At 47.3% G+C, this 70548-nt stretch overlaps 2 protein-coding genes across 2 annotated transcripts in view; both read left to right on the forward strand.

Annotated features, from left to right (window-relative positions):
• Window positions 1–2173: 2173 nt before the first annotated feature.
• Blmh (bleomycin hydrolase) lies at window positions 2174–43015 on the forward strand. Its single transcript, XM_051158001.1, has 12 exons — window positions 2174–2495; window positions 2964–3161; window positions 6705–6814; window positions 7614–7755; window positions 9047–9135; window positions 10738–10830; window positions 22989–23144; window positions 23918–24076; window positions 24180–24247; window positions 25788–25905; window positions 29029–29098; window positions 42575–43015. Exons 1-12 carry the CDS (start codon window positions 2483–2485, stop codon window positions 42724–42726), a joined length of 1368 nt encoding a protein of 455 aa, XP_051013958.1. The 5' UTR covers window positions 2174–2482; the 3' UTR covers window positions 42727–43015.
• Window positions 43016–66439: 23424 nt separating this feature from the next.
• Window positions 66440–70548, forward strand: part of Slc6a4 (solute carrier family 6 member 4) — a 24058-nt gene continuing 19949 nt past the window's right edge. Inside the window, exons 1-3 of the mRNA XM_051158002.1 lie at window positions 66440–66889; window positions 69537–69671; window positions 69998–70217. Coding sequence (XP_051013959.1) covers window positions 66547–66889; window positions 69537–69671; window positions 69998–70217 — 698 coding nt within the window. The 5' untranslated portion in view covers window positions 66440–66546. The remainder of the gene's footprint in view (window positions 66890–69536; window positions 69672–69997; window positions 70218–70548) is intronic.

Below are 70548 nucleotides of genomic sequence, written 5' to 3' on the forward strand. Positions count from 1 at the left end.
AGAAGCACTGTCTCAAAAGTAAATAAACAAATAATAGATAAATAAAAATTAAAAATTGTGTGTGTGGGCTTTTACATGTATGTATACTTTCATAGCACATCAGAGAGCCCATTGTGGAGAGAAGGCATCAGATCCCCTGGAACTGGAGTTAGAGATGGTTATGAGCCACAGTTTGGGTTCTGGGAATTGAACCCAGTTTCTCTGGGAGAGCAGCCAATACTCTTAACCTGAGCCATCTCTCCAGCTCCTGCTGCAAAATCCTCCATGACCCCCATGCTACCACCGGTTACATGATTCCATATGGGGTTCAAACCTACACTTTTAAAAGCTGGGTCTTGGTTAATGACATCATCTTTTATCTAGTTCAACTGAAGGTTTCCAGGTTACCCGAGCTTCTTCCTTCACTAGGCACCATCTAAGGCTGCCGCAGCCGCCATCTCCCAAGTGCTCTAAGCAGTAGTGCGCTGACTAATTCCCCTGTCTCCAGAATCTCTCCCCTCCCTGCAGCCGCCAGAGTTTTCTTGACACAGTCTGAGAATATTGCTCCTTTGTTCAAACCTATTTTTCACTTCTAATTAAGCACAAGACTAAAGTCCAGATGCCTCAGGTGTGTCCTATAAAACCCTTTATATCCCAGCCCCAACCTCCTTTCCTGACCCTGCAACTCGCCTCTGATCTCAACCCAGTCCTCGCTCTTATAACCACACCAGATTGCGGGGAGGAGGGCGGGGGCGCGGGGGCGGGGGGCCGCGGGGGGGCGGGGCAGGGCGCACAGAGGTTTGTTTGCATTTGATGTTGTCACCTGCTCTCAAGCTTTGTGTCTCTGCTGTTACCTTGAATGCCCTCTTATTGTCTTGTAAAATTCCATCCATTCTTCAAAATCATCCTCACTTCCTCATTTGTCTCCCTTTTTTTTGGTTTGTTTTTTGTTTTTTGTTTTTCGAGACAGGGTTTCTCTGTGTAGCCTTGGCTGTCCTAGACTCACTTTGCAGTCCAGGCTGGCCTCGAACTCACAGCGATCCGCCTGCCTCTGCCTCCCAAGTGCTGGGATTGAAGGCGTGCGCCACCACGCCCGGCTATATAGGTTGTTGAATAAAATTTTATGATTTGAATTGGGCAGGGCGTTTAAACTTTTTTTTACCAGAGGACCTATGATTTCTTTCAGCATGAATTTCAGCTTGTTTCTCTGTCTTAGAAAATGGAGGGAAAAAAAAAAATCTCAGAATAGGGTAGTTGACGGGGGCTGTCTTGGAGAAGGTTGCTATGTCACATTGCCAGTCTTTTGCTAAGTCTCTTCCGGGACACAGAGACTGAATTCTCAAATGGCAGACTGTCTGCATGTGGCTTTTCCCCAGAATTCCTCCGAACCAAACATGATTATCAATTTAAGACTTAGATTGTAGGCACCGTGGAAAATCTGAATAGTAAGTCTACAATGTGCCGTTGAACTTATTCTATATGTACACGCCCCCCCGCCCCCCCCCCCGCCTCCAATCTTGAAAACCAGATTTGTTACCTTGAAGGGTATGCGTGTCAATTACAGATTTTGTACATATTGACAAGGGAGAAAAAGGGTGTGCGTAAAACTGACCTAGTCATTCACCTTAGCCCAAGCTGGGCTCAGTAGGAGCCACTCATGAGCGTTGAGAAGCCCAGGATGTGTAGATGAAATGAGCAGATGCGTATTTGTAGAACCGTGGTAGTAGCTTATAGGTGGGCGGGAAAGAGATTGGTTCCAAAATCCTTTCAAATACAAGAACTTTGTTCTCAGTAGAATCCAAGCAACAAGTTGCAATTGAAAAACAAAAAAAAAAAAAAAAAAAAAAAAAAAAAAGAACAGATTGGCCAGCTAAGTGACTACAGGAAATGCCTTTGGATAGATTTCTTGAGACCTACCAACCTACCCTAAGGTCCCCGTGCCTAATTTTGGGTCCCTCAGTTCCTTTTTTCACGGCCTGGAGCCTCCCTCTGGCTTCTTAAAAGACTTCTGGGCGTCAGTTTCCCCAATGGTAGAATGAGAGGGAACTAAGCTTAGCACGGAACCCTTAGCCTCTTTCCTTTAGTAGCCTGGGATCCCGGGGAGGGAACCCTTGTAGCCAAGAAGAGGGATCACAGATGGCGGAGGGCGGGGCTGAGGTGAAGAAAGCAATGCCGGAAACGGGGGCTGCAATCGAGGGTGGCTTTGCCTGGCCGCGCCCGGCCTGAGATGCTGGTCCCAGCGACAGAGAGGCCGCCCCCATCGGCCCTCCCCGGGGCGGGGCCAGGCCAGACAAGCCCTGAGTCAGCAACGCGACGGGGGCAGTTTTGTCCCTCCGCGGACCCCGTTTCTCTCGGCCACCATTGAGCGGGTTTCCTTTTTCCGGCGCTCAGGGTGCGAGAACCAGGTCCGGGCAGCTAGGCAGCGGGCTGTAGTATAACCCTAGAGCTCACCTGAGGACCCCCGAAAACTAACGCCCCCCCCCCACGAGGCAGCGTGGGCACCATGAATAACGCGGGTGAGGTGCTGCTCTTCTGGCGAGTCCTTTCTGGGGTCCTCTCTCCGGCTCCGCGGACCCGCGAGGCCCGGCGGCGGCGGCGTGAAAGGCCGTGTGGGGTGTAGGGGTGAGACCTAGGGAGAGGGCGGGAATGTCGTCCTCCCCGGAGGGCCAGAGAGCGCCGGGAGGGAGCTGGCATCTTGCGGGATGGACACCGGGAGAGGGCTTGCTTTCTGCTGGCTTCAGCACACTCCAGGATGCTCTCGCCAAGTTAAATCTAGGATCTACAGTGACCTCATCCTAAAGCTGTCCCTATCAGCGTGTGTGTGTGTGTGTGTGTGTGTGTGTGTGTGTGTGTGTGTGTGTGTGTGTGTGTGTGTGTGTGTGTGTGTGTGTGTGTGTGTGTGTGTGTGTGTGTGTGTGTGTGTGTGTGTGTGTGTGTGTTGGGAGGAGGGGGTGTTATAATGGCGTTTGATCTCCCTCCTCCAGGACTAAATTCGGAGAAGGTAGCAGCTTTGATCCAGAAACTAAATTCAGACCCCCAGTTCGTCCTTGCCCAGAACGTCGGGACCACCCACGATCTGCTGGACATCTGTCTGAAGAGGGCCACAGTTCAGGGTGCTCAGCATGTGTTCCAGCACGCTGTGCCTCAGGAAGGCAAGCCCGTCACCAACCAGAAGAGCTCTGGTGAGGTCTTTGACTTCTTGCCTACTTCACTGACAGCAGCCTATTTGGTTGTCCTAAAAATCGGCCTTGGGATAACAGAGCTTTGTAGCACATCGAAAGAACCAGAGAATAGGTACCAGAAAAACCACAAGCCCAGGAACCTTGCCTTTGGTGGCATTGGTGTTCTACGGCCCTATTAGCGTTTTGTTTGAACACTGACCTGACGAACAGGTGATGGTCATTGAATGCACATCACCACGTTGTCTTGTTATTTTAAGTGATGTTGGATACGTGCGGTTTGTTCTATCTGAACAGTTCATCTTGAGGTAGCAGAAGCCAGAAGTTAGCTTATAGGGGAGAGGTTGCGTACAGATAGACCTTAAGCAAAGATGAACTATATATACTCAGACAGATTTTGGCTTGAGCCCTTGGTCACAAATCGTCCATCCAAAAATATTTATACCCTAGAACACATCCCAGGATTGCCCTAAAATCCAAATGCATAAAATAGAAAAAAACTTAATGTAGTTACAACAGAATGCCACCGGCTGTTGTTAAGTGTGCTCTGGTGCAGCTGGGGCTACTCTGCTCATAGGTCAGTTCCCATCAGCGAGCTCCTTGTAGTGTTCTTCAGTTCTCATTCCTTGCTGCCTGAGAATTCTTATTTTGCTGTCTGCTGTCCAGTTGTGAGAAGGACTGTGAGATTGATTATGCAGGAATCCAAATAGAAGAAATACTCTCACAATAAAATGGAACTAAAGGGACCTTGCATTATTTTTCTTTATTTGGAAACTACTCCCAAGCCCATGTGTCTTGACAGAAAATACAACGTTGCTACCTTAAGCAACTCAAAATTCAAAAGGATACCTTTAACGGGGAGGGGGGGGGATGTTTTGCTGTATGTAAATTATACCTTAGTAAAAATAGCTTCTAAGTTTTAAAAAGAAAAAAAAATCATGACCTTGCAAAAATCTTTTTCTGTAGTCGAAAGTGCTTATCTAGCAGGCCCAGGCCCTTAGTTCAGAAGTACTTGGGATGGTGCAGCATGCAGGCTATAAACTCTCTAGTTAGTAATGTCGGTCTGACGCAGTCTCCTAGGGTAAGCTTGGAAATGCTCATCTGGAACAAGTCAGGTCTTACGTGGTGTATCACTTTAATTTACTCCAAATGCTAATAGTATAAGAGAGATGCAGTTTGCTCCTGTGAAGTATTCATCTTAAGAGTTCACCCAGAAGTAGCAGAAAGAGGAATAGTGTACAGGAAGAGGTAGAACAGAGATAAGCCCAAAACAAAGATGGCCACTCAGAAACACAGTTTAATTTTTCCCCTTTGTTTCAAAATCATTTTTGTTCAGTATAGAAAACCTGCCAAGTACCAGGAGGAGAAGAAATTTTCTGTTTATCCATCAAGTCTTTATTCTCTGTATGAGTGTTTTTAAATTTATTTTTTATTTTTTGGTTTTTCGAGACACGGTTTCTCTGTGTAGCCTTAAGTGTCCTGGACTCACTTTGTAGACCAGGCTGGCCTCGAACTCACAGCGATCCGCCTGCCGCTGCCTCCCGAGTGCTGGGATTAAAGGCGTGCGCCACCACGCCCAGCTTTCTGTATGAGTGTTTGTAATATGAGATCATACTTTCAAGAATTTCTATATGTGCCTTTTATAAACCTTTCAGTTGTTCATATGCTATTGACATGGCTATATCTGTGAGAACATTATATCCAAGTATCTCAAAAATTTCCTTTTGAATTTTCTTCCAAAAGAGTGTTGCACTAATACAGGACCTCGCAAAGGCTTTCAGTGCTGGGGGCTTGTCTTGCGGTCGCGTCTTACTTTGGGTAAAGGCAGCACTCTGAAGTTACTCTAGTCCACGCTAGTTTGGAATGCTTACAGGGATTGGATTCCATCAGTTTTTGAACATTCTAAAGACATGACCTCTCATAGAAATGTTGGGTATCGTTGGAAGGAGACTTTTAAATTTTTACTTAAACTGATAGAAGAAGCGGGGAATTGCAGAAGCTCTGATTATGCATTTACAAGAGTAAATGAAGACATAATAATGCTTATCACAAAGTCTCCAGGGACAGCGTCATGCCTGGGTTTAGAATTTTGCTGTATTAGTAACAGACTAAGTGGAAAAATGGTGGTTTATTGTGGTTGAAAACATGGACACAATGATGGCAGAGATACTGATGGCCAGGTTCATATAAAGAGTGTGAAGCTGTGAAAATAGAGTGGAAAAATGGAAAACAGGTCCTTCTGTGTAGCCAGTGATGATCTTGAACCTCTCCTGCTGCCTCCACTTCCCACGTGTTGGGATTACAGACATGTTCTACCACGTCGAGTTTATGCAGTGCTGAGGGTGAATCAGGGTTTATTGCATCCTAATTAAGCATTTCACCAACTGAGCAACGTCTTCATCCTGGAAGTGACGCTTCTAAATTTACTCTGCGAACATGACTTTGTTGTTGTTAACGTGATTTGATGAGGGAAATTTTGTTGTTTCATTTATGTCTCCACTTTTAAAGTTATATATATATTCTAACTGTTGGGCTGAAGTGATCCTCCTGTTTCCTTCTGCCCAAACATATCATTTGTGTTTAAACATTTATATTATAACTCTGTTAGTCAAATATGTCCTTTAAAAACAACTCATTATAGGGAAAATAGCTTATGCTAAGCTTAGCACTCACCGCAGGTTGCACTGTCCATTCCATCTTAAGGGTTTTTTTTTTTTGTTTGTTTGTTTGTTTTTTTGTTTATTTCAAATTAAGATTTTGATCAAATCATTCTCAGGTGACTTGTATCTGCTCAGCTCTCTGTCCAGAAGCAGCATGCTTATTTTTCCAAGTCCTTGCCAATTTGGGCACAACAAGAGGAAAAAGGGTTGTTTCTCACTTCACTAATGGCTTATGAAGAACTTTACCCTCTGTGTCCTTTGTGAACGTCATGTAATCTATTCGTGATCTCTGCTCATTTTCTTTTAGTGTTTCTAGGTTATCCTGGAACTCACTACATTATCCAGGCTGACCTTGAGCTCAGCAATCTTCTTGCCTCAGCCTCCTAAACCCTGGGGTTACAGGTATGAGCCACCAGGCCCAACCTAAGAGGCTTTTGTATGTTTGTTTGTGCATGCGTGTGTTTGTTAAAAAAAATACTTTTCTCCGTGTCTACATGTCTTTTGTTTTGCTTTGGATTTAATATATCTGTTCTGGGCTGAGAATGTAGCTACGTTGGTAAAATGCTTGGCATGCACAGATTCCTGGGTTTGATTCCTAGTATCGCCTAAAACTAAGCATGGTGACATATGCATATAATCCCAGTATTTGGGCCATGAAGCAAGAGGATCAGGAGTTCAAGACCACCCTGGCTGCATATAATAGGCTGCAGGACAATGTGGGCTACATGATGCTCTGTCTCAAAAGCAGATGTACATTTAATATTTCTGTTATTTCTTATTTATCCGTAATGTCCAGATCTTGTCATGGATTTGGTGTCAGGAAATAGAATAGGAGCAGTGTGAAATATAAACAGTCATAACTTCTCGGTTTGCTTTCTCATTTCAGGACGATGCTGGATCTTTTCTTGTTTGAATGTTATGAGACTTCCATTCATGAAAAAATTCAATATTGAAGAGTTTGAGTTCAGTCAATCTTACCTGTTTTTTTGGGACAAGGTAGGGGACCTCGCATGGTTTCTTCTTGTTTTGATACAACCTAGTTAGGGGCAGCCTTTATATTGTTCTGCTTTTCCTGTGATAGCATACCTTTTTGTTATGGATGGGATGCCATTCTGATTCCCCCAGGATCAGAAGTCTGTCTTCCTGAAGGCAGAAGGACATTTCCCTCTTTTTGTGGTGCTAGGGTCAGAGCCAGGGCCTCTGGCGTGCTGCTGCAGCTCTAACCCTGAGCTCTAGCCCCACAGCTGCCTTCTGAGATAACACAGGTATTGACTCACTGTTCGTAATTTCTTTATTCAAAATGCAAAACTTTGTTTATAGCAATTTCCCTTTCTCTAGCATCTTTAATTTAGGTCATCAGGTCTTTTCAGTACTGGTTTCTTTATTTGTTAGCACTTCTCTGAGGGGAAAAAGAAAACAATAAGTATTTTTTTTTCATTTGAGAATCTGTAAGCTATAACTGTCCATTAGATAGTTACTGATTAAAGACTCTAAAGTGGTAGGATTTATTTCAGCATTGGAATGTGTATGCAGCACACAGATGTAGTATGTTGGAATATATTTGCAAGTATAAGAAAAGACCTCAGGGGACAAAAAAGAAAAGAAAAGAAAAGAAAAGAAAAGGCCTCAGATACTCTTTTGAAGCCAAACACTGATAATTATCAATTTCAGTTTTTAAAAACTTACTCTATTGACTCTTTGGTTATCCTGGGAGTCCCGTTCCGCTGATCATACCTGCCAGCGACATGACTGGCTCCCTTTGCCTTTAATTTTTATTTATCTTCTCCTACTTTAGGTTGAGCGCTGTTATTTCTTCTTGAATGCTTTTGTGGACACAGCCCAGAAAAAAGAGCCTGAAGATGGGAGACTGGTGCAGTATTTGCTTATGAACCCTACGAATGATGGCGGACAGTGGGATATGCTTGTCAATATTGTTGGTACGAGCTTTGTCTGATGGAACTGCAAGCTCTGCAACGAGTGTGTTAGGCCATCGCTTTGCTGGTTACGAGCACAGTGACACTGGCTTGTGAAGTCCATCTCTTTTCTCTCTCTCTTTCTCTCTTTCCTTCTTTCTCTCTTTCTTTCTTTCTTTCTCTCTTTCTTTCTTTCTTTCTTTCTTTCTTTCTTTCTTTCTTTCTTTCTTTCTTTCTTTCTTTCTCTCTTTCTTTCTTTTTTGAGACAGGGTTTCTCTACGTAGCCCTGGCTGTCCTGATCACTCTGTAGACCAAGCTGGCCTCAAACACAGAGATCTGCCTGCCTCTGCTTCCCGAGTGCTGGGATTAAAGGCTGAAGTCTATTTCTTTAAACAAGTGATAAAGGAATAAATACTGTGAAGGCTTGGTTAGAGAAGAATTGCTTAGGAGTGATTAATTTAAAAAAACAGACAAACACAAATTGGGCGTGGTGGCGCACACCTGTAATCCTGGCATGTGGGAGGCAGAGGCAGGCAGACCACTGAGTTCCAGGCCAGCCTGGTCTACAGAGCAAGTCCAGAACATTCAAGAAAAGAAAAAGGAAATAAATAAATAAATAAATAAAATAAAATAAAAACATAATAAATACAGGCAAAATACCCATAGGATAAAAATAAATCTGAAAAAGAAAAGGAAATAGATTTGTTGGAGGTGTAGGTCAGTGGTAGAGTGCTTGCTGGCATGCACCTGCTCTGGGTTGAGTCCCCATCGTGTAAACAGTAGCCACCAACCGGCAGAGTGAGCAAACAAGCAAAGCTCTGAATTGTTTGGAAATGTCCTTACCCAAACATTTTCTTTTGTGAGAACTCATGCTGAGTGCTTTATAAATATGGTAGGGGAAATATTAGAATTAATTTCAAGGGAGATAATTAGAAGTCTGTTTAAGGGACCAGAGGTATAGCTCAGTAGAAAGTCACTTTTCTCAGTGTGCTCAAGGCCCTGGGTTCAGTCCCCAGAATCGAACAAACCAACAAGCCTGGTGGTGCCTGCCGTGCACAGAGCTCCAGGTTCAGTGCCCAGCACTGGATAAACCAGGTCTGGTGGTCTGTGCCCATAATCCCAAGACCGCAAGTTCAAGGTTATTCTTAGCCACACAGGAGTTTATGGCCAGCATGGGCCTTATGAAACCCTTTCTCAAACAAGGAAACAAACCTCACCCTCAAGCCTATTTTAAAGCAGCCAGTAATTTCATGAGGATTTCTAACACTACAGCTTATTTTCACCTTATTGAACGCTAAAATTTGTTGTCTTTTAGAGAAGTATGGTGTTGTCCCTAAGAAATGCTTCCCCGAGTCCCATACGACAGAGGCGAGCCGAAGAATGAATGATATCCTGAATCACAAGGTACAGAGTACAAATAGGAGGCCGGCTAGTTTCCCTCGGCCTTGAAGCTGCAGCTGAGTTCTTATTTTATTTTTTGGTTTTTGAGGCAGGGTTTCTCTGTGTAGCCCTGGCTGTCTTGGAACTAGCTCTGTAGACCAGGCTGGCCTCGAACTCACAGAGATCAGCCAGCCTCTGCCTCCTCTGCCTCTGCTGGGATTAAAGGCGTGTACCACTATTGCCTGGTCTGCAAATGTTTTGTTTTGTTTTGTTTTGAAAGAGGTAGGATAACTATGGTGTTTGTTTTGTTTGTTTTAGTTTTTTTGGAGACAGGGTCTCTCTGTGTACCTTTGGCTGTCCTGGATCACTTTTTAGACCAGGCTGGCCTCAAACTGACACAATCCACCTGCCTCTGCCCCCCGAGTGCTGGGATTAAAGGTGTGCGCTACCACCGCCTGGCTTGGTTTTTTTTGTTTTTAAAGAGATAGAATATTATTGAAATCAGGATCTGTTAAAAGCAGTGTGGCTATATTTTACTTCAAGGAATCATTAACATTACTGTTTTTTTGTTTCTGTTGATTTTAGTGTTTTCTCATACATATTCAAGGACAAAGGCCTGGGTTCAGCTAACATGGGTCTTGCACACACAGGCTTCTGTGCGGCTCACTTGCTTCTCGTAGAGGTGGGCCGAGCCTACTTCATGCACTAGCAAACCCAAGCAGAACAATTTGTAAGACTTCTTTAAAGGTGTACTTTGTTCTTAGGCTTACCCAGGCCACCTCAGTGTGGTTTAGCCACCCACTGAGGATTTGATGTAGTCACTGAACTGTTTTTTTTTATGGCTTAAGTAACCTTAATGAATCATTTCTCCTCCACATTTTCCCAGGGATGGTTATAAGCCTTGTGTGGTGGTGCTTTGCTTGCCAGATCTCTTTTTTGAGAGCTGGGAGTTGCCAAAATCTGCCACCCTTCTCTACAAGGCTGAAATTAGATCTGTTATCCCCAGGGAAAAGAGTACATTTAAAAATAAGCATAGATACGCGTCTCCAATACTAGATGTAAACTGTTTTCTATGCAGGAAACTCGGGACTTTTATCCAAAGGCTAACGAATCAGAAGCCTTAGCTTTGGATTTCATTTTGAGCGAGAACAAGTCACCTTAGCCCTGTAGTTCAGTTTCAGACTCTCCTTCACGTTGGGCCTCTCTCAGAAGTGAAAGAAATCAAAGCCATGTTGGAGGTTGATGCAGTCACGGTCATAGTGACTGGCAGAGAAGCTAACGTTGACAAACGGAATTGTAAATAAAAATGTGAAGAGTGCTTAGTGAGGTGACGGTCTGCCTCCTGCTCTTCTAAGGGTGGGGCAATGGAACCAGATGTCACCCACACACACATACATGGAGGGGCCCGTCAGTCTCAGAGCAAGACCACTTCTACTCAGTAGTCTTTGGGAATAATCCACATTTTGTCTCCTTATTGAAAATATTTTTCACTATCTGTTTAAGGAGACCATTTGGGGAAAGTGGTTTGTTTTTATACGCTTTACCCAGGGTGTTAGCTAGTGGTGATCTGTTAGGCTTATTAACAGCTTGTGTAACTATGAAATGCTGAATAAGTTTCTATCATAGATGAGAGAATTCTGCATACGACTACGGAACTTGGTACACAGTGGAGCGACCAAAGGGGAGATCTCATCCACACAAGATGCTATGATGGAGGAGGTAATAAGAGTTATTTGGATTCTCTGTGGCTTGTCTAAGAAGTTCTCAGAATATCCTGGTAACCTAATTATGGGATGCATTCACTGCAGTGAATATGTAATTGAATGAAAGCTAATTTTTTACTTAGGAGGTAAAGAGAAAAGGATCAGGAGTTTACGGTCAGCCTTGGCTATGTAACCCTGGCTACAGAATACCTTGTCTCAACCAATCAGAACAACAAAACTACTCATTTTAAAGCTGAAAAAAATTTTACACTTGCTTGCATCTTAAGGACTTGTACCGATGTTTCCTAATTCTTAGTTTAGGGTCTATATAAAAGCCATGTATTAGCCGGGCGGTGGTGGCGCACGCTTTTAATCCCAGCACTTGGGAGGCAGAGGCAGGAAGATTGCTGTGAGTTCAAGGCCAGCCTGGACTACAAAGTGAGTCAGCCAAGGCTACACAGAGAAACCCTTTCCTCCCCTAGCACTAGAGATGAAACTTAGGAACTCATGTGTGTTCCACCACTAAGCTGTGAAAAAAGAAAAAGAAAAAGGAAAACCGTTGATGATGACGATTTTAGAGTGGGTGCTGGCTGTGTAAATGAGAGCTCTGCGGTCATGAAGGCGAAACGCCTCCGGTTATGTAGGGAAGATATTTGAACCAGCAGTAGGAATTTACCGCGCGGCTGGCAAGGACTGCCAACCCTGGCGAAGGGTGGGAGGTGAGGGGTCTGGGATAAACAGCAGAATGTTTGGGTGCAAGAGTAAAATAACATGTGCAAAACACTTGGAAAATGCAAAAGGTGCCAATAGGTATTTGGAGTTAACAGTATTTACTAGCAAGGCAAATAAGAACCTTTATTACTAATATCCATAATCAGTAGGAATAGATGTGAAGCTGGAATTCTCTGTGAGAAGAACAGATGTTACCTTCTCCAGCCGTGGGCACGTCGGTGAGACGGCGGTTTAAGGCGGGAGGCAGAGTGGCTTGACTGTTTGTTACTTCAGTGGCGAACATGAACGTTTAAGGGAGGCAGTGTGGCGTAGGGGGCGTATCTACAGAGTCAGACTGATGGTCGTTCCTGCTCAGATGCATGACCTGGGACAAGCTCCTTAATCACTCAAGTCTTGGTGTGTTCATGGCTTACTACATATGCAGTGGTTGATGTGCATTTAAATTATTATATTCAGCGTTCTTAAGTGTTCCACTGCAGAACAGTATCAGTCCAGGAGAGAGAGACTTGAGAGTTAGATGTACCATGGACCTACATTCTGACTTGGTTACCTTCATCCTGTTAACTTGGGGAGCTCTAGCCTGAGACTCAGTTTGGGGTTTTAAATACTTCTCTCCTTGGAATTGTTGGAGGGCAGGAAGTGGTAGAGAGGTCAAGAAAGGAATTGAATGTCAGAATGCAAGGTGCTAGTGCCCTGTGCACAGCAGGCATTTCTATAAATGCTCCTTGCCTTCTCTTCCCTTTGAGAATGATGTCTTTTGTTGAGTCATCTCTCTGACAGTTTGCATTAGCTTGTGATTAATAATAATCAATAATTTAACAACAATAAGTTAATAATTAATGACAAGGTGATGGGAATGTAGCATGGATGAAGACTGTACCCAGGACCATCCAGTGAGTCAGCAGGTACTGGTGGAAGGGAAAGATGGATTCCTTCTAGTTATCCTGTGATCTCCACACATGCATGCACAAACAAATAAGTGAATGTAATAGTTTTTTAAAAGATTGCACTAATGGTTATGGAAAGATTCAGATAGTACTTCTTTTTCTTAAAGATTTATTTTTATGAGTGTTTTGCCTGCAGGTAGGTGAGTGCAGGAAGTGTGGTGCAGTGCCCCCAGAGGCCGGGAGAGGGCATCAGAGCCCCTGAAGGTGGAGTTACAGACAGTGTGCGCCGCCATGTGGTGGCTGGGTCCTCTGCAAGGACAAATGTTCTTAAACTGGCCACGCTGTCTCTCCAGCCCTCAAATATAGTTATTACAGATCATAAGTATCGTTGGCCCATGGTGTTTGCTTTAATGATCTTTGGATTATTAATATGTGTTGAGACTTATGTCCTAACCATAGGGTTAGTAGAGGACAATAAATGATACAGAATTAGAGCCATGCATTTTTACGTTTTGTTTTGTTTTCTTCTCCTACCCCTACTTTGAAATCCGAAGACACTACTTTCCCCTGTCCTGAGTGTGGGTGTTTTGTAGGACTGTTTACTTAGCGAGTTATCTTATCCCTTCACTCCAGAATCTGTGTGGTAGGTTTTGAAATTTTTACAATCTTCCAAATAACTCCTCATTATTGGACCTGACTCTTTGGTAATGAAGAGTCTAGCTTTACATAAAGCTACAAATTAGCACCTGTGGTTTACCTAGCCTTCTGGGCAAGTCTCAATGATGACTTCAGTGAATGACCACGAAGCCAGCAGAGCTTGAGTGGAGCCTGTTTATGCCAAAGGCGTTCTTTCAGAGGGGAGCGTAGGTGGGCTGTGGACATGGTAGGCTTAGCACATCTGTTTTGGAATCATGTAACCACTTCAATTACAGGTGCTTTCCGTGTGCTCTCTCTTTAAGCCTCCAGATCCATTTAGGATTACTAATGTATTCTTTCCCAAAAGTGGTCCGTTAAAAATAAATCCTAAAGCAAAGACAAAAAATATAATACTTGTCAGGGCCATAAAAAGTAATTTTGATGGCTTAGGAATCTCTATATAATAGTAGTTCTTTTTTTTTGTGAGGGTGGGTGGGTGGGGGTGGGGCAGGGTTTCTCTGTGTAGCCTTGGCTGTCCTGGACTCAATTTGTAGACCAGGCTGGTCTTGAACTCACAGTGATCCATCTGCCTCTACATCCTTGAGAGCTGGGATTGGTGCCTGGCGAGTAGTGGCTCTTTTTTTTGTTTGTTTGTTTTTGATTTTCAAATAGTCCTGGCTGTCCTAGACTTGCTTTGTAGACCAGGCTGGCCTTGAACTCACAGAGACCTGCCTACCTCTGCCGCTGAGGGCTGGGATTAAAGGTGTGAGCTACCATGCCTAGCTAGTAATAGTTCTTAAAAACAATACTGGTGCCTAGAGAGTTGGTTCAGTGGTTAAGCGCAGTGGCTGCTTTTCCAGAGGACCCATGTTCAGTTCCCAGTATCCACATGATGGCTCATAACCATCTATAACTCCAGTTCCAGGGTACACATGTAGGCAAACACTCATGCAGATAAAATATAAATAAATAAACCTACCAGGCGGTGGTGGTGGTGGTGCATGCCTTTTAATCTCAGCACTCAGGAGGTGGAGGACGCCAGAAGAGGGTATCAGATGAGGTACATATGGGTGGGTATAAACCACCTGATGTGGGTAGTGGGAACCTGAGTCAGGTCTTCTGTAAGTACAGAAAACACTTTTAACCACTGACCCGTCTTTGCAGCCCCAGGATTAATATTTTCCCTGTTTGGATTGTTCTTCCCGAGGCCAAGTCTGAGCTGAGCTAAAAGTAGAAAGAGTAAACCAGTCAGGGGACAGCAAGGACAAGTGCCCATGATGGGAAAAGCTGGTGTTCCTGAGTAACGGGAAGGCACTGTGGCTGGAGCCTGGGACGTGAGGATGGGATTGAGTGGAACAGATCCCAGAGGGCAGGAGAACTGGCTTAATGTAGGACCCAGAGCTGTGGGGAGGAGCTTCCGTCTTATTCTAAGTAAGGTAGCTTTTAGGGGATTTAAGCCAATATTTGGTTTAAAAAATCTTTACCCTCAAGCTGGGCATAGTGGCACACACCTGTAATTGTAGCACTAGGGAGCCTGAGGCAGAAGAATCACAGGACTGAGGCCAGGATAGCTATATAAGACCCTGTTTCGGGGCTGGAGAGATGGCTCAGAGGTTTAAGAGCACTGTCTGCTCTTCCAGAGGTCCTGAGTTCAATTCCCAGCAACCACATGGTGGCTCACAACCATCTAAACTGGGATTTGATGCCCTCTTCTGGCCTGCAGGTGCACATGCAGGCAGAGCACTGTATACACAATAATAAATAAATCTTAAAAAAAGAAAGAAAAAAAAAAAGACCCTGTTTCAAGGAAGGTGAGACCCTTCCTCTGGGTGTTCTGAGATTGTAGACACAGAGAATCTAGATGGAAAATTAACTGTAACCTCGCAGGCAGGGTGTAGAGTGGTTCGGGCAAGAAGATGAGCGTGAGGATGGAGGGCAGTGGCCTATCTGGGCATCCGGAAGGGACGTCGCTGGGGCGTGCCAGGGCGCTCTGTGGGCAGGGAGAGAGATAGCTTGGTGACGTCATGATGTCTGCAGGGAAGATTGTAGATATGAGGGAAGGCTTTCTATCGGTTGAGGCAGGAGTAGGGAAACTGTATGCGAAAGAATAATATAAAGGAGAGAAATAATAATTGAGATGATTTGAGAGTTGGGAAACACATATGGTCTAATAAGGTACTTGCAAACTTAAAGCCTGTGTAAAGCAGTACAGGAAATACAGATTGCTTGGGTGAGGCTTCAGGGGGATGTGTTTCTAGTTCTTTAATTCACATTCCTTTCTAGGAGCGATCTCAGAAACACTCTTTTGTTACCTACCCCATGAGCTTGCTAACTCTTAACATCCCACAGAAGCATACATCCTGTCTGACTGTAGCTCTGTGTGGGGATAGACTTAGGTAATTGGTTTTTGTTTTAAAGCAGAGCTTGCCATCTTTCATCTCCACCAGGAGGCAGTAGAGAGCGTCGTCGCCTGACCCTTTTCTCTGCATTACTTAGTTACAAAGGTCCATCAGCTAGTCCGTTGAACTCCTGAACTGCCTTCAAAGTTCAATGGTTCATTTTACCTTTAAACCTAGTTTCTCCATCAGCAAACACAGGAAGTTCAAGCAGTTGGTTTCTTAAGAAGGTTGTAGCAAGCTGACCACTGTGGATATACCTGTAATCTCGACGCTGGGGGAGCTGAGGCAGCTTTGTATTTTAGAGTAATGGAAGTAACTACGTTTTTACCATGCTTTACATTTTTTTTTGTTTTCTTCAACAACCACTTCTTCTAAGATGGCGTGGCACACACCTATAATCCTAGCACTCGGGAGGCAGAGGCAGGCAAGTTGCTGTGAGTTGGAGGCCATTGTGGTCTACAAAGTGAGTCCAGAACAGCCAAGGCTACACAGGGAAGCCCTGTCTCGCGGGGGGTAGGGGTGGATGGGTGGGTGGGGGTTGTGGCACCTCTATGCAGGTCCATATCTGGAATCTCCAGGTTCACCAGTTTGCTTTGAACTATTGTCTCCTTCCAACCTTCCATCCAGTCCCTGTCTACCCTGCCTGGTTCCCTAGTTCTCACCTCAAGAGTATTTATGACTGCCCCCCCACCCCCGTACATCCTTTCTCTCTCACCCTCTCTATCTCCCAGATACGGCCATGTGCAGGAGAACTGACTCTGTCCCTCCCCATGTGTGTCTTTACCTTGAGGGCCAGTATTCTGACTTCATGCTTTTTGTGCCCCCCCTACCCTTCCCCCCGTTTCCTTTCCTTGTGCTGACTATGTCATTTGCCATGTTAGACTTCAACAAGTCAATGGAAATAAATCTCTTTGCTAGGGGAAAATAGTTTTAGATGCCAATTAAAATAGTATTTCTTTACAAAATTAGACTCAAAACTTACACTTTGCCTCTTTAGAAGATGTATTTTTTAAAATTCTGTTTATTTTTACTTATGTGCATTGGTGTTGTGCCTGCATGTATGTCTGTGGGAAGGTGTTGGATCCCCTGGAACTGGAGTTACAGGTGGTTGTGAGCTGCTATTTGGGTGCTGGGAATAGAATCCAGGTCCTCAAAGAGTAGCCAGTGCTCTGACTGGTGAGCCACCTTCCCAGTCCCCGCAGAAGTATTTAACTAGTCATAGAAACCAAATCCCTCTTACACAGAGTTCAGCTTTTCCGAGGGGCTACAGGTTGGTAGAAAAAGATTACACTTTCTGAGAGTAAGAGTAATTTAAAGTTCCAACTTAATTAGCAATTAAATTAACCAAGAATTAAAAGCCAGATGGGCTCAAGTGGCATGTGCTGCGTGACTTCTCTCGGCTGCTTTCCTCTAAAGGTGTGAGGGAAAAGTACCTCAGTGCATCAGAGGCAGCAGGGACTTTTCCAGTAACTCATTACTGACAGCAGTTACTAAAAGCATTGACTACTTTTTAAAAATCAAAATAAAAAAGACCACATAATTATTAAGTTGGAAATTTGGGGAAGTTGAATCATGTCCAGGGGTCTCTGCTGTTCATCTCGCTGCCTTTAGCTTTCCATATTTTATTTATTTATTTTTTGGTTTTTCGAGACAGGGTTTCTCTGTGCAGCCTTGGCCATCCTGGACTCACTTTGTAGACCAGGCTGGCCTCAAACTCACTGCGATCCGCCTACCTTTGCCTTCCGAGTGCTGGGATTAAAGGCGTGTGCCACCACGCCCGGCTAGCTTTCCATATTTTAAAAAGCCCACCTTGCCCACAGTCTCCTTGACTGTGTTAGCACTTTTTAATTTTATTTTTTAGATCAAGTTGGCTTAGATCTTAAGTTGGCTCTGAAATCACAGTCACAAGGCACGGACAGTAAATAACTCTTTCGTAATGTACCTAGCACTGTTCTAGGCATTGGAGATTTAGCACTGGACAAATTAGATAGTGCTTCCTAGCTTTCTGAACTTTCTAGTAAGCAGTGACAAATAAAATATGTAAAAAGTATAATTATCCAAGGAGAAAGAAGGGGAGCAGCAAGGGTGCTGGGAGGAGAGTGAGAACTCTAGCATCACAGTGCATTTTACCAGCAGCTTAATGGTAGATTCTAAAATGCAGTTACATTCTGCGGAATATGGCTGTGCTTTGTTGTGAATGCCAGTTAGATTTGGTGAGAATCAGGCAACGCTCCTGCTTTGTCCACCAGAGGGCAGACTTGGGTGTTCAACATTAATTGTCAAGTTTGTACCTTTGGAGCTAGTGTTATTTTAAAGCAGAGACTTTTACATATCAAGAAAAACTGTCTCATGAACCTTAGAGACTGTACTTTGTAAGACTTCTTAAAATTAAAGTTCATCTATTGTGGTTTGACTGGAGCCAGACGTTCCTTCCACATGGCTACAAATGTGCTCAAAGATAAATGACTGGATAATTTTTAGCCACAAGCTACCAAGTAGCAAAACTACATGTATTTTTCTTTTTGTTTGTCTGTTTTGTTTTTCAAAACAGGGTCTCACTATGTAGCCCAGGCTGGTCTTGAACTCTGAGATCAACCAGCTTCTGCCTCCCAGTGCTAGGATTAAAGACATGTGCTACTCCTGTTCTGCAAAACTGTATGTCTTTTCCCCCCCAAAACAGGGTTCCTCTGTGTAGCCTTCACTGTCTGGACTCACTTTGTAAAGTAGGCTGATGAGAGAGATCCACCTGCCTCTGCCTTCCCAAATGCCACCGAGCCCAGCAAAACTACAGGTCTTAAATTGAAGAATTTTCTAGAATCTAAGAGGAAGAACACTCAGCCTTGTCATGTATATTTGATTAAAAGCTTCAGATTTGGGGGCTGGAGAGATGGCGCAGTGGGTAAGAGCACTCACTACTCTTCCAAAGGTCCTGAGTTTAGTTCCCAGCACCCACATGGCAGCTCACAACTGTCTGCTGCTGTTGTCTGGTATGTAGACATAATATAGACAAAGTATCCATGTACATTAAATAAATAAATATATTTTTCTAAAAGCTTCAGATTTTTAAGGGGTGAGCAATTAGTATTGTCTTACAAAGGGGCTCACTGGGGAATAACATAGATAACAGAAATGTAGGTTTTTAAAGCTTTATTATTATCATTATCATCATTAGTGTGTGTGTGTGTGTGTGTGTGAGAGAGAGAGAGAGAGATGTGTTTTGGGTACACATATGGCATGGTGCACATATGGAGGCTAAGAGCACATCTTTGTGGGGCTGATTCCTTCCACCTTTATGTGGGTTCTAAAAATAGAACTGAGGTCCTCGGGTGTATACAGCCAGTGCCCTTACCTGCTGAGCATCTTTTGAGTGCCATGTGAGTGCGTGTGTGCGTGTGTGTGTGTGTGTGTGTGTGTGTGTGTGTCTTCTCAAATGTAGCTTTGGGGAAGAGGTAGTAACTTAAAACTTTTTACTTCAAGTATTCAGGTGGGGCGGGGGGTGGGCAGACTATACCATAAGGTACAATGTAACTATAGAGGAAAATGTTCTTACCTTTCAAATATGGTTAGAAGTAAGAGACGTTCACTTAGTTGTCTTAATCTATCATTGTTTTGTTTGGACAGAGCTTGGTGGATTTATCACCTTTGGATACCTTGAGAGTTGACCAGAACAATTTCGCTGATAGCTGTGCATACATGTGTGCCAGCAGTTAATAGTTGAAACATACACATCATGGTTCCTGCCATCGTTCTCGGTGGCAGTGTCCCCATGGTGACAGAGCCCTAAAATTGCCCTCTGTAGCCTTTGCATTGAGCAAATCCAAGATTATGTGTGGTCCATGTGGATCCCGAGGAAAGCTCATAGTCCACGGTTAGAGTAACGCATTCCAGTTGCTTGTTGTAGGCTGCTTGCCTCTCTGCTGTGCAGAAACTAGCTTGCTAGCGTAGCGTTAGGAGACAGTGATTGACCAGCCGTGCAAGCACATAAAACACACCGTGAGTACTAATGAAAGACGCTTCTCTCTTGGAAAACCGAGCAAGATGAAAGGCAAGCTACCTTCTTTAAAAGTTAACCTTCTATAAAGATAGTAGGATCACACCAATAAAGAACAAATTGTGTGTATGCTTGGGTACGTGAGTGGAGCTCACAGACATGTTGACAAAAGGAAGCCAGACACAAACGACAGGGTACTTTTTTATTCCGCTTGTACGGAGTTTAAGAGTAGGCAAGACTGAACCGGGGCTATGGGAGTAAATGATGGTTGCCTTTGGAAATCATGTGAATTATTTGCTAAAAAAAGAACTAGGAAACCCTGTGCATTCTGTCTGGATGGCGGTTACTTCCATATGTGTTAAAAATAGTGAATTAAGCTGTACAGTTAAAAAGCAGTGCATGCCACACTGCCTGAACATAGCAACAAAAAAGTAAGAAAAAGAAATGAGGTCAGTACAATTGGATTTGCTGTGGGAGCTAATAGGCAAGCTTTATTGACGTTTCAACAGGGAAGTGGATCAAAGAAAGTGATGCTTCTAAAATTCCTTACCCTGAGGTACTGTGGAGAATGAGGCAGGTGTGCTGGTGCATCCAGCTCATGGTGCAGCGTGGCTGAGGTGCTTAGGGAACATAAAACAGCCACACAGTGTCCTCCACTTCCTTGTTTTTTGTTTTAAGCAGTGTGTGTATGTGTGTACTTTTGCCTGCACCCATGGGGGCACAAGCATTCTGTGACACAGGTATGGAGATCAGAGGACAATTTTCTGGTCTTTATTCTTTTTTTTTTTTTTTTTTTGGTTTTTCGAGACAGAGTTTCTCTGTGTAACCTTGGCTGTCCTGGACTCGCTTTGTAGATCAGGTTGGCCTGGAACTCACAGCGATCCGCCTGCCTCTGCCTCCCGAGTGCTGGGATTAAAGGCGTGCGCCACCACGCCTGGCCTGGTTTTTATTCTTAAAAAGCTTGTATTGTGCTATAGTAGAAAGTTATATGAAACTCAGAAAACCACCAGGTAAATTTATAGTATTTGAGAAACTTGAGTCTGAACTTAGTTCTCATGTGTCATTTACTAGCCCTGGGACTTCAAGCATGCCACTTACTGCCTGAGCTCTGGTCTTTATCTCTAAAGTGACGGTAACAGCTGCCATCTTTGTTGAGAGGATGAGGAGCTACAGTATGTGGATTACAGTGCAACACAGTAGGTCTCCAGTAAATGCTCCCTTTTTCAAGCTTGTAACTAAGGCAGCACTTTAAAATTCAGATCCTAATCTTACAGTCACCAGCTCTGTGATTTTAAGTCGATCTCGTTGCTTTGAGTCACAAAGAAAAAAAGGGGGTGGGGGGAGGCAGAAGGAGTAGATGACCTTGAGTGTTATGGTAATTGAGTGAATTAGTAAGTATATCTAGTATCTAGCACAAATTAGACATATGTGTTAAACACTCACTGCTCTTGAATGTGACAGAGCATACAAGTCTGTGGTTCAAGGAAGGAAGCTGCGTAAGCCATGAGGCTGGAACAGGGTGGTGATGGTAGGTAGAGAAAGAAGAGGCAAATTATTATGGTTTTGAGTGTGTGTGTGTGTGTGTGTGTGTGTGCGCGCGCGTGCGCGCGCGCTCGCGGGGGGTGGGTTGGGGGAGGGGAGAGAGAGAGAGAGGAGAGTTGAGTCTCACTATGTAGTTTTGGCTGGCCCGGAACTTGCTATGTAGACAAGGCTGGCCTTGAACTCACAAAGATCCACTTGCCTTCCAGATTCTGGGATTAAAGACATGGGCCACTAGACCCAGCACTTGGTCACTGTTGTATTACTGTGAAGAGACACTATGACCAAGGCAACTATTGTAAGAGAAAGCGTTTAATTGGGAGCTGGCTCACAGTTCAGAGGTTTAATGTCCATTATCATGGTGGCAAGCGTGGCAGCGTGCAGCTGGGCTCTGGAGCAGTAGCTGAGAGCAGTATCCTGATCCATAGGCAGAGAGAGAGAGAGAGATGTGGGCTTGGAACGGGTCTTTGAAACCTCAAAACCCACTCCTGGTGACACACTTCCTCCAGCAAGGCACACCTCTTAATTCTTCTAATCTTTCAAATAGTGCCTCTCTGGTGACTAACTGTTCAAATATACGAGCCTGTAGGATCCACTCTTTTTTTTGTTTGTTTGTTTTATTTTGTTTTTTTGAGACAGGGTTTTTCTGTATAATAGTCCTGGCTGTCTTGGAATTCTCTTTGTAGACCAGGCTGGCCTTGAACTTACAGAACTCACAGAGATCCACCTGCCTCTGCCTCCTGAGGGCTGGGATTAAAGGAGTGTGCCACCATGCCTGACTATGTGTAGGGGCTATTCTTATTCAAACCATTACAATAGTGTTCTTAAAAGGGGGGAAAAGAAAAACCAAAAAAACAAGGAAATTTGAGACAGAAAAGGAAATGTGTTATATTCTGGTCTTGTACAAAGTATTTATTCCTTTTTTCTTTGTATAAAATAAAAGTAACACAAGATTATCTTTCAATTACATTAATGCTAACTCAAAGGTCTTGTTATATCTTTAATAAAATGTGTTACATGGGCTTGGTTAAGAGCATCTTGCAGGGGATCTTAGTTTGATTGCCAGTGTCCATATTGGGCAGTTTACAAGTTCCTAAAGCACCAGTCCTAGAGGGATCCAATGCCGCTGGCCTCCTCCAGCACTTGTGCTCTTGTGCCTGTTCCTCCCTGCACACACACACATGTGCACATAATTAAAAGTAAAAATAAATATTTTAAAAATACATTATTTGGGAACTGGTGGTATTGTAAAGAGATAGAGCACTTACCTACATGAATAGAGCCTGGGTTCAATCCCCAGTGCTGCCCCCCCCCCCCCCCCAAAGAGAGAAGAATGGAAGGAAAGAGATGAGAGTGGAAGAGGATCACGAAGCAATGCAGTGTTTGTCCTTAGTAGGGCCGGGAAGATGGCTCAGATACTCCTGCTGAGGACCAGTACAGTCCTCAGCACCCACGTAGCAGCTCACAACTGTCTGAACTACGGTTTCATGGGATCTGACAGTTCTGGGCTCTGTGGGTACCAGGCAAATATGTGGCTTAGATACACCCAAGTTTGCAAAACATTCAAACACATAAAACATACAATCTTAAAATAATAAACAAGATCATTAGCAGAGTAGCAACTTAGATTTTGTTGGGTATCAGTGGTGGACAAATTTCTTTCTTTCCTTGAGACAGTCTCTCTATCTGCTCTGGCTAGCCTGGAACTCACTATGTATGTCAGGCTAGCCTTGAACTCACAGAGGTTCGCCTCTGGCTGTCTCCCAAGTGCTGGGATTAAAGGTGTGTGCCACCATGTCTGGTGTGGGCAAATTTTTAGCTAAGGAATTTTAATTTGCTGCACATTGCTAAGCATTAATGTTCACATTTCAGAGTTGAGCTGTTCAGAATCCCTGAGTGAGAGCTTAGTAACACTTCCAGATCTTGGTGCAGTAGTAGATTTCTTTTGCAATTTCTGCGTTTGACCCCTTCCTCGCCCGCTGTCTTTCAGATATTCCGAGTGGTGTGCATCTGTCTGGGTAACCCACCAGACACCTTCACCTGGGAGTACCGAGACAAAGAGAAGAACTACCACAAGATTGGCCCTACAACACCCCTGCAGTTCTACAGGGAGCACGTGAAGCCCCTCTTCAACATGGAAGACAAGGTTAGAGGCTGGGGCCAGCAGCTGCTGGCCATTGACTTCCAAGTGTCAGCTGTTTACACAGAGCTATAAGATTCCCAGGTTAATGTGCACATCCTCTGAAGTTTGCACCTAACAAAAATAGGCACGCCGGCGTCACCCTTCCCCGGTGTTTCTCTTCAGAGAATCTCAGACTCTAGGCCAAGAGTGAGCTTATTTCCAAATCCCCAACCTTCTTCCCTGTCATTTAGGGTCCAGGTCAATCTCAGATACAAAGGAAAATGGTGGTATATTGGAAGTTGAGTATAGGCTCAGAGCACCCTCATCTCCTGGCCTTTCTGGGAACTGTTTGGTGTTCCTTCATTCTTCTGTGTCTGTCTAGCAGGATGACCAGGACCTTCCCTGTGGGCTTTTAACCTTCTTCCAAGAAAATTGTATGGCCACCTAGGTGCCTCTTTTGCACTTTGAGGAAGGGCCTGTAGCAGTGTCCCATGGGTTGTGCCTTATATATGTACTGTGACAGAAGTAATTTGTGGGCAGTTTTTACCAGTAGGGAAGACAGGGTGAGAAAGCTCTCAAGTGTGCTCTTTGCGCTAATTAGAACATGCCACGCCCTTCTTCACATGTATTTTGCCAGCTTTCGCTTATTTGCTACTTTTACCTTGTGGCTGTAGTGTTTATTCTTAGTAGTCAGAGGTGATGAGCTTGTTGTAACCATAGCAACCTAACAGGGAGGGTTGTGTCTTACCTCACATCCTTGATCTTGTGCTCTAATACACATGTTCTTGATCTCAAAGATTTGTTTTGTGAATGACCCACGGCCCCATCACAAGTACAATAAACTGTACACAGTAGACTACTTGAGCAATATGGTTGGAGGGAGAAAAACGCTGTATAACAACCAGCCCATTGACTTCTTGAAAAAGATGGTTGCAGCCTCCATCAAAGATGGAGAGGTTAGTACTGCCTTCCGTTCCTGTGCTTTCCACGTGGGGGTTGAAATGGCTACTGCTTTCCTTTTCACTGCTGTGGTTTATGTTGACTTTCTTCTATTTCTAGGCTGTGTGGTTTGGCTGTGATGTTGGAAAACACTTCAGTGGCAAGCTGGGCCTCAGTGACATGAATGTGTGAGTGCACGGAACTCAAAATAGAAGGTTCTTTGTGGGTTGTTGCTGTGGAGTGCACTCGTGTTGGAAATGCCTCTGCTGAGGTTCATCCAGACGTTGAGGTTGACCGAAGAGTGGGTCTTTGTCTGCATCTGTGAAGTTTGCAGCTCCTGGCAGAGACTGCACACGTGTAACTGCTGTAACCCAGGAAACCAAGATCACACTTGAGTAGAAGTCACTGTTGTTGCTAAGATGCTGTCCTCTGTGGGAAAAGCACTGTGAGCATGCAGTGGACCACCTGGAAAGCTGCTCGGCACACCTGGGGTGTAGTGAGAGACTTTCCAAAGCTCTTTTGATTGGTCTTTAACTGTTTTCTCTTACTTTGATGCCTTGCATATTTTCTCTTTAGGACAAGTTGGGCTAATTTATATATTTTCCTTAAATCATCCTCCCTCGTCTTTGGTGACACTGAGGGTCATTTCCAAGCTGAATCAGACAAGATTCCTCAATTTTTAAAAAAATATCATTTTAGGAGCTGGAGAGATGGCTGCACAGGGTTAAGAGCACTTGCTGCCCTTGCAGAGGACCCGAATTCAGTTCCCAGCTAATGTCAGGCAGCTCACAGCCACTTGGATCGCCAGCTCCGGGACATCTGTGTTCTTTTCTGACCTCCGTGGGCACCTGCAGACATACGGCATATACTTACACAGTCACGTACATTCAGTCTTTGCCAAATAATAAAATACATCATTTTTTGTTTGCTCATAAATAATTGTCACTAGTAGAAAGTTGAGTAATGTCTTGATATTTAACAAAAAGAAACTTCTGATGGTGAAACATTTTGGTTTTATATTTGAAATTAGTCTCCAATGTTTTAGCACTTATATATTTAAATTTCTTAGTCAGAACAAAATGTTGTGGCACAGGATAATTCCTGTCATCTCAGCACCTGGAGAATAGAAGCGTGTGTTCAGGTCAGTGGCTATACAAGGAGTACAGGGCCAGCCTGGGCTATATGCCTCTAAATAAATAAATTCCACAGTCAGTGGTTTGATTCAGAAACTGGGAGGGTCTACCAACTTGAAAGAGCCCATTTTTATAAGAAGTTACTTCAAAAGCTTTTTCATTTTTTAAAAGAAAGTTTGTTTGCCCATTGTGGTGGCGCACACCTTTAATCCCAGCGTTCAGGAGGCAGAGGCAGGCCGATCACTAAGTGGGAGGGCAGTCTAGTCTACATAGTACTTTCCAGGACAGTCAGCTCTGTAGAGAAACCCTGTCTCAGACAAACCAACACAAAACAAAAAAGGGAAAAGTTTCCTTGCCAGAATAAGCACAGAGTGAGCTTGGCAACACTCACTTTTGTGAGTTTACATTTGGTGCTCTCATGTTGTCCTGTGCACTATAGTGACATTAAGGAGTGGGAGCTCACTGAGCTTGATCCTGTGTGTGCTGGTGATGTGCAGGGCCGCTCCTGTGGAGCTGTCAGGCTCCCGTGACCTCCGCCCTCACATGCTCAGGCTGCCTGCCCTCCCTTCAGTTTATTCTGCTCTTCTCTTTACAGCTATGACCACGAATTAGTGTTCGGGGTCTCCTTGAAGAACATGAATAAAGCTGAGAGGTTGGCTTTCGGTGAGTCACTGATGACCCACGCCATGACCTTCACTGCTGTCTCGGAAAAGGTAGGCTCCCCAGCATGTCACTAATGGGGCCATTGATGCACAGGTGGTTCCACACTCTCCTGCACCTGTCAGGCAGGCAGAGCCACAGTCACTCCATTTGATCCAGGTTGAACATTAGCTTCCACGTAAGATGTTCCTGTAGTGGGGATAAAAACAACAATACACTGTGAGGAGGAGAGTTCAGGTCATCAAAGAAGAAAAAGATAATTTCTTTTCTGTAATTTGTAAGGTCAATGAAAGATTCTAGGAAAGTATGTCTTCTAAGAAATTAAAATAGGCTTTTAGAGTGTCCGTATCGATGGCCTTCTTTGCACTGGTCATTGAGATTCACAAGTTACTGTCATATACAATCCTCTGTGGCTCCATGCCCATCAGTGGGTCTGCACATGTTGGGATGCAAATGCTCTGAGCTCTGTGAATGATCGCACTGCTGTTTCTTTGATACCTTCACTGCTAAGCTCCTGTTCCACATTGTAGAGTGCTCAGGGAGCAGAGGAGAGAGGCCTGAGTGACGTCTTTACCCTCACAAGCACACCTGTTTCTCCAACACCGTCACGGCTAACTACCAAAGTTACTTTAAGAAATATTTTTGTAGTTGTTCTTGTTACGCTGCGCACTGAATTTATGATCCTTAAAGCACTTAGAAATATCTGGCATATATTGTTGTGCGGACTTTAGCTATCCTCCTAGAAGTCCTGGTATTCCTGAAGTATTTGTCTGAGTTATTTTGTGTACTCTCTAGGCAGAACTGAGGGTGGGGTGGAGTTTTTATTGTATGCCTTCCTTCCTTCCATCCCTCCCAGTGTCCCAGAACCTTGTGCTCTCATTCAGATCCAGATCTTAGCTGGTTGTGGCGGTGGCTTCATTCCTCCAGCCCTGGGGAGCCGAGACAGGAAGCCTGAGTGGTGCAACTACTAAAGATCCTGCCTCAAAATGGAAGAGTGCAAAACCCAAACCTAACCTCGGAGTTTTAATTACACTTAGAGAAGTTATAGAGTTTGGTCTGTAGGTAGTAAGCCCCAAGACGGTCTTAGTTTTATGAGTTCAAGTGCAGTGTCGTGTAGGAAGCACTCCGCACTAACCAGCAGCCTGTGCTCGTTCCTGACCCTCCTGTGCTTGTCCTAAATAGATGCAGAGGTGCGCTCATGCAGCCAGGAAGCTGTTTCTTCTCCATTCTATAGCTTGAGAGATTCCCCACACCAAGATACAGACAGATGTGTGTCATGCAATTGCCGTTGCTTCGGTGGATTGAGAAAGCCATTCAAAAGATACGTGTATACAGCAATACACTCCTGCACATAAGAAATTTCTTTAAAAGAGAAAGAAAGCATTTGCCAACCATTGTAGCTCATGCCTATAATTCTAACAGCCAAGAGACAGTTGGGAGGATTGCCATGAGTTCAAGACCAGCCTGGCTAGAATGTGAGTTCTTATTTCAAAACCAAAGCAAAACAAAAATATAAGAAAAAAACAAAACTACCACTAAGAGTCTTTGACTACTAAAACTAGTTTGAACTATGTTTTAATAATACTACTGAGATAAACGCGTACTGTATTTCTATTGTCCTTCCGTGTTGGTGAGTTGACAGAATCTCTATGATGCAAGACTGTGTATGGCTCTGTGTCGGTGCATGATCTAGAGGATAGCTTGGTTTAGGTCATACAAGAATCCACTGTAAAGTAACGAGAACAGCAAACATGTTCAGGCGTTTGCTAACAAGTGAACAGATTTGAGTCTGTGTTTCAGAAGAATCGAAGTGCAATTGCATTGGACAGAGAGCGGAAGCATGCATTTAATAAACCGGGCTCAGCATGGAGGGGTCGGTGCTGCTAGTGCAGGTGTTTGGTGCCTGGGGTTGGTTTGTCGGGTGAATCTGAGATCTAAGAAACTTGCTTAGAGTGTTGGGGTGAACAAAGCTAGAGGAAACCGAATCCCACGAGGCCACTGCTCATCTGGCAGCGATGTGCAAGTGGGAGCTGACAGATGAAATCACTGGAAGACAACACAGGGGTCAGGGCCTTTCTCATGCAACAGAGATGTAAACTGTTCTCACATCATCAATGTCCTGGGTAAACATAAGAGAAAAACATTGTCCCCCAAAAGAGCCTGCTTTTTGTCCCCCTCTGGTCTCTAGTAAAGACTGTGATGAGGGTTATCATGGAGAGTGACACTGTCTCTTTAAGAATATGAAAACCGAGCTTATTTTATTAATGAAGATAGAAGAGGGAGAACAGCCGACCTGACTGAGCTTTGTTTATGAAATTGCTTTTTATTTCTGCTTTGCCATTCAATCTCTTATATTAAATCCAGTATTTACGTAACTGAATCAGTCAAAGAACACATTTGGACGATATCATTACTTAGTTTCCCTAAATAGAAAACTGAGTATCATTATGACAACGGTTTTGTTTTGCTTTTTAAAAGCTTTTACCAGGTCTTAAAATCATTCCTAAAATTAATGCATTGGGATGCCTTTTCAAAGAATTTGAGTGAAAGCAAGAGTCCCTGGGGGCATCTTTGTGCTTGGAGAGGTAGTTCCCTCCAGCCACTTTTACTTGGTTCCAAGGCTCCAGCTGAGGTTGTCAGGCTTGGGTGTCAAGCACTTTACCCCCTAAGCCTCCAACCAGCCCTGTGTGTTTATTCTTTTCTGTATAGGTTAGAAAATAAAAGAGGAGATAGCAGGGGTGGGGGGTAGGTGGGGAGTGGTGGGGGCAGTGGGGGGCGTGGCTCAGTGGTTAAGAGAGCTTACTGCTCTTTACAGCACCAGACTTCCTGTCCGACCCCCACCATCAAGGGGCTCAGAAACTAACTAGCTGCTTGTAACTCTAGCTCCACAGGGTCTCACGTCCTTTGGCCTCCGAGGACATCCACACATATGTACACAGACACAGACACAGACAAAATACAGATCTTTGAAACAAAAAAAAGGAGGTAGTGTTTATTGTTTTAGTGTGTTTTTACCCTCAAGACATTAAAATTTCACTAATATTGACGTGTCTTGTTGGTGATAGGAAATATATGACCCTGTCCACTTAGTGTATTCTGAGTAGCTTGAGGTGAGGGAAGATGTGACATGGCTGGAGACCCTCGGTTCAGACTGTATGTTGCTTGCTCTCTGGCAGGACGACCAGGACGGCACGTACGTGAAATGGCGAGTGGAGAATTCATGGGGTGAAGACCACGGCCACAAAGGTGAGGCTCAAGCCCTAACTCAGCGCCCCGGGCTCTGCTCTGCTCCGCCTCTCTGGGTAGAAAGCCGTGCTGCTGCACTCAGCCCCTTCTGCTCAGCTGCTCTACAGGAAAAGAGCAGCAGGCTGTGGTTTGCCCCAGGGTTCCTGTGGCCCACATGGGCCTAGACTCCCAGGTTGACCAAGACCAATGTGTGGTGGTGTTTGTTCCAAACGTCCTGCCCCTGCAGAGCTGTAACAGACCCTCTTTGCTGAACGGTGGTGAGTCCATTGCAGGGTACTTGATATGTGACATTTCATGCATTTTTAGAAAGAAGCCTTCCAAGAGGGAGAATGGAATTGACAAAAAGAAACTTCTGTAGGGATCTCTTAGGATTCTCTTATAAGTTATGAAGTCTAAAGTTACCATTTAAAACTTTTTTATACTGCAAATCCAAACCCTGGTAGAAATCAGAATAGGTTACAGTGGCAAAGCTAAACAAAATTACATAGGTTTATACAGGCTGTAGAAAAGGTTTAAATTTAGATAAATAAAAGACCATTAAGATTCTAATCAATTGCTGATTAATAGTTGTACATGTTCTTAGAAACCTTGAGACTGTTTTGTTGATACACAAAAGCCTTTGAAAGCAGGTTCTTATGCTTTAAAGTCTACAGCTTCAAGCTGAAAATGGGGGCTGGAGATACCGCTCAGTTGTCAAGTGCTTGCTTAGCAGTCAGTCCTCAGTGTGGACAGCAGCAGGGCAGGTGAAGGGGGAGGAAAGGGGGAAAGGCCTCGTGGCACCGCCCTGCTACCTCAGCAGAGGGACTGCGAGTTCAAAGTCAGTCTGCACAACTTAGCGAATCCCTTTTTCAAAACAAAATCTCACACAGTGGGAGAGGGATATAGCACAGTATACAGTGCTCTGCCTGCATGTACACCTGCCCACCAGAAGAGGGCATTAGAGCACATTGTAGATGCTTGTGAACCACCATGTGGTTGCTGGGAATTGAACTCAGGACCTCTGGAAGAGCAGACTGTATAAATGCTGGGTGTGGTGGCACATTCCTGTAAATCCAGCACTCAGGGAGTCTGGGCAAATATCTGTGAGTTCAAGGCCAGCCTGGTCTATAAAGAGTCCAGACAGCCAAGGCTACACAGAGAAACTCTGTCTCGAAAAAATAAAAATAAAAAGATTATCATTTATAGCTGCCTGGCAGGGGAGAATCACCAAAGTGCTTTCCCACAGAGAGGGTTGTCCAGTACACTCGGTGTGCTGACCCTGCAGTTTCCCCGTGCAGAAAACCCAGCTGCATGTTCGGTAGCTGTGGGGACTGTGCTCACGCTCCTTTAAAGGGGATGCTTGTGTAAAGGGCTACTTGGAGCAACCCTAGAATACTGGCTTCAAGTCATATTTTTCTTGCTTTAGATGAACCTTTCTGACTCCTGTCTCTTCTTTGCAAATGGAGTTACATCCAGGAAAAGAACTAAAGTTCTAGTTGCTTTTTTGGCATTTTCATTCTGTGACTTCACTGGGCTTTGTATATAAGAAAGGATGGACACTCGTAAAGCTGGAAGGTGTTGTGTGTCTTGTGTGGCACATTTACTATTCGGAAGCTAAGGACTGCTCCAGAGAGGATCCTGGGCACTTTGCTACGTCCCCTTCGTTTGGACCCTTTTGCCCTGTTCGGTGTAGGCTTTACTTCTCAGGCTTGCAGCCTCTGACGGGACCGGGTTCTTCGTGTCATGCTCTCGGCAACCATCACTCCTGAAATCTGCTGCCAGCAAAGGCTGAATACTTTTTTGGTTGTTGCTCTCAAATAACTATATCGCCTGAGACTGTAGAGTCAAAAACACAGAGACTGAATGGAAGGAGAACAAGGAATAGGTTCATTCAAAGCCAAAATCAATCATCCTTTCTCGGTGATGTCCTTTCAGACTAAAGGAAGGAGGGAAAACCTTTGGAGAGCACCTAGCGTGTTATTCTGCAAGACCCTCCCTCTGTCATCTGGCTGGGCATTGGCTGGCTGGTGGAGGCAGGACCCTGGGGCTCTGTAGATAACATTGTTAACGGTTTGTTACTCTTCTCTTTGGGATTTCTTGTCTGTTAAGATCTGTGTTTCTAAAAAGCAGCTTTGATAATGCAAGCTGGAGGTAAACAGCGCAAGGATGCGCAGGCAAGCTGCCCTGGCTGTGTCTGGGGCCGGCTTCAGTCTTCTTCACTGGTCGCGTCCGTGGCGTTTCCTGCCCAGAGACTACTGTGTAGGTTTGATAACCTGTTCCACAGTGGGCAGAGGCTGCTTCTGACCGAGAGAGAGACAGGAGGAGGACTTGCTTCCGGCCTTGCTGCACCCGTTGGGCCATTTGACGCTAGCGAGAGTGAGAGTGTGGGCTGGGCAGCAGCGTGCCACACAGCTGTCCTCCTCCTCCGCTGCCTGAGTGCTGGCCTCATCGGATCCTTCCTTATGGATCACACCAGAAATGGATCTCATAGTGACGCAAGGGAAGATACTGTGGGATTGGCCGCCTTACCCTTAGTTTAAAAAGGTGATCTGGTGAAATACTCTGTAAGCTACTTAGAAGTTTAAGTTTGAGGAAATAGTGGTAGGGAAATAGTGCGTGGGAGGTGGAGGTGGAGGCAGGAGGATTAGGATTTCAAACTTACCCTTGGCTACATGAGACCTGGTGTCTTAGCCTCCTAAGTACTAAGATTACATGGAAAAGTAAAAGAGAAATGCAACTCTTAAGCAGAGATAGTATTTCCAATTCTGCAAATCCTCTTCATTGGATGACAATCTTTATCTTTCTGTTGTTGTTGTTAAAGACTTATTTATTCTGTATACAGTGGTCTGCCTGCACATGTTCCCGCTGGCCAGAAGAGGGCACCAGATCTCATTACCCATGGCTGTGAGCCACCATGTGGTTGCTGGGAATTGAACTCGGACCTTTGAAAAAACAGCTGGTGCTCTTAACCTCTGAGCCACCTCTCCAGCCCGACAGGCTTTAACTTTTAAAATTGTCTCTTATTGAGCTCTGCACGGTGGCGCATGCCTGTGATCGGTTGCTTAGAGAGGCAGAGGCAGGCAGATCACTGTGAGTTCGAGGCCAGCCTGGTCTACAAAGTGAGTCCAGAGCAGCCAAGGCTACACAGAGAGACCCTGTCTTGAAACTGCCCCATGCCCCCCCCCCAAAAAAAAAGTCTCTTATTTTTCATTTTGTGCCCAGATGAGTTTTTTTTTTTTTTTTTTTTTTTTTTTGCGTTTTTCAGATATATGAGCTTTTGAAATTATTTTAACCCCACATTTTTTTTTTTTTAAATCTTCCAAATAAACCTACTTGTTCCTGATTTCATTTCAGTAAAATGTCCAGATTTCCTCCTAAAAAGGAACTTTGTGATTTCGGTTAGAGAAACTTCATCATGCCGGGTATTAATCAGAAAGAAACTTACCATTTTATATTAAGTCCAAGGTCATGACCAGCAAGTGTCTTACTGGCCGGACAGCACAGGACTTTGAAAGCAGTACATTCAGGGTGTTACCGCAAACCTCGCCGCATTCCTATGGTCTTATATTGTTGAGCCGTGCGTGCTGTGTTGAGAACCATGACTTATCCGTTCCCAGTCACAGATGCTCGAAGGGCTTTGCAGGCTTGTGCTTTCTCTCCGCTCTTCCCAGCAGCACCGCTGGTTGCTGTCCCTGAAGGTGTGGTAGTGTCTCTGCAGCTGTCAAAGGACGTGATGAGTAGAGTTTGACTCAAGACTGCGTATAGTTACCCAATCCAGAGTTACTGAGTACGCCATATTTCTGTCAGAAGTACCCAAGATAGGCCTTTAGGTGGCACCCGCCTTAAAGATTGGGTGTGTTGGTGCATGTGTGTTCATTTCACCGCATGGTGCTGTTAGGCTGTGAGTGTGCGCAGCAGATGAAGGCTATTGAGGGGTTTGGTGTGTGTGGGTTGCCTGGGATTGGAGCAGAGTTGGGATTCAATCTCATAGATTCCTTAGTCATATATGACTTACAAAGGACAGCCAGTATTTGCTGGTATGTTTAAGGTTCTCTTTTTAGATTTATTTATTATGTATTCAGCGTTCTGCCTGCATGTTGCCTACACACCGTAAGAGGGCACCAGATCTCATTACATATGGCTGTGAGCCACGATGTGGGTGCTGGGAATTGAGCTCATGACCTTTGAAAGGGCAACCAGTGTTCTTAACCTTTGAGCCATCTTTCCAGCCTCAAACACTCAAATAATATAAGCTATGTGTGCCGTGCAGTTGAGCTGGCTGTAGTGTTATGAGCAAAGGCAGAGCTCCCTGGCTTCCTGGATTGTTGCAAGTTTGTTACTTAGCCCCAGAGTGCTTCACGCTTCTCCAGGGTTGGCTGACTTCGTTACCGCTGGTCACATCTGACGGGCTCCGTGCTATGAGAAGGACTTTTCATTGCTTGTCTTTAATAACTAAATGTCTCCATGACTTGGGCTAAAGAACTAGGACGTGTGAGTGGAGCTGAGGATGCCCAGGCGGTCCAGGTCAGTGGTGCTTCCTTACTGACACACGGGACTTGAGAGGGCTACTGTTATAGGCTCAGCACCTGCCACAGACTCAAGGCATCAAACCTGTAACCAGGCATCAGCTTCTGAGAGAATTCCTCTCATAGTTAACAAAATGTAACATGTGTATTTGTGCTTTTTCCTGTAAAAGAAATCTGCTTTGCCCCACGTAGTGTCTGTGCTGTTTTAAGGGTAGAGATTTTAAGCACAGAATGTGGAGCCAGGCTGTCTGGGCACCTCCAGGTGTCCCACCATCCATTGGTTGTGCATGGTAGTCAGCCTATCTGAATGTAGCTTTCTCATCTATAAAACTGGCCTGTCTAAAGTCTTGACTGTAAATCAATATCAGAATTTTAGAGGCACCAAGAGAGGAAAGATGTTTTCTTCAAGGTTGCCAAATACAAATAGCCAAAACACTATGAAAGTAATATTTATATGATTCCTAATTGTTTCATGGTTCTTCGTGCTGTAGGTAGTTTTTTGTATATATGTTTAATAACATAAATGCATATGTAAAAAATAAATAAAAAGCCATATCAAAGGGGATGAACTGGCCTATGACTGTTATGAAGTGCAGAGAAAGCGCCGCAGCCTCGGATGCTGTCATTAATGCTCCAGACGGATGGGGCAGGAGTGTAGGCCCACTCACTTTCTTGTTCAGAAAAGACTAACTTGGCAGGGCTTTGAGAGTACAGATCTCAGCAGGGTGATTGCCGCTTCATACACAGTTACTGGATAGATGCCCCACAGCGGAAGCTGAGTTTCGTGAGAAAAGGCAGTAAAGATGGGTAAACCTGGTGCTGAGGAAAAGCCATTAGCAGTGACATCAACTCACGTTCATCAGTGAGACGCAGAGACCCGTGCACAGGCGGTGATGGAATGAATGCCCCGCCCCTCAGAGGGATTCATACTTAATCTCCTGAGACACGGGACAGGATCTGAAGAGCACTGTGCTGTGACAGAAGTGGCATTCATGGTGTGCTCCTCAGACTGTAAGATACGGGATAAGTAGACCGAGAAAAGCAAAGAAGATGATTTCCCCATGAAGGCGGGTGACTGGAGAGAGGAAGGGCTGGGGTAGCACCTCAGTGGGGGACGGCGGTGCCAGCGCTGTGTCCTATGTGCCAAACCAGCATTCAGTGTCTTCTGGTCTAGTATAGTGGTGGAGGAGATGTTGAAATTGAGATGGTTGAGGCTGTGTGTGTGTGTGTGTGTGTGTGTGTGTGTGTGTGTGTACACGCAACAAGTACAGGTTAGTAGGATGGTGAATATGGAGAGTGACCCAAACTGTGGCCTGCCCTTAGGAGTTCTCCAGGAGGAGATAGCTTGATGAAGATAAGGCTTCTTGCCAGGGCCGTGGAGAGGCTAGCTCGGGAGAACGTGCCTCAGAAGGCAGCTCTTGGCATTTGGAGCACGCCATGGACAGGCCAGAAGTGTGCAGCCAAACAGTAATGTGTCCTGTCATCCAGGAGGCTTGCCCTAGGACAAGTAGTTTGGGGGACAGAGAAAAGCTGCCTGTGAAATCAGACCCTTGGGTAGAAAGGATCCTGGCCTGGCCCGGGCACATGGAGTCTCAGGCTGGCGTGGCTTTCACCCGTGGTCCAGGGAGGGGAGGCTCAAGCCCTGAGGTGAGTAGCTGTCATCTGGGCCACTTAGGGTAGGATGCTTCCTTGGGAAGGGCATACTTTTGCTTATTGAATTGTGTTATATTCTTAAAAGTATAAGTGGAGCCTCCAGGCGTAGTGGTGCACGCCTTTAATCCCAGCACTTGGTAGGCAGAGGCAGGAGGATTGCTCTGAGTTTGAGTCCAGCTCTGAGTTCGAGGCCAGCCTGGACTACAAAGAGAGTCCAGGATAGCCGAGGCTAATACAGAAAAACCCTGTCTCGAGCCCCCTCTCCCCTCCAAAAAAAGTATAAATAGAGCCAGTGAAATGGCTCATTAGGTAAAGGCCCTTGCTGCCACCCCTTACACTGTGAGGCTGACTCCTGGTACCCAGATAATGGAAGGAGAGAAACATCTCCCACAGATTATCCTCTGACTCCTGTACAATGGCATGTTTGCACACTCAAATATATATAATTTAAATGCTTTTAAAGATACCCAAACAGCTCTTCCTCCCTACTGTGTTTGCTGTTTCACCATGCCCTATTTTTCCTGTGCTTTTAGCAGGGGCACCTTACCATCTCTAGCCTTTGTGTCTGAGAGAAGCCACCAGTAATATCCGGCTCTATGTATCTCATCTGTTATCAGCAAAAGGTTCATGACCGTGAATGTGTCCTCGGCCCAGCCAGATGTCTGTGTCTGGTCTGGAGGGAGAAGCCGCTTCTTAGGTCGCTGTCCGGGTGACAGTCATAGGTACAAGTGGTTATTTGGTTACCTCCATCTGCCTTTTCTTTTTAAAACATTAACCCACTATCCAATCCCCTAAAGATGCTTATAACACATGGCATCTCTGTTGTTGTTGTGGAGCTGGGGTCTTGCTATGAAGCCCTGGCTCCTTGTAGCTCACTATATAGATTAGGTTGCCCTTGAACTCATAGAGATCCTCCTGTCTCTGCCTCCTGAGAGCTGAGATTAAAGGTGTTCCCCACTATGCCTGGCTGTATGTGTGTTGTAAAATATAATTCTTTTAATAGATAATAAAATTACATTGCTCTAAACTCAAGATAGCAAAGGCACATACATGAACCTGGCTCCTGTCTCTGTCACCTCCTTTTCCCTCTACTTCTGAGTTACTATTCTTTAGCTTGTGCTGTGTCCTTTAGCTTAGAAAGTGCGGTCATGTATGTGAATTTGCTGCCTTCTGTACTTCGGCCGCAGCAGCACGGCGTACACTGCTTTGCATCCCTGTCGCCTTCTCTTAGCAGCCTGTCCTGGATTCATTTCCACGTCACCATCTCTGATCGTCTGGATGTCTATGGTTTGTTTAACCAGTTCCCCACTAATGGAGCTTTGTTGGATTAACAGCATTTCCTATTTCAGACAGTACTGCAATGGGCTATTCCATATATAGTGTGTAAAACACTGTCTGACCCCATTGTAAGGTTTTAGGCCAGACTTCACATAAATACCTACTGTGTATTTGCCTGCCCGGTGAAGTCCCAGAAAGGGCTGTAGCTTAGTGAAGTGGACAAATGCATGCGCAGCTTTTCTGCATATTGCCAAATTCTGTTCCATAGTGTTCACCTTTGCAGCACACTATATTAATTTAAGGCGTTTGGCCTTGAGTATCTAGCAGAAGTGATCAACAGATTGTCTGCTCTTGGTTGTATATATTTAAGCTATCTCTGTTTGGTTGGGAATTAGACTGTGTCAAAGTGATCATGACTGGTAAGGGTTTTGTTTGTTTGTTTGAGACAGAGTTTGACTGTGTAGCCTTGGCTTTCTTGGACCAGGCTGGCCTGGAACTCACATCAAACCACTCGCCTGTGTCTCCCGAGTGCTGGGATTAAAGGCTTGTGCCACCACCCCCGGCTCTTGTTTGTTTGTTTTAATTAGGACCGTTCCTCCTATTTTCTTAACCCCTTACCCTAATTTCCCCCTTGTATTTATTTTTCATTATTATATAAAAAAAACTTTTTAAGCATAGAGCTAGAGTTAAAAACTGAACGATTGGTAAATACAACCTCGTAAAAATAAAGGAATTTTAATAGGCTATATAATGTAAAGTAAATTAGAAGGCAAAATGCATGATATGGCTGAGCAGGGCGTGGTGGTGCACGCCTTTAATCCCAGCACTCAGGGAGCCAGAGGCAGGTGGATCTCAGAGAGTTCGAGGCCAGCCTGATCACAGAACCAGTTCCAGGACATCCAGGACTGCACAGAGAAACCCTGTCTCAAAAAATAAAAAAGTAAAAAATAAAATAAAATGTATGGGAGGAAGAAAGTTTGCATCTAGAATAAATGTATAAATGACAGTTGTAACTGATTACTGTGAAAAAAGCAAACACTTCGATTGAAGCAGAGCAGAGGACGCTGGGAAGATGCCGAGTGAGTAAAGAGCTTGCCGCACAAGCATGTCGGCGGAAGTTTGGATCGTAGTTAGCACCTGACAGGCACAGAAAGGGGTTCTCTTAGAGCAAGCTGGCTGTAGACTAACCAAATTAGCGAGTGCTGGATTCAAGTGGCAGACCCAGCCTCAGCATAAAAGTTGAGGAGCAATGAGGAAGACATTTGATGGCAGCCTCTGGCCTCCATGTGCACATAAGACCCTGCACACGTACTGCACAGAGGTGCACACAGAGGGATAAGGGAAGTCAGAGCTCAGATAATTTATTGCCTTTCTTTTTGTTAAGAGTTTTTAAAACTTTGCCTATGTGTCTCTGTGTGTCTGTGCACATAGTACAGATGCCTTCGGAGGCCAGCAAAGGGTACTGGGTCCCCCGGGAGCTGGTGACAGGTGATTATGAGCCACCCAACATGGATTTGAGAATTGATCGCAAGTCCTCGGAAAGAGCAGCAGGGGCTCTTAACTGCTGAGCCCCTCTCCAGCCTCTATTGCTTTTCTTTCTAATTTCTTCATACATGTGTTTGTGTCTGTGTCTGTGTGTGTGTGTGTGTGCGTGCACACGCCACAGAATGCATAAAGAAGTCAGAGGGCAACTTGAAGGAGTCTGTTCTCTTCTGCCATGTGAATTCCAGGCATCACGCTCAGGTGGTTGAACTTGGCAGCAAGTGCCTTTCCCCACTAAGCTATCTTGACAGCCATCGGAGAAGAGAAAACTTAAAAAAGGCTCAGCTGGATCCAAAAGACAGTTGGCAGTTACATATACAGGCTCTAGTAAAGACACGTGGGGATTGAGAATGCAGATAGAGACTGAGTTTCAGAAGTATTTTATTTAGTATCAGGAGTATTGTTCCTGAGCATGAAAATCAGCCACAGTGGTAGGGAGTGGATGAGTCAGACAGACGCGACACTTAGTAGTGAGAATGAGACAGAACTTCACGGAGGAGAGGACCGGAAAAGCAGTGTGTGACGCTTGGAGTCTTGGCGGTTGTGGTTACCTCAGGATGCAGGGAGACGTCTCGGAAGTAGCGATACAGTGTAGTGGGCTGCTCCTGGTGGGTGTAGGGAGCTCTTAAATTATCTCTTCCTCCTCTTACCATGTTCCTAAAATATTTTCCTATAGTAAACGTGAATTATTTGGGTAACTTTTTAAGTGGCCAAAAAGTAGTAGAGCATTTCAGGTATCTGGGAGAGAACGTGGGACTCATGGTGTGACATACCATTTAGTTGCCGTTGTGTGTTGGCGTGTGTATGTACAGTACATGTGCTGTGTGTGGAGCCCATTTGTAACATACAAATTACAGAGAACATGTCACTTATGTCTGCTTTACTCTTAAATATCTTTACTAAGTTGCTGTGTGTTCTTTGCAGTGTCCTCTCAGTAGCTGATATGTTCTGTAAGGTATCTCTCACTCTGTCTTAGGCAGTTTGGAACACAAGACAGGCAGGCTTTAGTTTCCTTTCTGGGCGCCTTGCTGTACCCCTGAGTTAGGGCCTCGGGTAACACGTTGGGTCCCTTAGGCCAGCGGAGCTGATCACAGTCCCCAGAGCAAAGCTGGTGACTTGTCTCACTGACACTCTGTATATACACAGAGGCTCTGCATGGACGTCAGGCCAGCCTCAACTGTGCGCTGCTCCTCTCTGTGCTGGGATTACAGGTGTGCGCTGCCACACCTAGATTAATGACTGGATTCTTACCATGTTTGGTTTTTTTTTTTTTTTTTTTAATAGCAAAATAATAATTTACTACAAATTGTGAGTGAGGTGAAATATGTCTTAGAACAAAGATGGCGAAGAACTAGAAAATATATCTAATTCACAAATGGTAAAGCTGGGGCTGGAGAGACGGCTCAGCAGTTAAGAGCACGAACTTCTTTTCCGGAGGATGCAAGTTCAGGTCTCAGCACCCACTTCAGACAGCTCACAGCCACTGTGACCCCAGGAGGAGGAGACCGTGGGTCTGCACGCGTGTGTACATGCCCACACATGTATATAAGTAAAAATAAACAATTAAAATGTGTATGTTAAAAAACAAATGATAATATTCTGTTTTAATATCATCTGCAAGGTTTAAAGCCCAGACCCCTCACAGAGTGTCAGAAAACTTGGGGGAGTGCTTCTGTCCCTAACCCAGCCATCTGGGCTCTTCATCTGAGTCCATGTCTACGCACATGTGTGCAGCTTTATCCCAGACCATGCCTGCCCCCACAGCGGGGATTGTTTGTCTATTTTATTTTATCTGCTCAAAGAATATAAATAAGACACTAATGCTTAAGTGAAATTGTATTTCCGGTCAACTTCTTTCTACGTTGTCTCTATAAATGTTAACTTTGTGATCCCAGTTTGCTGTTCTTCCTTGGGCTGGGAGCTGAGCCTTCAGTTCAGAGCCCTGCACCCACAGTCTGCTGTGTGTGTGCCCCACGGCACCCTGGGCCTTCAGCCTCTTGTCAGCACTCCTGGCTTCAGTCTTATTGATCCTAATCTTCTCTGTAAAACTCCTAGACATGCGGTGTCAACAGTTGGAGCTGCCACGTCTGTTATCTGCCCAGGGTGCAATTACTTGGCAGCTTTCACACTGTGAGGGTGTTGTGGGCCCCCGAAGAACTCATATCCTGCAGAGAGAGGCTAATCAAGCCAGGTCCTCTTGGCAAGGACATGGAAAGGGTGGGTGGCAATTGATAGGAGATTTAATTTGTGAGGACTTAATATGATCTGCTTTTGGAACAAGATAGTGCAGATGTACTTGCTGTCCGTTTTCTCTGGGCTGTCTTTGGAGATTCATTTGATTGTACGGCGATAGCATTGTTAGAAGGACACAGGACTTTATTACAGAGTTGCCTCCATCCTTTACCTGCTTTGCTGCCCGTGCTCAGCCTGCACTATGGTGAGGGAAGGATCTAATGTCTCAGATGGTGTGAGGGGGCTTTTGAGGTGGTCTTACTTTGTAGCCTAGGCTGGCCTTAAACTTGCAGTAATACTCCTGCCTCGGCCTCTTAAGTGCTAGGGACCCAGGCATTAGCAAGTATGTCTCTCTTTGACAAGACAAATGCTGAGTTTCTTAGGAGTGCGTATTAAGGTGTAGCGGGAGTGGAACTGAGTCGCACTGATATGGTAAGGTCTTAAATAACAGACAGAGCAGAGTCAGAGGCCCAGGCCAGGTACTGCTCCATGCTGTCTCCTTACCTACCATTGGAAGAAGCAGCCCTGAGTTAAAGGGTACTCACCGCACTCCTGGGGGCACTCGTGCGTGTGCGTGTGTGCGCGTGCACGCACATGCCTGTGTGATGCTGAGGACCAGAACCCAGAGTCCATTGCTCAGTAGGCAAGTGCTCAGCACTGAGCTGGGTAGAGCATTTTCTCATCATGGGTGGTCTTGTTGAGGCATTGTTTCTCACTGAACCAGGAACTCACTGTGGCTGGCCAGCAAGGTCCTGGGGTCCACTTCTCTCCGTACCCCCGGGTCATGGTGTTAGGAGCTTGCCATCAGGTGCTGGGGATCTTAACTCATCCTGAGGCATAGCTATCTCCCTAGCCCAAAGAACTGTTTAAAACTTAATAATAACCCACATAAGCAAACTTAGGGCCTTCAGTTATTTTCTTAGATCTGTTTATTTACTTTTGTGTGTATGAGGGTTTTTCTTGCAGGCATGGTACTGACTACGTGTCTCCTGTCGTTGGGGGTCAGAAGAAGGCACTGGATCTCTTGGAACCAGAGTTATGGATGGTTGTGTCACCGCGTGGATGCTGGGAACTGAACCCGGTCCTCTGCAAAAGCAACAAGTGCTCTAAATCACTGAGCCAGTTCTACCGCTTTCTTAAACTATTTTAAGATTATATAAATAGGACTTGAAGCCAAAGAAATTTGGAAACTGCTTAACTAGAAAACTCTTTTGGTTTGTTTGGTTTGTTTTTTAGGAGGGGTACTATGTGTGCGTTCCTTCATTTGTCCCTGTGTCTCTGTCTGTATATTGTTTGCTTTGTTATGTTTGAGTCAGGTTCTCATATAGCCCAGGCTGGCCTTCCCTTGAATTCCCTGTGTCGCAGAAGATGGCTTTAAAATCCTGTTCCTCTTGCCTTCACCTCCAGAATGCTGCTGCTAGAAGAGTGTGCTACCACAGCTGGCCTTAGGGGGCGCTCTTGGGAGAAACATCTGCGTCTTCTCCCTTACTCTTGGTCCTGAGTTGCCATGGAAACCACTAGGTTTACATTAATAAACAGAGGAAGGCCGCTAAGTGTCTAACACAGAAGTGCCAGCCGCACCTGTGGGTAGAGGGCGCTGTTCCTCGCAGGTGCTTTGGTGTGCATGCGGTGCCCCTGTCTAGGTGCGCTCTGCGTTCCTCCCCAGTGCTGTGATCATGCTGTTTATAACACACACTAGTAGTCTCTTGTTTTCACTTTTTTCTGTATACCTAAAGTGCCTTAAGCAGAGCATTTGCCCACATGAGCTTGAATTCAGGAGGTATGTTCCTGGAGCAGAACTTGTGTGGCCCTTGTAAAGCCAGATGAGAAGAGTCAGGCTGCTGGGTGGCTACCTCTAGTCAGTTCCCACAGAGGGGCCATGCTGGGAATGTGAGCTACTGGCCACTCATCCCACGTCCCCTTAGAGCCTGCGCTGGCCGCACTGCCCTAGAGATTAATCCTCCCAGGCTGAATACGAACCACACACCTCACTGACCTGCTGGTGTACAGGCCAGAACTCGCCATCAGTGGGGCAGCACAGGGTGGGGCAGCACAGCCATAGGGCCTTTATGTTTTACCAATGTAAAAACTCAGCCATGCCTATCCTGTCTGCTTCACAAATTGCTCGTGAAACTGGAACTCAGATGAGACTAGAGATTAAAGCTGGAAAACTTGTTATTTTTGTTAAAGGCCAGTTTGCAGCAGTGGGAGGCTCTTTGCTCTCTGCCTACCCCCTGAACTTAGGAGTCTCTCCCCTCTCCTCCAGGTTACCTGTGCATGACCGATGAGTGGTTCTCAGAGTACGTGTACGAGGTGGTGGTGGACAGGAAGCATGTCCCAGAAGAGGTGCTGGCTGTGTTAGAGCAGGAGCCCATTGTGCTGCCGGCGTGGGACCCCATGGGGGCGCTGGCTGAGTGAGTGGTGCTGCCTCCAGCTCTTTCCTCCTCCCATGGGATCGGATGCAGCTGCCAAGGACAGATCCAGGGACGGAACCAAAGTCACATGGGTGGCTGTTCCCTCAGGACACAGTCAGACTCTTGGGTCTCCAATCTCCTCCAGGAACCTCTTTGAGAAAGATGCTTTATGCTGAAACAAAATATTCATAAAGGAAAAAAAAAGGGAACGATTGGGTCACACTGTCTGCTCTCCTCATCTCCGACAGCTCAGGGTCTCGTAGCGTTTTAACTGGATGTAAGTGTCCGACTGTCACGGTTTGTAAGCTGAGCTGCTGAGGTGTACGGAGAACACACGGGCCTGTGCTCCTTGTTCCTAGAGTAGGCTGGGGGAGGGATAGCTAGGATTCGAACTCTCAACGCTGCATGCTGCCTCACAGGTTACTGTCCTTCCTACGTGGCAGTCACTGAACTCAGCTTCATGTGACGCTAACAGCCGGAGAAGGGAAGGTTGATCGGGTCTGACATGATTCCTTCCTGTTCTAACTGGGGCACGGCTGTACTTGGGCCAGATTAAACAGAGCTGACAGAAAACGGGGGGCTCCACTGTAATCACTGGGGGCGCCCCATTGAGCGATTTAACTTCTGCCTCTGCGTTGAGGGTTGGGTGGGGAGAAAAGTGACGCTTTCTTTCTGATATCTCGATGGTGCTGAGAAGCTTTTGAATAAAATACTTTGCTAAATGAGAATAAACCAGCGTATTTGATCTGCAAACTTAAGTGTTTATTTAGCTGCAAATGGGAGCAGCCAAATGGTTGCGGTTCTTCAAAGTGAAGAAACAGGAGCCACAGGCCTTGACCCCAGTCTCTGCCTCCCTCCTCACAATCCACATGGCTGCTCACACTGCTTCGTCACCCCACCCAGAGCCAGTGTCCCTACAAGGTGGGGGCTCTGATGGTCTAGCCTGAGAAGGGGCTAAGGAGAACGGGTGGACAGACTGCATCTCAGTTTTGTTGACTGCTGAGCAGAGCCCCCATTTAGCATTTACATCAGCATCTGCACCTCAGAATTTTCTGGCTCCCCAGAATTCTTCCCAGCCCAGCAGGGGATGGTGTTTGTGATGGTACTTCCCAAGGTTGAAGTAGATAAAGACTCAAGCCTTAGCCAGCACGTCCACAATAGTCAAGTAATCCTATTCCAGAGAGAGTCCACCTCTACACACGTGGAGCCACAGCCCTGAAAGTACCACTCACCTCCAAACTGAGGTGCACTTGGAAGCACTTGGAAGGTGGAGGCAGGCCGACCCAGAATTCAAGGCCGTCCTCAGCCACATAGCCAGGAACAATCTAGCCTGAGCTATAGGAGGCCCTTTCTCAAAAGCTCTTATCTGGCAGTGTACTGACAAAAATAAGTGTAGTGAAACTGCAAGCCATAAAATAGGGGCCATTTAGACTAAGCCATCAGTCCAACCCAGGGTGGGGTTTTTTTTGTTTGTTTGTTTTTGTTTTTCGAGACAGGGTTTCTCTGTGTAGCCGTGGCTGTCCTGGACTCACTTTGTAGACCAGGCTGGCCTTGAACTCACAGCGATCCGCCTGCCTCTGCCTCCCAAGCCAAGGAAACCAATAGCTATTGTATCGCCACTGCCACTACATACCAGGAGCATGGAGTGCATCTATGAGGTGCTACGAGAGGTGGAAGATAGTGACTCTGGTACTGAAGGGCTGAGTCAGGAGGATTGCCAAGAGTTCAAGGTCAGCCTAGGATACATAATGAGTTCCAGACCCTCCTGGACTAAGAGCAAAAGCCTGTGTCAAACAAGTTGAAAAAGCTATGGTGAGGCTTGTGAGGCCAGGCCATGGTGGTGCATGCCTGTAATCCCAGCACTCGGGTGGCAGAGGCAGGTGGATTGCTGTGAGTTCGAGGCCAGCCTGGTCTGTAGAGCGAGTTCCAGGACAGCTAGGGCTACACAAAGAAACCCTGTCTTGAAAAACTAAAAAAAGAAAAAGGATATGGTGAGGGGAAAAATATGTTAGAATTCTGTACTCAATAAAACTGCCTCCCAAGAATGAGATGAAATAAAGGGCCTTTTTTATAGAAAAGAAAAAGAAAAAATGAATTTTCCCCCAAAGAAGGAAATGATCCAACACGAGAGGTTTAAAATGAATCAGCAAACACAGCAATGACTGTGGTAAGTAACTGGTCATCTAAACAAAATGTGGCTGGCCAAGTCAAGTTCAGAAGAAAACCCCGAGGTAGGTGGATCCCTATGGGTTTGGGACCAGCCTTTTTTATATAGCTAGTTCTAGGCCAGCTACATAGTAAAACCCTGTCTCAAAACAGCAAACAAACACCATCACCACCACCCCCCACACACAGGAGCAGCAGAGGGAGGAAATTGGAATTGATATATGGAAGTCTGACCACATAGGGAAGATGGATGCATTAACATTAGATATTGGTGCGTTAAACATGTTAACTTCCTAGGAAGTAAACATAAGATAGCTCCCAAACAAGGATAAATAATAAGAAAAAACAAACCAGACCGCAGAAGACCGGAGAGGGCCAACGGGATGGCTCAGCTGAGAAAGGTGCTTGCTGAGCAGGTGTGACACCTACGCTCAGTCTCCAGGACTTGTGGAAGGGAGGACCACATGAAAGTTGTCCTCTGGCCTCAGAATGACATGTGCGTGTCTGTTTACCTGTACACCCGTCACCCCACATCCTACGCATACCATACAATAATTAAAAAAATGTGAAGATTGGTTAAATATTAAAGGATGGATAAGGGCGGGGGTGGGGGAGGGAGGAAAGAACACACGTAGAATATCAAAATAAGATAAAGTGCATGACCAGGTATGGTGGTGGCTCATGACTTTCATCTCAGCACCTGGGAGGTAGAGGCAGGAGGATCTCTGTGAGTTCAAGGACTGGTGTGTAAATCGATGTCCAGACTAGCAAGGGCTACCCAGTGAGACCCTGTTTCAAGGACAAGAAAAAGGGAAGTGCATCTGACATTGTCAGTAAGTTATAATTAGTGTAAATGGATTAAATGTTCCTTTAAGGAATATTTAATTGCATTTTTTGAAGGAAAGTGAGCTGTATACGGAGTATAAGAGATGTGGTGGGGTAGCCTATATAAAATTGCATAGCCGGGTATAGTAGTGCACACTTGTAATCAAAGCACTTGGAAGGTGGAGGCAGGCCGACCCAGAATTCAAGGCCGTCCTCAGCCACATAGCCAGGAACAATCTAGCCTGAGCTATAGGAGGCCCTTTCTCAAAAGCTCATATCTGGCAGTGTACTGACAAAAATAAGTGTAGTGAAACTGCAAGCCATAAAATAGGGGCCATTTAGACTAAGCCATCAGTCCAACCCAGGGTGGGTTTTTTTTTTGTTTGTTTGTTTTTGTTTTTCGAGACAGGGTTTCTCTGTGTAGCCGTGGCTGTCCTGGACTCACTTTGTAGACCAGGCTGGCCTTGAACTCACAGCGATCCGCCTGCCTCTGCCTCCCAAGTGCTGGGATTAAAGGCGTGCGCCACCATGCCCGGCCTTCCCAGGGTGTTACTTATACAAGCTGCACTGTGACTGCCTCCATGGCAGCCCTGGAAAGGCTGAAGCAAAAATGTCTGTAGAGATGGGCTCACTGCAAGACTTTACTCAGATTTCCAGAAAAATATGACTGTGCTCCTAATTAATGTCTCAAAATACACAAAAAACCAGAAGACTATATGAAAAAAAAAAAACAAGTAATCCATATCATAATGGAAGTTTAACAGATTTTGTGCTTATCAACAGATCAAACAACAGAAAGTTGGTGAGTATGTAAAAGATACCATGTTTGGTGTGTTTGCGGTGTGTTTGTTGTCCTACCAGGGTCCCCTGAAGGTCCATCATCCCTCAGCTGCACGTGGCTTTTAAGCACATGGGGGACTTTTTTTTTTCCTGCCACCAAGGGTTGAACCTGGGGCCTTGACTTAGCAAATGCTGTCTACCGAGCTGTGACCACAGACCACATGTGAAACTTCCTTAAAATTCAACCGCATTCTAGTATAGTCAGTCTCAGATGTCACAGGGTCGTTACGTGGCCCACACTCTAGCCACAGAGTACACAGAGGAGAAACCAAAGTTAGACGACCAGTCTAATTGTTTCCTGTGTTCAAAAATTAACTCGAGCTGGGCGTGGTGGCGCACGCCTTTAATCCCAGCACTTGGGAGGCAGAGGCAGAGGCAGGCGGATCGCTGTGAGTTTGAGGCCAGCCTGGTCTACAAAGCAAGTCTAGGACAGCCAAGGCTGCACAGAGAAACCCTGTCTCAAAAAACCAAATAAATAAATAAATAAAATAAAAATTAACTCAAGGGCCCGAGGAGGGCTGCACAGGAATATAACCTGAATTATAATTAGATTAACTGTGCAAATACGTATCAAAAAGGGTCAGAAGGGATTAAACCTAACAGAAGAAATACCCGCAGAGGCTTAAATGGATCTACAAAGCCAAGTTTTTTGTTTTGTTTTTCCTTTTTAAAAAGATTTTTATTTATTTTATGTATGAGCGCTCTATCTGCATGTACACCTGCACGCCAGTAGAGGGCACTAGAGGGTATAACTGGTTGTGAGCCACCATGTGGTTGCCGGGAATTGAACTCAGGACCTCTGGAAGAGCTGACAGTGCTCTTAACCACTGGACCAACTCTCCAGCCCCCGAAGAGTTCTTTTTAAAGGTGAAAGTAAATTAGCAAATATTTTGTAAGACTCAGCAAGTTAAAAAAAAAAAAATTAAAAAGACACTCCAGTGGCTGTGGTAGCTGATGCGTGTAACCTCAAATCTTGGGAGGAGGTAGAGGCAGCAGGATCAAGAATTGCAGGTTGAGGTCCTCTGTGCCTATATAGCAAGTTTGTTGCCAGTCTGCTATAGGAGACAGGTGGGTCTGAGGCCCACTTGCCAGCCAGTCCAGCAGAAACAGCTCAGTGAGGCCATTTGAAAAACAGTGCAGCAGAAGCCAGATGTGGTGGCAGGCAGATCTCTGTAAGTTCAAGGCCAGCCTGCCCCACCTACAAAGCAAGTCCAGCACAGCCAGGGCTCTGTTACACAGAGAAACCATGTCTCAAAAAAAAAAACAGAAACAAAATACGTGGTTGCTGACTCCAGCGCTGAGTCCTCTTGAGAGTCATGCTGTGTCAGAAACCGAGGCCTGATAATGGGGCAGGCCTTCCCGTGTGGCTGTGACATCTGTGGTCGCCTCTGGTGGGAGAGCAGTGCCTTCTTACTCAGCGCGGATGCAGTTAGTCATTTGATGGTTTTGTTCTTAAAGCGATTCCAGATGAGCTCTCATGCTTAGGACAACGCTGTTCATGGCTCCCATGCTTTTCATAGAGACGCTGCTGACTCTAGGGTTTGTGGGACACACGTATTGAAACCAGGGGTAAACTGGCCAGAGTTCTTTCTCAGACTCAGTCTTTCCCATACTCCCACAGAGGGAAGGGAAGAGGGGCGGAAGGAGACACACCAGCCTGGGACAAGGTGTGGATGTTTGCTCACCCTCTTGCTCACCTTTGGAGGGACCCCTTTATGCAGAAGCACAGCTGCCCCATGACAATTGCTTTATGAGGCCATCTGTCCAAAGCGAGGACGGCAGAAGCAGAAAGAGTGTGGTGACTTCCCAGGGCCGGGGTGTGTCTCCTAAACATTGCCAGAATCCATGGAAGGCCTTAATTTGTGCTTGGACATCCTGTGATGATGGGGACACAAAGTCACAGCCAGCTCACCTGGCTCCAGTTTCTCTCTCGAACACTGATCTTCAGTTCTGCCTCCCCACTGTTCCCTCTTCCTAATGCTCTTCCTTTGGGGCTTCCTATGACTGGCTTCTCAGTATTCAGATCGCAGATAATGTCAAAGGCCATCTGATGACCTCATCTAAGGAGCCAGCTTCCCTCCCGTCCCTCTTCCCCTGACACCTGCACTCTGTTACTAGAGTCTATTTTCACCACGACACTTAAGGCCTTCTGAATTAATACCGTCCCCCTTCCAGTGTATTCTCGACACCTGGCTCCAAGTAAGTGTCAGAAGCTGACTGACTGAACGAGCCCCACATTCTATGGGCTGACACCAGTTAAAGGTTTAGGCAGAGATCTGAAGCCTGCTTCCCTGCAAGCAGCTGGTGGGGACGAGTTGAAGAGGAGCAAAGCTCTTGACTCCACATCGTACTTCAGCGCCTGGGACTGCCCAAGGGCTGGGCACTCCAGGAGAAGAGGCAGAGACATGAGCAAAGGCCAGTTCAGTTTCCTTCTGGCTTGAACCTTTCATAGTTCTAGCTAGAACTATGAAAGAGCAGATGGAAGACAGACAGGCTGGCCTGGCCCTGGCCTTGGAGGCGGTGGAGGACTGGAGAAGCCATTGGCATTCTCTGAACGTCAGTTTCCATAGCACCCATATTAAAACTTTATCTTAAAGAGGCAGGTGGATCTCAGAATCCTAAGCCAGCCTGGTCTATAGAGTAAGTTCTAGGACAGCCAAGGGCTACACAGAGAAACCCTGTCTTGGAAAAAGCAACAAAACAAACCAAAAAATTATCTTAAAATTCATGAAGTATGAAAGCACGGCTTGAACATGAGCAACACTAATTTATTTTTAATAACCCAGCATTTAACCTATACGATAGGAAGAGACAGGACATTATGCATGTATCCAAATGGCAGCTGTAAACCCTTTCTGCCAAGCTTCTCCAGCATGCCTGGTGTGGCACCAAGGCTCCCTGAGGCCCTAAGACACTTCCCTGAATAAGCTGTTAAAAAGGAAGGTGAACCAAAAAAAAAAAAGAAAGAAAGAAAAAGCCGGGTGTGGTGGTGCACGCCTGTAATCCCAGCACTCGGGATGCAGAGGCAGGCAGATTGCTGTGAGTTCGAGATGCAGAGGCAGGCGGATCGCTGTGAGTTCAAGGCTATCCTGGTCTACAAAGTGACTCTAGGATAGCCAAGGCTAACACAGAGAGACCTTGTCTCGGATAAAAAAAAAAAAAAAAAGGAAGGTGAGAGGCTTCCACGCAGCACCGTGGGGCCTGTGGCAGCCCGAAGCTTCAGAGGGCAAAGTATGCCCACTTCTGACCACAGAGACCGCAGACCTCAGGGAGGAGGGGAACCAGCTTCCCAAGCAGGGGCAGTGGGGAACTCCCCAGATGCAGAAGCCTTTGTTATCATGAACTGGGAGTGGAGTGAGAAGGGCCCGAGAGAGCTCAGAGAGCCGGAAAAAGAAGGGAGACAGAGACACAGGGAAACAGTCCCTGTCCACTTCTGCCCTGAGCTGCTTGGCAGAGCGCTGGCTGGCTTTCTAGGCTCACAGCATCTTCCCTATCTCACACAAACACCGCTGGTGAGGAGCCCCTGGCCAGTGTCTATGGCATCAAGGGGAACCAGTAGTTTTCCAGGGCTTGTCCACTTTGCAAGAAGCTTGGGCTGCCTCACGGCGCAGGACCATGATACGCTGGTAGAAGTCTCGCTTAGCAGGTGCAAGACCTGCTTTTCTGGGGGGGGAGGAAGGGCGGGGAAAGTTATTATAAAAGCATTACTGCGAATTCTTTTAAAAATATGTTAATTTTATGCGTGAGTGTTTGCCTGCACGTATATGTGTGCACTACGCATGCGCCTGGTGCCTGCGAGTCCAGAAGGACTTTTGGATCCGCGAGAACAGGAGTTACCTATGGCTGTGAGCTGCCATGTGGATGCTGGGGACCCAAAACAGCAAGTGCTTTTAGCCACTAAGCCATCTCTGCAGCCCCTGCTGCAGTTTCGTTTTGTTTTGTTTTGTTTTTCGAGACAGTGTTTCTCTATGTAGCTCTGGCTGTCCTGGAACTCACTCTGTAGACCAGGCTGGTCTTGAACTCATAGAGATCCACTTGCCTCTGCCACCCGAGGGCTGGGATTAAAAGTGTATGAAAGGTGGGCTAGGGAGACAGTGGCTCTGTGGTGTAGAGCTCATCCACCTGAAACTCCAGCTCCAGGGAATCGGTCTGGTCTCTGTGGTGGGCACTTGCCATGTGTGATACCCGCCCACACACGTATACATTTGTTCACATGGATGATAATTTGTATATACACATATTTTAAAAGGATGTGAACAGCGAGTTCTGCCCACAGCCAGTGTTTGCACTTACCAAGGCCTCCACTCTGTCCTGACTCTCCTGTCTCTACAGAAGTTTACCTACGAGTGAGTGTGCATGACCCCTGTTCCGCATTTATCGGTAAATCTTGGGGTGCTTCTGTGGAAGTTTTAACCACTGTATGAGACTTCCTCCCTCCTTTTCTCCTTCTCTTTCTTCTCATTCCTTGTAGGACACAGAGTCTCTCTGTGCAGCCCCTTACCTCAAATTCCTAGGCTGGGTTTAAAGGCATGTGTCACCCCCACCTCTCACCCCCACACCCACCCCAGGCTGCCTGTTGATACCCTTGGTTTCCCTTCCAGACCTAGAGGCTGACTTTGATTGCCAAGTCAGACTCCCAAGCAGCTGCCCATCCTGACAATTCTGGACACTAGGCATCCTCAGAATGTGGACATGCAGGTTCTGAGATGCGGGGGTGGGGTGGGAGGTGGGTAGGGTGTGTGTGTGGGTGGGGTGTGTGTGGGGGGATGGGAATGGTAGGGGTGGGGTGGTAGGTGGGGCAGGGTGAGGGTGAGATGGGAGGGGGTGGGGTAGGGGTAGGGGGGGGTAGGTGGGGGAGCGCTCCTTGCCTCGTGAGGGATAGGGGCATCCAGAGACAGGAGTGCTGTACACACTGTGTTAGGGCCTTCCTAGAACGTGTCCTAGAACGTGACCCCAGCTAAGGGTGCAACAGCAGGGGTGGGGGGGAATCTCGTAGGATGAGTATAAAAACAAAAAATAAACCTTGGCTCAAAAGATGAGGAGGTGGCTCCTTCAGCGAGCCACTTGCTGCACCAAGCACAAGGATGCAGAGTTCAAGCCCCAGAGTCTATTTGTTTATAGATAAATACATAACGCAAATAAATAAGTAAATAAATAAAGCCAGGTGAAGACATACATGCTTCTAACCCCAGTGCTGGCAAGACAGGCTCCATGGAGCACCATTTAGCCAAATCAAGAGAGATCTCATCTCAAAAACTCCTGTGGGCCAATTGAGAAAGACACCAGCATCAGCCTCTGATATCTGTCTCTCCCCCTCCCCCACATATACAGGAAACCTGGTTTAAAGCAGAGAGCACTAGGGAGGCCGCCTCAGCCTGACAGGACATTTTCAAAGTCAAGGTCAGCCTGGACTTTGTAGGGAGATGTATCAAAACCCTGAAAGTCACCCCCCCCCCATCCTTGTATATAAATGCCCCTGCTAGCTTCCACAGTAGCTGCTCCTACCCTCACCCTTAAAAAAAAAAAAAAAAGAATCTGAGTAACCATTAAGCATGAACAGCAGGTGTCACTCACATCAACCCTAAAGTGACAAGTTCATTATTTCATGCTTTCAGAGCTGCCTGGGCGAGTTAGCTGTGGGAAGGCATTGATCAGGTGGCTGGCAGATGCTCCCTGGAGGTCTAGGTTTATTCCCATCGGCCCCATGAGTGCTTCTGTGAGGCCGGGGTGCAGCCTCATGGGCTGTGGAGGAAGGACCACATCCGTAAGGAAGCTCTGAGGGGAATTCAAATAATGGGCACTCAAGTGAGAGGCCAGGCAGTGAGGCACAGGCAAGAGGTGGGTGTGAGGGCGGTGTAGTATTGGGAGGAGGGTGCAACTCTCAAAGGCTCCAGGCTCCTGAGAAGAGACCAGAAAAAAGTGACTAAGACCAAGTCCATCTAAATGTTTCCTGCCATTTTCAGGGCTGTGCCTGGGCATCCCCCATCTCTCTCCCACACCCTAGCACAGTCAGCCCACTAATAGTAACTGAACCTGCCCTGGCAGCCCTTCATCTGGCTCCATCTTGATCAGCTAGGTCAACCTCAGGTGGCTGCTGTAGAGATCCCACACCTACCATGGAGGATGGAGATGCCCTGAGAAGAAGGTGCTGTTAGCGCCTCGCCTCCGTGTCTCTGGGATGGAGGAAGCCATTTCCTGGGCCTGAGAAGAAGCTGGAGAGGAAGGGAGGGCTTCCGTCTTCTGTCACTGTGTAAACAGAGCACAGGCAGACAGACAGATGGCACCGAGAGAGCTCCCGGGCGGAGCGGCTGGCACTCACAGGGCTGTGTCCTGGCCACATCCTCACTGGATCATTGTTGGGCTTTGGGACTCCATCTAGTCTTGGTGGTGGTGGCGTGGCGTGGCGTGGTGGTGGTAGTGTGTGTGCATGTGTGTTTAATGCATGTCTGTTGTGGAGGATGGCTGCACATAGCAGCCGCGCCCCCATGCCTCTGGGATGGAGCTGGTGAGCATGCCTCTGGTTCATCGAATCTTCTCAGCCCTTCTGCCATTTCGATAGTTTTCCCATGTACCAACCCAGTGCAACGCCTTTGTGGGTTTTTTAGGTTTTCATTTCCTCCCTGTGTCCGGACCACGTGTAAGGAGCAGGGCTCTTGGTGGGGGTGTTAGGCTGGGAAGCATAGCCAAACAGCTCTGCAGGGAGAGGCAAGGCCTGCTAAAGCGGCTGTAGGGCAGACAGCTGCTCCTGCAGAGCTGCCTCCGGGGAAAGAGGGAGAGAAAACACTTGGAGAGAAGATAAGTATGTGCAAGCTGGCCAGGGGGCTGTGGGGAAATGAGCTGTGGGCGTGGTCTGGGGAGCTGTGGCTTTTCTGACTGCCCTGAGCCTGGGAGTAAGTAAGAGGTGGGGCCGCCTGGGTTTAGTCCCAGGTGACCAGAAGATGGCCTGCGAATCCCCTGGGTAGAGAGCCTCTCCATTGTCCGACAGGCTGACTGCACCACCGTTGCTGTCATCTGCGAGGCGAGCCCTGGGGACTCTGCGGTTTGAGCCTGGGACCTATCTCATCCTGTTCAGAGGAATGTCACCAACACCCAGCACACACAATGTCTAAGTACCAAGAGGCAGGGAGGCAACCAGACAGGAGGGACTCAAGGCTGGGAAGGTCAGGAGTGAGCGAGTGGAACCGAATCCACACTGGGACAAAAGAGCCTTAGCTCTCGCTGAAGTCACCCCTGCTCCTCCGTCTGCCCGAACCCCTCCCCCAAACCACCTTATTCTTGGTCAGCCTTGTATCTCCTCAGGAGTTACAGCCACTGAAGGCGGGGAGCCCGGTGAGGGCCATGTGACCCTGAATTTGTCCAGGTCATGGAATGGCCAGGCCTGTCCGCTCCCCACAGCGCTTGGGAAAGGTTCTGGCCTCTTTTATGCAGTCCCGCACCCTGGCGGCTAGGTGGCACCAAAGCCTCGTGCTGACGATCCCTGCGGTCGGGCACCGCCCACACCTGCGGACAGTGAGCCGTCCAGCCCTTCCCAGTGCCAGCTCAACCCAGCTGCGGATTCTGCTGCCTGGGTTCAAGGCCCTCTGGGGCTTTCTCGAAGCCACAAACCCGCCGTTACTATCTTCTTCCTAGCTTTGATGTTGCTCTCCCCGCCTCCCCGTCCCCCTTTCCCTGGCTGGATGAGGAGAGACAGGCAGATCAGCCCAAGCCCTGGCTTCTCTACCTCAGACACAATCCAAAACAAGTAACACGTCTGCTCTTTTTTTTTTTTTTAAGTTCCCGTAATTTTAGTGAAAAAAAAAAAAATGTAATGACATTAAATACCTTTTTAACCTTGTGCCTCTCTCTCTCTCTCTCTCTCTCTCTCTCTCTCTCTCTCTCTCTCTCTCTGTGTGTGTGTGTGTGTGTGTGTGTGTGTGTGTGTGTGTGTGTGTACAAAACAATCCATACAGACTTGAAAACAATGTTTCCGTTGAAACGCTGAGCGGTTTCAAAGGCTGGTAGTTTGCCCGGTGCCCAACCCACGGGCACAGGCGAGTCCGGGGACCAGCACCGGTGTTCTCTGCAGAATGTCTCCATAGGTAGCAAGACCGCAGCACTCTCGGCATCTCCTGGGGCTATTTAGTGTAGGCAGCTGCGGGAGGCTCCCGGGCTGGGGAGGTTCCCGGGCTGAGCTTAGGTCCCACCTAGAGAACCCAGAACAACGTCAGGAGTCCTTTAGTCCTTGGAAAGATGGTCCTGATCCATCGGGAGGTGCCTGGCTGTGGTGAAGTGAGAGAGCTCTTAGGAAGTGACATGGAGCAGGACCTAAGCACAATTTGGGGCAGATTTGGTGAGGGGCAAAAAACGAACCTGGGTTTGTCCAGCACCCTCCCGCCACACAAGTCCAAGAGTCAGATCTTTCGCCCTGCTCTGCCCTGCGCCCTGCCCTGCGCCCTGCCCTGCGCCCTGCCCTGCGCCCTGGCTGGTGTGTGTGTGCACACGAGTGTGTGAGTGTGGAGGAGTGGGGGGGGCTCTGTCCCACTCCCACCGACCAGGGCGCGTGGACCCCTCCCCTCCCCCGCCAGCCAGAGCCGAGCTGCGGCCGCCGAGAAACATAAAGTTCTTCGGTCTCAAAGTGACGCAAAAATTCTTGCGGAGCTCTTTGGCGGCGGCTATCTAGAGATCAGACCATGTGAGGGGCCGCGAGTACAAATAGCGCGGCGGGCGGCGCCACTCCAGCGGCCGCGCCGGTGCCTCGAGGGCGCGAGGGTCGCGCCGCCTCCGCAGCCGGGGACCCGCCGCCGCGCCTCCCGCAGGTGGGTCGCTTTCCCTTTTTTCTTCTCTTTTTCTCTTTTTGTTTCTAACTCACGCGTCTTTTCAGAAGCCCTCGGTCCGGCGATTGACTGCCCAGGCTTAGGGCGCCTTTGTCTGCACCGCGCAGGGTCCCTGCGAGGGACCCGATGGAAATCCAAGGACAAGGCACTGGCTTAGCGCAGCCTCGCTCTTTGGCAAAAGTTGCCGTAGTTTCCCGCCACGGCTCGGCTCGTGCCTGGCCTTTACTTTTGGGACAGGGGCTGGTGGCTTTAAGCAAAGACATTGGGAGACACAAATGCCTAAAATAAACAGAGAAACCTTTGAGTGACACTTAAGGGGTCAAAGCCTCTGTGCTCTCAGATGGCTTCACTGAGGAGCGCGTGCCCACTAAGACAGCTCACAGGCCATTCAGAATTTATGGAAACACCAGTGGGTTGTGCCACACCACCACCGAAGTGTGTAACCAGCGGTTGCTGGGGGCAGGGTGTACGTTGAAATTGTTTCTACAACGCTGGTTGCTGCGAAGGAAATTTCCTTTTTGCATGGGGTGGGATGTGGGGGGTGCATACTGAATTTTTTTTTTTTTTTCTCTGTTGAAAGCGCCCAAGAGTTTGAAGGGTAGAATTTATAAGAGTCAGACAACATAAACGTCTCTGTGTATATGCTTTTTTTACGATCAATTTTTATCCAGAAAAAAAAAAAAAAAAAAAAAAGAACCAGGTCAATGGATTATTTATGGGCCTGCTTGCTCTCATCATAGTGAGGGGAGAGATCAAATATTTAATGTGTTTTCAGTGTCATAGGAAACACGTCTAAGAAAGTAACGCTGGGGTTTGTTTAAATGTAACAGAACGTGGGGGCAGCACCAGCGGCTGGCTGCTGGTGGGGAGGACGAAGAAACGGCTCTGACTGCAGCCCTTCCTGGACCTGTGTCACTGCTCCTCTTCGTGGGCGGGGTGCCGGGGGGGCTGATTTTTAGAATCATTAAAAGCATCTTGGTCAAAGTTGCGGGTGGAGCATGTGGAAGAATTTCCCCGATGGGTGGTGACCGACTGTCTAATGAGGGTGCTGAGTGAGCAGCAAGGGTTGGGGTGCAGGGCTGGGCACTGTCTATGACGGGCTTGCAAATAGCCTGGGTGCCCCTGCCTGAGAGAAACACGAGTAATTCTGGGAATAAAGCTAGTTCATCATCTGGGTCGCACTTGTTGAGAGGGACTCGCCTGAAGAAGCTAAGCTTCCCTTCAGATCACTGGATCACCAGGACATGGTAGGACTTAACCCTTTAGATGCCAACAGCTGGATGGGAAATTACACAGTCATTTCATGTTGGGAACTTCGGCTGTTTTCAGTGACATCGGAGGTCCGTTGGGGCTCATGAAGCCCAGAGGGACTTGGAACCATGAGGTCACACTCTGTGGCAGAGATCCTTACCTCCCTTCTTAAAGAGACCACAAACTATAGTCACTGTAAAACACCTACAGGCTGGGACCCTACCCGGACACTGCGGTGAGATGGAGTCCTCCCGGGATCTTTGTGTTTTTCCGTCAAGGGTGGAGGCTCTGCATGTTTAGACACCTACAAGTTAAGTTCTGAGCTTACACCACACCCAGCTAGAGGACAGAGTTCTGGGGGGTTCCTTAGGGATCTGTGCTAGCTGGCCTCCAGGTCCACAAACAGGCCAGTGTCTAGGTCAGGCTCCTCCCTCTGAGGTTTTCTGTGTCCAGCCAAGCAGGCCTGGGTAGGAAACGCACTTCTGACAAAAGGCCTGCTCTTTCCGACTTGAGGAAGTGAGTGGCACAGCTGAGGCTGGTCCTCCAGGGCTCAGTCCCAAGGAAAGAGCTTCCATTTTAGACAAGAAAGCATGCAAAAAAACCAAACCAAACCTTCCTAGGAGAGACCAAAGTGGAAAATAGATGAAATTGATCTTTAAATAGAAGCCTAGCATGCCTGGTTGTCCCACGGCACATTGCTAGGGCGAGCATGAGACCCGCCATGGGCCAACATAGCCACCACATGTCCAAGGCTGATCCCTTAGCAGTGACTTTGGTCCACATTCAGAAAATGCCAGTCTGTGAGTTCCAGCTCTGCGGGGGTGGAGTGGAGGGACAGCTCCTCAAGCCTGGTGTGTGTGTGTGTGTGTGTGTGTGTGTGTGTGTGTCTGAGTGTGCTTTCCTCTCCGCTGGGAAACTGGATAGCTGCTTACTGAATGTTAACAGCACAAACCAGCAAGTGTTTTTTTTTGTTTTTTTGTTTTTTGTTTTCTTTTTCCCCAGCCTGTGGCTAACAGGATGGCAAAATCAATATTGGTGAGGCTGGTGTGAGACATCTAAATGCTTCCTTGGCATTTCTCTCTTTGCTTAGCTTCTCCTAGAAGCTAACAGCAGCTCCCAAACTCCCACCCAACCCTGCTGGACTTGGGGACTTCCTAGGTATGAGGTCATAAGTTGCTACCTTCCACAACTGGATGGATTCTGTGACTCTGCAAAGCCAGAGAAGCAGCCTGGTCACGTGGATTTGTGGAAGAGATGTCCCAGTGTGACAGGCATGGATGAGAGCAGGATAGCAAGAAGAAAGTGTCCCAGGGTCCCAAGGCCCGGTTCTTCATGACAGTGTTTGCTGTATGTAGTGAGGGCAAAGGTGAAGGGAGTTGCATGGGTCAGGTAATGGCCTGAAGGTGCTTCTTGGCTAGCTCAGGAAACTTCTGGGTGCTCTGAGGGAACCTGGAGCCCAGGCCAGGTGAGAGGAGGCAGGAGGATGGAGTGAGGGACTATTACCATCTCATGATGGTTGTGCGGCTTCTGGGGGAAAAAGAGAGAGAGAGAGAGAGAGAGAGAGAGAGAGAGAGAGAGAGAGAGAGAGAGAGAGAGAACTGAGTTCTTCAGCTAAGGGAATCCCCCTGTACGGTAAGTCCCTGAAACGAGGGAGTGGAGCAGCCAGGGGGCCCATAGAAGAGAAGCCACCTATGCCCTGCCTCTTAGGACACAGCCAGGACTTGAACTTGTCCCCTGCCTAGTTGCCTTGCTTCTGAGGAAAGGAGGGAAGAGAATTTGTCCTGAGTGGTCCCAGTGGGTTTGGTGACTCACACCTGCCATCCCAGGACTGGGGAAGCAGAGGCAGGAGGATTAGGAGTGTGAGGTTAGCCTGGGTTCCATAGTGAGACCCTATCTCACAAGACAAAACCACCTTCCATCTTTGAAGTATGCTCTTTCATCACCCAGTGAAGGGGCTGCTCCCTCTAGCCTCGCATCTAACACACAGAGTGTGACAGTGGGTGTAATCAAATTATCAGCATGATTGTACAAGTTACATATTAGGATAGAATGCTTTTGGCTGAACCTTTGACAGTCAGTAGAATGCCCAAATGCCTCGCCCCTAGGTATTTCAGTGTGCCTCCATGAGCACACTTTCGCTGTCACGCTGTTGGCACAGTCTCCACACGATGCCAAACCCAGCATCTGGCTGGCATCGGCCTGCCTTACTGTCTCAGGGAGGTCCTCTTTAGTGGGTGGGGTTACTTTTGATTGTAACTACTTGGGAGTGCAGTGTTAGATGTATCTTGTTTTGTCTTGTTTTTCTTTTTCTCTGCCCTGCGCACACATGTGTGCGCATGCGTATGTGTGTGTGTGAGTGCACTTGCTTGTGTGGGCACATATGGTCAAAGGTTGAGGACTAGTGTCTTCCTCCATCACTTTATGTTTTCAGACGGTCTCTCGCTGAATCTGAAACTTGCTGTTTGGACTAGATTGACTGGCACGGGGTCCCCGAGGTTTTCCGGTATTCATGCCCAGTCCCCACTCCCACAACAAGCGCTGTGCTTGTGCAGCAAGCAGGACACCCACTGAGCCATCTCCAGAGCCCCTTGCTTAACTGGTTTTCTTCTGTCTCCCTCCCCTCACTTGTGCATTTAATCACATCTGTGTCACATGAGAGTGTCTTTAATATGCTTGTATGGGAGAAAAGCAAAGTTGCAGTGGGGACATCCCTGTTTTATTTTTATTTTTTGTTTTTTGTGGGGTTTTTTGGTTTTGTTTTTGGTTTTTTGAGACAGGGTTTCTCTGTGTAGCATTGGCTGGCCTGGACTCACTTTGTAGACCAGGCTGGCTTTGAACTCAGAGATCCACCTGCCTCTGCCTCCTGGAGTGCTGGGATTATAAGTGTGTGCCACCCTGCCCGGCCTGTTTTATCTTGATTTCTGGGCAGGGTACAGCTCAGTGATAGAGCACTTGGCTGGCATGTGCAAGGCCTGATCCATCCATGCCCTCGCCCTGCTGCACCCCCACTGTAAAACAAACCCAATTCAAAGTGTTTAAAAAGTGTCATTCCTGCCACTCATACCCCACTTGCTTTTCTTTGTCCTTGTCCACATAATGTGACAGCAACAAAGTACAAACAGGTTTGTCTTCTGCTAAAAAGTTTTACGTTGTGAAGTGAATCCTGTGCCCATCTTGTTCTTTTAAACTAGGTCTCAACCTAGCCCAGGCTAGCCCCGAGGTGCTGGGATTACAGGTGTGAGCCACCAGGGCTGGTTTGAAATTAAGTTAAATAGGATAAAGAATTCCACCTGGCAACTTGAACCGCCCTTCAGGGGCCTAGAAGACACCTTCCCTGGCTGCCTGGGAGTCAGCTGCCTTGACTGGTTTGCTTTGGTTTCCTTTGAGAACCAAAGAGAGGGTTAAGAAGCAGATGCTTTCTGGTGGGTTCTAGCAGCTGCCTGCCGTGTTTTACGTGTGAGTAGGAAATGTACTCCCAGTTCCAAACAGCCAACTGGCAAGTGAACATTCTGGGTGCAGGCAGTGGAGGCTGCGCGCCTGCCCGTGCTTGTCTCAAAGTCAAAGCCTCCAGGCTCGCCTTTCATCCTGACTTTTCAGCCCTGATCTGTTAGAATCTTGGAACTGTTGCCATAATGTCCCCTCCTCTACCTAGGGATGTGCAGTGGGTCTGGCGTATGGGAGGAGGAGGAACAGGAACAGGGCCTTTTGGAGTGGGACCCTGGGCCTGTGTGAGTTACCTTGAGGGAAGAAATGCTTGCTTCCTCGGAGCTACCATGGGCTGTTGGACAGCAAGGAACCGGAGTCGCATCTTAGAACCCTAGGCAATGCCAGCGGAGAGCTGGGTAAGGCTCGCTCCAGCAAACAAGTGCTTGAGACCTGAGGCCGCATCAGGGACCTGAAGCAAACACACATCGTCAAGGATGTGTGTGACAAGTGAGTGATTACTTCAGGGCTTATCTTGGGCTGAAATGCAAAGAGGAAGCCTCACGGAGGAGGCAGAGTGTCTCTTGGCCAGGCCTCCACGGATGTAGCGTGTATACAGATGTATGGTCACGTTCCAGGGCTTGGAATAATCTGGCGGGGGAGGGGAAGTGAGGGGATAGGAGGTGGGGGCTGGGGGTGGGTGGTTGTAAGACCTCTGGAGCCCCAAGTATCTGCTCACAAGCTTCCCAGATGACCATGTGTCTGGACTGAGAGGCACCACATCAATGGGGCTCCAGCTAGGAGACTCCAGACCCCTGGCTGAAAGTCCTGCAGGCCTTAGTTTTCCTACCTAGAAGCAAAATGGTTGTCATGTGCATTGGTGGCACAGAAAAGCCCACCGTCGGCACTGTTGCCAGTGTGCTGTTGGTGCCAAGTCCACCATTTAATTTCCATTTTAGGGTTTTTTTTTGGTTTTTTTGGGGTTTTTTTTTTTTTTTAGATTTTTCGAGACAGGGTTTCTCTGTGTAGCCTTGGCTCTCCTGGACTCATTTTTGTAGACCAGGCTGGCCTCGAACTCACAGTGATCCACCTGCCTCTGCCTCCCGAGTGCTGGGATTAAAGGCGTGCGCCACCACACCCAGCTACTTAATTTTCATTTTAATCTATTTCTAAGATGGAGAAAATAAAAGGCTTGGAGATGTTAGGCAACCTGGTCAGAGCCACACAGCCACTCAGTGATGGACCTGGGTTGTGGGCATTCCTGGGCCACCAAGCTCTTACATGATTGGAGATGGTGCCCGTGTAGGCGTGGCTGCTTCTGCTTGCTGAGGGAAACTGCTCTTGCCTGTGTGCACCAAGCCCACCCCTTCTTTTTGAATAATGTGTAATAAGCCATTATTTTTGGATGTCCTTGGCCATATCTGGATCTATCCTGATGTCTCCACCTGTGGACTGGACACTGTGTGGAGAAGCTGGGATACCCCCCTTTCTGTTGCTTGTTGTGGTAAACTGTCCCAGAGCGCCCCGAGGCATGTTCCCTATTCACTCCATTCCAGATAACAGACTCATCTCTTAGACAAGCACTCTTTTTACATAGGGGGCGGCTGTGACCACAGGGATCACATCACAACTAGAGTGTGTTTATACCCCACATCTTCTGATTTCACTTGAGGGGGAAGCTGGGGTCCTTATGGCCACCACCTACGAGGCCACTGCCTACCAGCATCCTCCACCACCCCTCAACAGATACAAACACAAGCCAGCACTTTACACTGTGAAGCCCCAGAGGAGGACTCAAAGGAGCTCCAAGGTCCTGTGGCACAGACTCCGAAGTGACTTTGGAGTTATCTTGAGGGACAGCCAAATGCCGTGTGTGTGTGTGTGTGTGTGTGTGTGTGTGTGTGTGTGTGTGTGTGTGTGTGTGTAGTGGGCAGGAATCCCGTACTCCTTGGCCTCTCCCGGAAGTGCCAGCTTCCCAGCATGGTTTACATCTTGGTCATGTAGGAGGATGGTAGGACTGTACCGCTGGGTGGAGTCCCTGCCCTTCCTCTGGAGCAGGTTCTATGTTTACTGCTGGGCCGAGCCCCACAGTTCTGCCAAGCTTGGTAGGGGCCTTGGGAAATCCCTCCTCCTGCATGGAGAATGCAAATTACCGCTTGGCTTGCCTGGCCTGTAATTAATCTTATCTCAGTGTTCGGCCCATGATTCATGCTGCAGATGTGTTTTGGTTTTGAAAATGAAAATGGAGAATCCTGAGAGGGGAAGTGGCTTTGATCCTGACAGGTAAACTCAAAGTACAAAACTCCCAGAATGCTTTTCACTTAGAACGTGCCTGATGGGCGGTAGCATAAGAGTCACGGCCATTTCCAGGGTGGGGGTTGGGGGGCATTTTATGACTAATTGCTATAATTACTTGCTTGCTCACACTGGTCCCCCTGGCTACAGAGACGGTTTGTGAGAAAGAAAAATGCAGAATTGACCAGAAGTTGAAGTAAGCAGGTTCTCTCTCCTTCCCTGTTTCCTCCAGCTTCTTTCTGTTCTGGGGACCGAAGCAGGACCTTCAGGCTCATAGGATGCTAGCACTCATCACCTCCAGCCCAGAAACACTTTAAAAATATATATATTTTTTTATTTAATTTTAATTTATGTGTGTTGGTGTGGAGGTGTTAGATCTTGGAGTTACAGACAGTTGTGAGCTGCCATGTGGGTGCTGGGAATTGAACTCGCATCCTTTGGAAGAGCAGGCAGTGCTCTTAACCCCTGAGCCATCTCTCCAGCCCCCCAGAAACACTTTTTAACCAACTAGGGACAAATTGAGAGGATTAGCTGGAAACAGGAGTGAGAACAGAAAATGGACCATCAGCTAGTCAGGCAGTGTCCGTGCTGACCTTGGGAAGAGGGTGTAGGTGGGGGTGGGGCAGGGAGGGGGGCAGACTGTAGCCTCACAGCACAGTTGGGTGCTGGGGTGCCACAGACAACCTGCTACCTGCTCAGCCAGGGATAACAGTGCCATGTGCTGAGAGCAGCTTCTGGGGCATTTTCTGTCCATGGATAAATTCAAAGCCTGCCCAGGAGGAGGTCTGCGCTGTGTAATACTGACCTCCTTTGCCGTCTTCCTACCTGGCAGGATAAAAATATCTTTTAGAAAAGCTTTCAGGAGAGAATTCTTAGAAACCAACCCTCTTAACAACCTTCACTTCTCCACCCGGGGTTAGTTTGCTCTCAATTCTTGTTATGCGAGGCAGGTGGTAGGAAAGCCAGAGCAGCGCACCTGAGCATCAGTTAGGCAGGAAGAGAGCCTAACAGTAGCCAGTAGCCAGGTGCCAGCAGCAGAGGCCTGAGCCAGGAAGGAGCCCAGGCCAGGTGCCTTAGGGACCCTGACTGTCAGCTGGATGGAGTTTTCCTCTAACTGGGAAGGGCGTGGGAATGAATCGGAGGGAGCTCGCTTTGTGGCTTCAAGGGGCTGTAACTTTATATCCCAGGTGCTGTGATCAAAGTGGAGGTGCAATAGAACCCTAGAAAGTAAAGGCAATAGAGACGCATCCCTGGGGAGAAGCAACCTCTCTGTCTCCTGTTGACTGAGGGATGGTCAGAACAGGTTTATTCTATTTTATTTTTATCAGATTAGAAAGCACTGGGCAGATATTTCAGGAAACTAGAGCTTTATGACAGCTGAGATAAAAATAGAGGCTTGAATATTGTCCTTCCAGGAGCTGCTCATCATAGCTGCCAAGAATTGAAGACCATGCCATAGGGCTGAGCCCATGGCACCCTGGGAAACTCACATTGCCCCTGAAAGCACCACTCCATGGGTCTCCATCCTTTCTTCAGGATGCCCAAGGGAAAAAATAAAAACAAAACCAGACTCTAGCGCACACCATTTGGCTCTTGAAGCTGTGGCTGTCTCCTCCCTTCCCTAGGGCCTGTCCTGGAGTTAGTCTGTCCAGTGATGGAGCAGTTGCTCCAGGAAGGACAGAGAAGTGAGGAAGGGACCAAGCTTGAGTTGTTGCTGTCATCTTTGCGTCATCCTCACCCCTGGGGACACTTTCCACACCCATTGTCTGGTCTTCAGGCTCTTCTGTGTTTAGTGTGGAAAACCAGGTTTCAGTTCAGCATAGTTATGTCTTTAACTATATTGATATCTCAGCACTCTCTCTCTCTCTCTCTCTCACACACACACACACACGTATTAAAGGCCCAATGAATAGTTACTTATGGCAGATGATGGAATACGTGGTTCTATTTCAAGTGTGTCAAGGCTGGGGCTTTAGCACAGTGGTAACGCATGCATACAGCACACGTGGAGCCATGGTTTGATTTCTAGCACCACAAAGAAAAAGGTCTTTATCAAATCTAGTTGAGGTCACAAAGCAGAGAGGAGGCAGAGGCTCGACACTGGCACAACAGGTGAGCAGAAGATTGGGGTTCTGTCCACATTGATGTATCAGAAACACCTATTCTTTTCAGTGGCGTCAGCATCCTTGAGTTTGAGGTAAGATGGAGGCCAAATAGCTGGGCAGGGTAGACCCAAAGACACCTTCCTTATGTAACTGCAACTGTGTATAACCAAATTATCCCTTGTTGCTCTAAATATTGTTGGCAACAACCAATCCTTTTAAAGCCTAAATTTCTTCCTTTGCAGTTAAAAAAAAAAAAAAAAAAAAAAAAAAAAACCCATTGAGCACAAAACTGTAATTACTCTCACCTCCAGGTGTTTGTGTCTAATCTTTGACAATATTTAAATCTACAGTGTGCTCAGATTTTTCATTCTGTGCGTGGGTGGGGCACTCTGCATCCTAAGCAAATGCTGTACTGTTTATATATACCTAGCCAGCCACGCTCTTTTTGTCTTCACATCTGTCTATAGAAAGAGTTCGTAGAGTGTTTGCCCACTGTGTGCCACGGCGTCCTGCGTCCAGCCCCAGTGTGGCAAAAGCCAGGCATGGCGGTGCACACATGTGATTTTGGAAGCAGAGAGGTCAGACAAGTTCAAGGTCATCCCTAAGTAAGTTCGAGGCCCAGTCTGGGTTTTTTGATGCCCTGTCAAAGAAGAAAAGAAAAAAAGAAAAAGGAAGGGGAAACCCAAAAGCCCTTGTAGGTAAGAGCTGAGCGTTGACTCTCTTCCCGTGGTTGGGCTTTGAGGTTGGCATGGATCGCTGGTGTTGTGAGCAGTGCTAAGAGTCCACTTATATTATGGGCTGGCACAATCTTAACAAAGCAGAGGCATAGTCTAGAGCTTGAAAGAAATGGAAAGCAACTTGGAAGGTCTCGGCTGCTTCTACGTTTATAGCAGGCAGGAGGTTTAAAGTCCAAAAGGGCTCAGATTTCTACTCCACGTGTGGAAACCTCATCCTCAGTGCAGAAGAGAGCCCAGCTCCTTCCTTGTACCCCATCATGGCAGCGAAATAAAGGTGCAGCTGCCAGGGTCTTCTGCAGAGGCACCTCGTAGGAACAGGATTCCCAGGCACGCCCGGGGTCAGCGGCCCGCACACGCTTCTCCCTGACCTCCTGGGTGAGCATGCCGGCATGCCCACGGCTGCAGTGACAAGTGGCTTAGCCCCAGAAGTTGCTGGCAAGTGGCAAGCCGTATGAATGGCAAGAAGCAGTGACAGGCGAGGTCCTCTGGGACCCGCAGAGGCTCAATAGGAAGACTGAAAGGTAGAGCCCAGGTGGGACTGGACACAGCTACAGGCTGCAGCTGGAAATCTTCCTGGAAAGGACCCAGATATAGAGCTTGGGGTGGGGGTGGGAGTTGTACCTCTGTCCTTTCTTCCTTAGATCACCTTGGTAGGATAAAAATCTAACATCGGGTGCTCAGCTTCGGTGATGGCGAGGACTGTCCCTTCTGGCAGACAAGTTTAGGGTCTGACATGTTGCTGGCAAACCTGACATCCAGAACAGGGCTTTCAGGCTCTGCAGGGAGGCTCTTCTGACATTCCTCTGGGTTACTGATAAACTACAGGGGGCGTTTGCGTCCCTCTAAATGACGCAAGTGCGGGCTCATCCGTAAAGCCTGTGCGCAATCTTGGTGACTTGCTATTTTTGTTTTGTTTCCTTTTCAAATGACACAATGGCGACTTGACACGCGCCATTCCTTGAAAAGTTTAGTTGATTTTATTGACTCTGAGCAAATGGGCTGGCTTACAGATAGGAGCATCTGTAATCCTGTCACCTAAAATCGTTTAAGTGATTATGACGGAGCTGATGTGATGGTTTGGTGCCTGTAATCCCAGCACCCATGAAGCTGAGACAGAAGGGCTGCTAAAAGTTCAAGCTAGCCTGGGCTAAAGAGTGAGCCCTTGTCTGCAAACAAACAAAAAATAAAAACACGGATGATTAATACCCCAAACAAGCAAATCTCTAATTTCTCTGTATGCTTTTTTTTTTTTTAAAACAGAGCTCTCAAACTTGTCACCATAACACAGAGTGAAGATTCAAAGCCAAGCACCAAGCACCGGGTTGGATCCTTGGCCGATGGGCATTGGTGTCTCTGACTGACCAGCAGGATGGAGACCACGCCCTTGAATTCTCAGAAAGTGCTGTCATTGTCCAAGGACAAAGAAGACTGCCAAGAAAATGGTGTTCTACAGAAGGGTGTCCCCACCCCAGGGGACAGGGCAGAGCCTGGCCAAATATCCAATGGGTACTCTGCAGTTCCCAGCACAAGTGCGGGAGATGATGCTCCACACTCCGTCCCAGGTGCTACCACTACCCTGGTGGCTGAGATTCACCAAGGGGAACGGGAAACCTGGGGCAAGAAGATGGATTTTCTCTTGTCGGTCATCGGCTATGCTGTGGACCTGGGCAACGTCTGGCGTTTCCCCTATATATGCTACCAGAATGGCGGAGGTTAGTACCATGAGCCACCAGGGGCAGACTGGACTGTAGATCCTCATGAGAGGCCACAAGACAAGTCAGAACTTGACTGTCCAGTGTAACTGACGTGAGTCTGAGAAAGTGAAACCTAGGCTTTCATGCTAGCCAAGTCTCCAGGGAGCAAAAAGTCTAAGGTGAGCCGGGCGGTGGTGGCACATGCCTTTAATCCCAGCGCTCTGGAGGCAGAGGCAGGCAGATCTCTGTGAGTTCGAGGCCAGCCTGGTCTATAAAGCGAGTCCGGGACAGCCAGGGATGTTACACAGAGAAACCCTGTCTCAAAAAAAAAAAAAAAAAAAAAAAAAAAAAGAAAGGGACAAAAAAAGAAAAAAGCCTAAGGTGGCCTGTGTGAGGCTTCCTTTCAGGTTATAAAGATTGTATGTAAAGTCAGAGCCCAGCCCCCCTACATGTGGCTTTGGAGGTGTTAGCGCTGTCTGCACTTCACTTATTCAAGGGCTCCCCTTCTCAGCCTTTGGCTTTTGCTTGTGAGTCAGAAGCAAGAGAATACTTGGCACCCTGGGCAGAGATCTTTCTCTCCTTCTGGAAGTTTCTGCTTTGAAAAGTCTAGAGGCGAAAGGCCTGTGGGAGGAAACACTGGGAGGTGGCTGTGAGGCTCCAGACCTCATTAGGCCTTTGCCCCTGCGTGAGGTCAGAGAACAGCACTAAATTGGGTCCAAAGTCTTAAGTTTTCAGACTTGACATGACCAAAGCTGAACCCAGCCTCAGTGTGACATTATGGCCACCCCCAAAGCGTGCACAGGTCCGTTTGCATCTCTTGTGCTCCAGAGGCCTTGGCTTGTCCATCCTTGTAAACCTAAGGCTGTAGAATAGTTACTTGTTGATGGTATGTGTGAGGTGGGGAGCCCGGGAGAGAGCAATGCAGAGCTCGGGGGCAAGAAGAAATGGGTGTCACATCAGTGGACATTTATTTTGACAAGCTGTTTGAGAGGCAACTACAGTTAGGTCTGTGAAGTAATCCATTTATGTCAGACAGACTTCTGTGACCAAACACACAGTTGTTTCTTCTTCTTCTTCTTCTTCTTCTTCTTCTTCTTCTTCTTCTTCTTCTTCTTCTCCTCCTCCTCCTCCTCCTCCTCCTCCTCCTCCTCCTCTGAGACAGGGTCCCTCTGTGTAGCCCTGGTTGTCCTGGAACTCACTTTGTAGACTGGGCTGGCTTTAAACTCATAGAAAGCCGTCTGCCTCTGCCTCCCTCCCGAATGCTGGGTTACAGGCATGTGCCACCACCTGGCCCATTTCTTGGTCTTTAATGGCTGCTCTGTGGCTACGAAGGCAGTTCCTCAGGCCATGGGAGGTTGCACACCCCCTGCTTAGCATTGGAAGTCATAGCCTCCTTATCTCCTGCTTGCCAGGACCTTTAGCTTAAGCTTGTATGAGGGGCTGGGTCTTGGTGACATTTCCTACTGTGGGGCCAGTCAGGTAAACTTTTTGCATAAATTGAGGCCCACTGTGAAAACACAGCCTGGGTTCGACGCTTGAGCCAGGTTTGTTCAAAGTGAGTGTAATCACACGGAAGCTTCTGAGTCGTACTGGCTTCTGGGTTTTAAGGATGAAGCATTTTCTTAGTCAGGAAATGTCTGCCTAAATTTTATCAAGGGAAGCTGACTCACACTTTGGGCTAAGACTCAAGCTGCAGGCGAGCAACCTTTCTGCCCTGTGAGAAACTGCCATGTCCAGGCCTGTCTCAAACAACGATAGATTGCAAGGGATTATTCGGTGTCGCTGGAACTATGGACGTGCTGGTCAAAATATATTGCTCCAGGGTCTGGAGTCATAGGGAACCCTGACCTATGAGGGAGGAGCTGGTGAGTCATAGACCAGACACTTCAGCATGGGCCACACCTGGCCTTCTTCATGAGGCCTGGGGTGAGCCCTAGAATCTGGAGGTCAGTTTTTAGGGTCACCAGTGACAGTGGTGTGTGACTGTGCTGGCATCATCTGCTAGGAGAGGAAGTCAGACAAAAGTGGAGGCGCTCCCGGCACCTGCTCCGTCGGTCCCCAGCCCAGCCTCTTTCCACCTGCCTCCTCAGGCTCCACTCACTGTGTTGTTTGCTTGCTTGGTTTTGCTTTGCTTTGCCCCAAGACACTGCCTTAGTCTCGTTTCCTGTTGCTTCAGTGAAGTACTCTGACAAACACAGCTTACGGAGAAAGTCTTTGTGGCCCACGGTGCCGGGTTAGCCATCCATCGCTGCTGAAAGTTCTAGATGGCGAGAACTTGAAGCGGCTAGGCATGCTTGCATGCTGCCTCAGCTAAGTGGCTCCTTTTTGTTCAGCCCAGGGCCCAACCAACGAAACAATGGTGCCCACCACATTCAGGGTGGGGCTTCCCATCTCAGTTAACCCCACTAAAGTCTCCCACAGGCCAAATCAAGACTTCCTCATTGAGACGCCCTTCCCAGGCGATCCCGTGTCCTCCACAATTATTTTGCTACCCAAGCCAGGCAGTGGCTTACGCTTGAGAGCACCCTGGACCCTTGTCCAACTCTGCCTTCTCTCAAAAAGCCACTAAGGCCCGGGCGGCCTCCTGTGAGCTCCTCCCCACATCCGTGGGCTGTTCTGGGGACAGATGTGGGCAGGAAGTAAAATTGTCTTCCTCCTGCCGCAGGGGCCTTCCTCCTCCCCTATACCATCATGGCCATCTTTGGGGGGATTCCCCTCTTTTACATGGAGCTTGCGCTGGGCCAGTACCACCGAAATGGGTGCATTTCTATATGGAGGAAGATCTGCCCGATCTTCAAAGGTAACTGAAGGGCTGGGGGTGGGGGTGGGAGCGGGGGCGGGGCGGGACAGGGCGGGGCGGGGTGGGAGCGAGGACGGGGTGGGGTCAAGGGCGGGGCGGGGCGGGGGCGGGGCGGGGCGGGGGCGGGGGCGGGGCGGGGCGGGGGCGAGGGCGGGGCGGGCGGGGGCGAGGGCGGGGCGGGGGGGGGGGGGGGGGGGGGCGGGGGCAACGATGCCGGACAAGGTACTTCCAGAAATGACTGGGACCTGGGACCTAGTTCTTTAGTCTCTTAGGCTTTGTGGGTCTGAGCAGTCCTGTGAACGTGGCCTTTCTCACCCGCGGTCCAGGGATTGGCTACGCCATCTGCATCATCGCCTTCTACATCGCCTCCTACTACAACACCATCATAGCCTGGGCGCTTTACTACCTTATCTCCTCCTTCACGGACCGTCTGCCCTGGACCAGTTGCAAGAATTCTTGGAACACCGGCAACTGCACCAACTATTTCTCCCAGGACAACGTCACCTGGACGCACCATTCCACGTCGCCTGCTGAGGAGTTTTACTTGTAAGTCCATGTGAGGGAGGGGGCAGTCTGTTAAGGACAAGGCTACCCATGCCTGGGCCTTGGCATCTTAGGGGCCAAAAGCTCTTCAGCCCTCTGTTGGCAGACTTCTTTTAAAGTGTTTCTTTGGCGTGTGTTAATTGTACATAGTGAGACTTTCACTCACGGATACGATGCGTTTTGCTTACATCCGCCCCTCTCACTAGTGTCTCCTGCCACCCCCTTCCTTTTCCTAAGTAGCTCCCCTTCTATGGTCCCGTTTCCTCTATTCTTTTTGATGACACGTGTGTTTAATGAGGGTTGCTTTCAGGAGCCTGGACAACATCCCAGTGCT

Source organism: Acomys russatus, chromosome 16 (assembly GCF_903995435.1).
Source record: "Acomys russatus chromosome 16, mAcoRus1.1, whole genome shotgun sequence".
NCBI classification, from domain to species: Eukaryota; Metazoa; Chordata; class Mammalia; order Rodentia; family Muridae; genus Acomys; species Acomys russatus.

Coding starts and splice junctions, on each gene's coding strand:
- Blmh (XM_051158001.1), top strand. Junction 6,815..7,613: donor ACCTGTTTTTTTGGGACAAG/GTAGGGGACCTC, acceptor CTCCTACTTTAG/GTTGAGCGCTGTTATTTCTT. Junction 24,077..24,179: donor CCTCCATCAAAGATGGAGAG/GTTAGTACTGCC, acceptor TTCTATTTCTAG/GCTGTGTGGTTTGGCTGTGA.